Source organism: Trachemys scripta, chromosome 4 (genome assembly GCF_013100865.1).
Source record: "Trachemys scripta elegans isolate TJP31775 chromosome 4, CAS_Tse_1.0, whole genome shotgun sequence".
In the NCBI taxonomy this organism is placed as follows: domain Eukaryota; kingdom Metazoa; phylum Chordata; order Testudines; family Emydidae; genus Trachemys; species Trachemys scripta.
This window is the reverse complement of record NC_048301.1, coordinates 141055409-141125325: the sequence shown is the minus strand read 5'-3', so window position 1 is coordinate 141125325 and position 69917 is coordinate 141055409. Positions and strand designations below refer to the sequence as shown.

General features: G+C 53.1%; 3 protein-coding genes across 12 annotated transcripts in view; all 3 read right to left on the bottom strand.

The window, feature by feature from the left end:
- LOC117876321 (zinc finger protein 436-like) overlaps positions 1–1632 on the bottom strand; it is an 11480-nt gene extending 9848 nt beyond the window's left edge. The window contains exon 1 of the mRNA XM_034768360.1: positions 498–1632. Coding sequence (XP_034624251.1) covers positions 498–834 — 337 coding nt within the window. The 5' untranslated portion in view covers positions 835–1632. The remainder of the gene's footprint in view (positions 1–497) is intronic.
- Positions 1633–11796: 10164 nt separating this feature from the next.
- On the bottom strand, positions 11797–37137 carry LOC117876310 (pyrin-like). Of its 9 annotated transcripts, none has more exons than XM_034768345.1 (4): positions 20738–20876; positions 19062–19381; positions 13937–13990; positions 11797–13496 (listed from the first exon to the last, which is right to left on the bottom strand). In XM_034768345.1, the coding sequence occupies exons 2-4, from the start codon at positions 19270–19272 to the stop codon at positions 13390–13392; spliced, it is 372 nt and encodes a 123-aa protein (XP_034624236.1). In that variant the 5' UTR covers positions 19273–19381; positions 20738–20876; the 3' UTR covers positions 11797–13389. The 9 variants fall into 9 exon arrangements, with proteins under 9 accessions (XP_034624236.1, XP_034624237.1, XP_034624230.1 ...); XM_034768346.1 differs by having other exon boundaries at positions 11797–13493; XM_034768342.1 differs by lacking the exons at positions 11797–13496; positions 13937–13990; positions 19062–19381; positions 20738–20876 and adding exons at positions 32057–32851; positions 33834–33896; positions 34337–34390; positions 36592–37129.
- A 2838-nt stretch (positions 37138–39975) lies between these two features.
- Positions 39976–49388, bottom strand: TRIM72 (tripartite motif containing 72). Of its 2 annotated transcripts, none has more exons than XM_034768217.1 (7): positions 49060–49388; positions 46736–47129; positions 46433–46528; positions 45786–46016; positions 43888–43910; positions 42285–42403; positions 39976–41436 (listed from the first exon to the last, which is right to left on the bottom strand). In XM_034768217.1, the coding sequence occupies exons 1-7, from the start codon at positions 49380–49382 to the stop codon at positions 40865–40867; spliced, it is 1758 nt and encodes a 585-aa protein (XP_034624108.1). In that variant the 5' UTR covers positions 49383–49388; the 3' UTR covers positions 39976–40864. The 2 variants fall into 2 exon arrangements, with proteins under 2 accessions (XP_034624108.1, XP_034624109.1); XM_034768218.1 differs by having other exon boundaries at positions 49101–49196.
- Between the last annotated feature and the right edge of the window lie 20529 nt (positions 49389–69917).

Below are 69917 nucleotides of genomic sequence, written 5' to 3'. Positions count from 1 at the left end.
TCCCAGCCCCGCTCTCTGTGGGGACACATGGGATCAGAGTGGAGGGGGAAAGTTCACAGGGACTCCTGTGGGCAGGTGGGCTGTGCCCCCTGTGAGGGAGTCAGGGCTCTGCATTATGCTCCATGGGGCAGGGATTGTCTCTGTTCTGGGTCTATGCAGCGCCAAGCACAGTGGGGGCCCGGCCCATGACTGGGTTTCTTAGGCATTACCGTAGTACACCTAATAAATAATGTACAGTGCCCAGCACAATGCGGTCCTGGCCCGTGACTGGGTTCCTAGGGATTACCATAATACACTTAATATATAAGGTGCTAGAGCCATATAAATACAATACATCTTCTCAGTGGTAAGAGGTGGGGGTCTGGCAGGGGCCACGCCCCCAGAAATCTATAGGGCTCGGGAAGAATCATGAGCTGAAGCCGCCCTGGGTGCATAACCCCCCTCCACACACACACACACACACACATTCCCAGGGAGCAGGGGCACCAGCGCCTCACCCAGCGAGATCAGAGTCTGGTAATTCTCCTGCATGACGTCCCTGTAGAGCTGCCTCTGCCCTTCGTCCAGGAGTCCCCACTCCTCCCGGGAGAAATACACGGCCACCTCCTCGAACCCCACCGGCGCCTGGTGAGTGATTACAGGACAGACAGTGAAAACAATGCTGTTCACATGGTCTCTTGTGTAACTCCCCAAATGCCACTGCAGTGACCACAGATAGTCCCCAACCTGATCTATCCCGTCCCCGCTGCCCTGAGCCAGCCGGTCCCCCTGCCCTGGGGCTGGATTGGAGCTGGCACCCCCTAGAGGGGAAAGGCCTTGTGCCCCATTCCCCATTGCCCTGGGCTAGCCAGCCCCCCTGCCCGGGGGCCCAGAGCGGTTCTGATTGCCCAGTGGGGTTAGGGAACATTTCTAACCCCTCTGCCCCACTCCATACTTATTATTAACCGGGTTTGTTACAGTAGTGCCCAAGGGCAGAGCTCAGGGACTGTTTCCTACCGGGGCTGCCATCCCCCCGGCTGTCTGGTTCTCTTGCTGGGGGGAGTGTATGTGTGTGGGGGGGTCCTTCTCCCCTCCTCACTCTCTCTGCGGATCTCGCTCTTCCTCTCCGCTCCCTTCCTGTGCATCTGCCCCCCAGCGGGGACACACTGGGGGCCCAGCCCGCCTCTGTCCTTTGGGGGCAGCCCTGGGACCCTGTGTCCCACAGCAGGGCAGACTAGATGAGCACAGCGCTCCCTCCCTTCTGGCCTCTCCCCTGAGGACCCAGGAGTCCGGGCAATCAGCACCGTTATAAACACCATCCCTGGGAAAACATCCCAGCCGCTGCCGGTTCCTGGCGCAGACTGGCTCCGGTTCCAGCCTCCCTGCGCCGCCCAGCTCCGTGCCCCGGGGCCCCCCGCACCCGGAGCCAGCCGCGGCGTGGGGGCAGGGGGCTAGGCGGGACTGCGCTGCTGGGCCAGCCGGGCTGGAGCCGCGGGAGGAACCAGGGTGCGCAGAGGAAGGATTTCCCGGGAACACCCAGCCTAGAGGCTCCCACATTGGAGCCGCAGATAGGATCCCATCATCCCGGGGAGTCATTAGCCCAATGCCCTGCCCCCCTTAGCAGCCTCCGGGCGCGGGGGAGCAGGGAATCAGGACCCCTGGGTTCTAGCCCCAGCTCTGGGTGGGGAGGGGCTGAATGGGTTAGATTCAGGACCGGGGGGGATCTAGTGGGTTTGAGCAGGGGGAGTCAGCTCAGCAGGACTCCTGGGTTCTAGCCCTGTGTTGGGGGCTGTAGTGGGTTACAGCAGAGGCTGGGAGTCAGGACTCCTGGCTTTTAGTCCCTTTGTTCCCTGCAAGGGGCACTGCCCCTCTCTCCCCAGAAATCTCACGGCCTCCAGGGGACCCCCGTGAACTTTCCCCCCTGCTTGGATCCAACATCCCTCCACTACAGAGAACAGCCTGGGGTTAAAATCAGGGCACGGTCTCTGTACCAAGCCCTCAGGGGAGATTTCACCAAGCGCCCTCTCTCTCGCCTGTTTCCTTCCCCACCAGCAGGATTCCCTGACTGGCCCATGATCTCCCAGATGGAGCCAGGGGAAGAGCCAAGGGTCCCAGATCTCCAGGGCTCCCAGGAAAGGGAGCTCCCCAGAGGTGCCCACCCAGGTGAAGAATAAGCAGCACTGTCTCGGAGTGAAGGGGAAAGCTGGGGTCCCAGCCAAGCCACCGGGAGCCCCCCAGGTCTGTCACATCTCATTCAGTCTCATCCCCAGCAGGTCCCTGTCCTCATAGCAGGTGTCACTCCTGGATCTCCCAGTTCTACGCTGTTGGGTCTGATGGCCTCTGCTCATCTGTCCTTGAAATTATTGTGCAGTGACACTTTTATCAACAGAGGACGGAGGGATGTGTCTGCAGCCTTAACAAAGTTCTGTCAGATATTTATTTTTCAGGACCACGGTCTTAGCTGGGGTAAATCCACTGTAACAACACACATGGATCATGGGTCACGAACTCTAGCACCTTTGGAGCTCACAGCCTGAGATAGTAGATACTGTTTTCACCTCTCAGCTCACTACCTGAGCAAAGAAAGTTTAGCTCACAGGTTCATAAACCTTTTACTTCACCCAGCCACTAGAAGGTGATAAAGACCTGCACTGTTTAGTCATGGTCGATGACACCCACAGCAGATGTTCTTCTACCCCTTAATTTCATCTTTAGGCTGCAATGTGAATGGAAGGTTGAAGGTGAAATCAATGGACAGAAGTGAGCTTCTCCTTACAGTTGATTGGGAATTGTTTTGACATTCCCCCCCCCCCAAAAAAAAACCCACCAAATCCTCAAAACCGAAACTATTTGCAGGCAAGGGTGGGTTTTAATAAACTTCCCCACTAGGAAAGAGCATAGAACGTCTTGAAGAAGTCCCCCTTTGACATTTTTTAAGCAAAAAGCTTTGGGTTTTTTTGGTTCCAAATGACTTCACGGAATTTAATGTATACTAAAAAACCTAAAATAAAAAAGGAAAAATAAGGTCCAAGTTGAAACAAAACATTTCAAAATGATTTTGAAACCTGAACACATTTTTTTTCCAGTTTGTCGATTTGCAAACATCTTTGAGATTTCAATTTTTTGTCCCTATTCAGGACAGGAAAGTTTTGCAAAATCTTGAACATTTTGGCTGGACAGAAAAACCATTTTCCACTCAGTCCAACTTCTGATAGCACATACCCAGAATGCTTTCTAAGGACTTCTCATTGACAGACATGGCTATTGCATGCACCTGGGTTTTTACTTTCTTTTTGTGTCTGTTTTTGCTAGCATGAATCAGTGTTTTGTATTGACATGATTACTACTAAAATATGCATTTTTTAAAAAAAGAGGAGAGAGGTCTTTTTTTTTTTCCACTGTGAAAATTTTTACTAGGGCTCCATTTCAACCTGGGAAGTCATTAAAGGTTATAATAAAACTCAGTGAAGTGTTCCTGAATCATCTATGAGATAGATTGATGAGTGCGTATGGGGATGGATGGATAGTTAGCTAGCTAGATCTGGGTTCTAGAATCTGTCTATCCATCCCTGTACACATCCATCCATCCCTGTACACATCTAATCTATCTATCTATCTTCATCTCTAGATCCTCATTTGCTGATCCAGATAATGCAGTGGTTCTCAAACTTTTTTACTGGTGACCCCTTTCACATAGCAAACCTCTGATTGCGACCCCCCCTTATAAATTAAAAACAGTTTTTTATATATTCAACACCCTTATAAATGCTGGATGCAAAGCGGGGTTTGGGGTGGAGGCTTACAACTCGCAACCTCCCATGTAATAATCTCGTGACCCCCTGAGGGGTCCCGACCCCCAGTTTGATTACCCCTGAGCTAATGTATCCAATCTGTCTAATACAGATAAATCGGAATGCTAGGATCTATCTTTCTATCTATCCCTTTACAAACCCACCTATCTACAGATGGAAAGTGATATATAAGAGCTGGGCATTCTTTCTCTCTCGCTCTCTCCCTCCCATATGCACAGGAATGGCTCCAGGGTTTTTGCCCCCCTAGGCGGCAGCGCTCCTCCTCTGAGCATTCGGCGGCGGGGGTCCTTCCGCTCTGCGTCTTCGGGGCACTTCGGTGGCGGGTCCCGGAGCAAGTGAAGGACCTGCCGCCGAATTTCCGCCGAAGACCCGGAGCGGAAGGACCCTCCGCTGCCAAATTTTCACCAAGGACGGCAAAATGCCGCCCCCCAAATCCTGCCGCCCTAGGTGACCACCTAGGATCGCCTAGTGGAATCGCCGGCCCTGCATAGGCACACACCTCTCTCTCTCTCCCTCTCTAAGCCTTTCCTCACTGTGGTTTCCGAACACCTCATTAGCCCAGTATTTTGATATTTAAACACCCCCTCTCTCCCCGGCACAGGAAACGAGCCCCGGCTGGATTCTCTCTCTCTCTCACACACAGCAGGGGCTGGGATGGAGGAGGAGAATCCGCAGCAGGAAAGGCCAGCGGGAGCAGAGCTGCCTGAGACATCCCAGAGCTCTGAGCAGGGAGACCCCCCGGGGGAGAGACATGCTCAGCAGGGGCCAGGCTTCTGGAAAGACAAGTCAGGCGAAAAACCCGACACGTGCCCCTCCTGTGGGAAGAGCTTTAGCTGGCGCTCCCACCTGGCCATCCACCAGCGCACCCACACGGACGAGCGCCCTTACCGATGCACCGAGTACAGGAAGAGCTTCGGCCAGAACCACTGTGCACCAAGGCACCCACACATTCCAGGTGCTATTTGGGATTGAATCGGTAGAGATGGCAATGTCATCTGGGTCCCTCTCTGTGGCCTGGCCTGGTCAGGACATCTTTCAGGATCAGGACGACAAAGGTCCAGGGTACGAGGAGACGGTGGGGGTGGCATCTATCATGGCGAAGCACCTCCTTTTCCTTCTCTTGTCTTGACGTCAGCCAGCGTCATGGTAGGCAGCTCTTCCAAAACTCTTTTCTCCTTAAGGACCCCAGAAGGAAACTGATGGATGGAGCAGCCCATCTTCTCATTGTTTTGCCCACCAATTAGGCCTAATTTCTGAGATACCAATTTGGTCCATTGATTTCCAGTCCCTCATGCCTCTTTCTTACCAGACATGATCATAACACAGTTCTTGAGTTATATCAACAGACCTTTCTGTGTTTGGACTAACTCAGCCTTTCCACCTCTCTTTTGTACCTTTTCCCCTCCGCATCTGTCGTTATGGGTTATTCTGACCTTTTATAAACTGTCACATGCTTTGTACAGGTGAGCTCACCATTAGGGTACATTTACAGGCCCAGTTATCACCACAGGAATTAAACATTGGACCAACTTACCAAGGACCATGGTGGATTTGCCATCACTAGCAATTTTTAAATCGAGACTGGATATGTCATTCTAAAAGGTCGGCTTGGGTCCAAACAGGAATTAATTCAGAAACGTTCTCTGGCCTCTGTTATGCAGGAGGTCAGACCAGATGATCACAATGGTCTCTTCTGGCCTTGGAATCAATATTAGTATAGGACTAACCTAGGCTGTAACCCGGGTTGTGCCCCAACACTCCTTCCATCCGCACACGCTCCCTCTCACCCGAGTTCAGTGGTGCTTCCAACCCAGGCTGGATGGCCCAGCTCGGGGTATGGCTTGAAGCCCTGGTGAAACTTTCACTGAGGCTGGTCACCGGCCCACTTTGCAGTGAGGACACAGGCTACACCTACCGAGTTCTGATAGTCCTCCAGTGCCTTCCCACAATTCCCTCGTGTGCGCGGAACCACAGACAAGTTGCACTGGGAAAGAATCCTAGAGTGTCTCAGCTTAGTGCAGCACAAAGCACCATGGGACATGCCCCCCAAAAGTCCGAGTCACCTGCATGGAGGAAGGCAGCACCGGAGAGAATGCAGTAACTCGGGCAGGGCTTTGCAGTGTGGAGTGAATCCCTGTGCACCCCAGAGGCGGTCACATCTCAGTGCTGGGCGAGGGGCCTCGGTGTGTACACTGCTTTGTGCTCCATGGAGCTGGAAGGCAGTAGGGAAGGAGCCAGGCTTAGAGTTAGAGCTGAGCTCTCTGGGTGGATTTGCCTTTTGGGGACGCATCAAGCGGAGGCGCTGAAGACTGAGATGGATGAAATGACACCGCTGATAAAGCAGGAGATCTCCGCCTGGCTGGAAAGAACCAGCTGTCCCCATTCAAACTGGTTTTCCCTGTCACAGAGCCGCAGGATCGGTGCTATGGTCTCTGCTTTAGAACAGTCTCTGGGAGGATCCCTTCAGTGAGCCAGACACCCAGTGGTCTCACTCTTCCTCCAAGCTAAGCCATGTGGCTTCACCGCCTCCTTAGGCTGGTGCTCTGGGCCTTCAGCTCTCCTGCTTCACACCATCAGCTCTGTTCAGTAGGGTGACCAGATGTCCCGCTTTTATAGGGGCAGTCCCGATTTTTGGGTCTTTTTCTTATATAGGATCCTATTACCCTCCATCCCCGTCCCGATATTTCACACTTGATGTCTGGGTTTATTAGTCAGCTGGAACATGGCATAGGAAGTCTGTGGTTAGAAGAGAGAAGTGAAAGTTAAAGCATAGGCAATTCTGGGTAGGCAGAGCTCAGCCAAGCTGTATTGACCCCCATTGTTCAAATTCTGTCTGTCCCTGCATCTGATCTCCTTTGTCAGACTCCCAAGATGTGCCCCTGACTTCTTCCCGCAGCCCACACTTAACTTCCACTTCACCCCTCACATCCTCTGTTCCCGAGCTGGGGAGATGCGGCTCAGACCCCTGCTGAGAGGTGGGGAAGTCCATATCTCTCTGGGTCTTTGGTAGCCAGGTTTCAATGTTCCAGGGATTGGATCTGCCATTGTCTTCTCATGAGCCGCATTCATGTGGAACCTAAGGCCCTAGCCAGTGAGGCACCATTCACACCTGGGTCTGAGCCTATCCCAAGAGCAAACAGGCACTTTTTCACCCACTAGGTAACAATGCAGAGGATAGGGGAAACTGAGGCACACATAGGTGTCATAAAATCATTACAAATATTCCCACTTTTTCACATACGCCTTCGCCAGTGGCAAACCTGGTATCTGAGAGCCCCCTACAGGCCTTGAAGATACGGGAGGTGAAAAATGGCTGGGATTTCATTCAAGTAAAGACCCTGTCCTCTCTTCAGATTAAAGTATGTTGGGGCTGGGAGCCAGGACTCCTGGGTTCTATTCCCACCTCAGGGACAAGAATGGGGTCTAGTGGGTTAGAGCAGGGAGAAGGGACTGGGAGTCAGGACTCCTACGTTCTATACCCACCTCTGGGACAAGAATGGGGTCTAGCGAATTAGAGCAGGTGGGGCTGGGAACCAGGACTCCTGGGTTCTATCCCCACCTCTGGGACAAGAATGGGGTCTAGTGGGTTAGAGTAGGGAGAAGGGACTGGGAGTCAGGACTCCTAGGTTCTATACTCACCTCTGGGAAGGGACTGGGGTCTAGCGAATTAGATCAGGTGGGGCTGGGAGCCAGGACTCCTGGGTTCTGTTCCCAGCTCTAGGAGGGGAGTAGGATCTAGTGGGTTAGAGCAGGGGGTGGCTGGGTCTCCTGGCCTAGGGAGCTGGAGTCTATAAAGTTTGAATCCTCTCCACATGCCGACAAGCTGCACTGTGTGTTCACGTCACTGGTGAGGCAAGCTGTCCTGAGGTCATTGCCTTGTGGAAAGCAATTGCTGTCTGTCAAAAGAGCTAAGTATTAATATTTGCCTTTCCCTCTCCCCCCCAGGGGGGCTGTGACCTGTACCTCAGAGGGGGAAGCCCCTAAATAAACGTACGCTGTCTGTAACGATGCTCCTGTGTGGGCTGGTGGTGAGGGTTCCACTCAAGGCCTCTGTAGCTAAAAGCGTGGGCCCCTGCGGCCTGAGTGTCTTTACAACAGCAGACTGCTAAAGGAGGAAAGAGACTCATCCGATTGGCCTGGGTTACATGTAAACCCATATGTCCTTCCCTGCAGGAATGGGAACAGGCCCAGTAAGAAGAGGGACATAAGACAGATGCTGTTAATGTAATGACTAGTAGAGGAAAGGGCATAAATGCCCCCTAAGCCCCAAAGGAGAGGTGGGGTTCTTTCCTTTGCCATGTCAAAAGACGCTGGTGTCTGCCCTCAGGCGAGTCTTGGGTTCTAAGACCATCCCAAACCTAGTGGGCGTGCCAGGCACTCCCAAGCAACGGAAGGAGCCATTAAACTTCTTTGTGAAGTGGAGCCAGTGGCAAACAATGGGGACTACCGCCCAAGACTAAGCCGGAGCAATTCTTTTAGAAAGAGACTTCCCAAGCTCGACTGAAAGGTTCCAGTTCATGGAGAATCCACCTGGGGAGTTGTTCTCTTTGATTTAGGTAGTTTTAGGACCCCAGTAGCCATAACACCCCTGTGAGGGTCATTGTACAAAGGGGAAACTGAGGCATGGAGCGTTTAAGTGACTAGCCCAAGGTCAGTTTGTGACAGAGCAATGGATTAAACACAGGTCCACCACGTCTCCACCTAGCACCCTAATGACTATACCATCCTTCTTCCCCTTTTTTCAGCTAGAATAATACATTCCTCACACACCAGTCTTCCCAGTGACATCAGTGGCACTACTCAGCGGAAAGGTGATGAACTCAGGCCCTGCTATATCTTTTGCGAAGTGCCTGGCTCATTTGAGGGCACTATAAAAAAAAGTAAATTCTCCCCCCAAAAAAACTGTATTAAGGTTCAGAAAATATCCTGCTGGCTGATTGTGCTACATATTTCTCTAGATGCTGGGTCAAAGAGAGAATACCAGCCTGCTACTGCTGCTAGCTAATGAAGTCGCTCCTTTACCTCATGGGGTAGAGCACTGAGCTGTGGATGCAAAGGCCTTGAGTTCAAAAGCTGATGGATGAGCCATGTTAGCAGTTGTTAAAAGGAAAACCACTACTGAGCCACCCTCCCTGCAGCACAGCACCCCCGGGTCAGCACTGACTGAGAAGGGAAGAAAGAGTAATCTCTACTGAGCCTCCCACAGCACAGCATGCCTGAGGGACCAGCACCAGTAGCGTAGCTAGTGGGGTGCAGGGGAAGCAGCCGCTTCCCCTCATCACATTTTTCAAAAATGGCGCCTGAGCAGGGCCGGCCATGACTAAAAGGGTCCCGCAGCTGTCCACCCCTCCCCTAGCTCACTTACCCCTCTTCCCATCCCCTGAATGCTCCGCCCCCCTGCTCCTCCCCCTCCCCTGCTTCCCGCGAATCAGATATTCGCAGGAAGTCTGAAAACAAGCAGGGGCAGGCCAGCAGAAGCAGGTAAGCTAGGGCGGCGGGTGGGGGGGACGGACACGAGGAGGTGGGGCGGCGCGGCCCAGTCCGGCCCTGGCTGAGCGGCTCCCTCCGGCTCCGGCCCCGTCCGGCTCCAGCTGCTCTGGCTCGGCTCAGGCCCCAGGGCACAGGCCGGCCAGCGGCCCCAGCGGCTCCGGCCCGGCTTGGGCCCTGGGGTGCCGGTCCCAGCCCCGGCAGCTCCGGCCCGGCTTGGCTCGGGCCCCGGGGCGCCGGCCCCAGCGGCTCCAGCCGAGTGTGCTGGTCCGGTCCCGGCGGCTCCAGCCCAGCTCGGCGCTGGCCCCGGACCCAGTGGCTCTGGCCGAGTGCGCCGGCCTGCTCCCAGCCCTGGCTGAGCAGCGCCGGCTGAGCAACCCCGGCCCTGGCGGCTTCGGCCCCAGTGGCTCCGGCCCGGGCCCCGGGGCGCTGGCCCCAGTTCCGGCCGGCTTGGTCCTGGCCCTGGCCGAATGGCACCGGCCAAGCACTCCCGGCCTCAGTGGCTCCAGCCCGGCTCGGGCCCCTGGGCGGCGGCCCCAGTTCCCGGAACGCGGCCGGAGCTGTGCGGCTGTCCCTCCACCTCTGCCATGAGGCGCCCTCTGGCCTCCCCAAAGGCTGTGCCTGCAGCTCCGCCGTGGGGAGCCGCTAGCCCTCACCAGCAGCCCGACCCCTCCCCCCGACCAAGCCCCTCCGAGGGGGGGGCGCAGCATGGCAGCAGCTTGGCTGGAGGAGCCAAGGGGCGGGGAGGCGCAGCGCAGCTGGAGGAGCCAAGGGGCGGGGGCGCGGAGCGGCCGGAGGAGGAGCCAAGGGGGGCGTGGCCAGAGGAGGAGCCAAGGGGGGGGCACCTTTTTTAGGTTTGCTCCCCCTGCACTTAGGACCTGGCTACGCCACTGACCAGCACTGACTGTGTAGGAGAGCATCTCCTACTGAGCCCTCCCCACAGCACCCCCTAGTGAGCATTAGGTTGAACTCCCCGTACTTCTGCTAGGATCCAAATGTTCCTCAGGGTCACTTATCCAAGTCTTGCAGCCATTTAGCTTATGAGACAGACCCACCGTCCTAGGTGCTGTAAGAGGAGAGCACCACAGCTGGGGCTTTCACCGGAGCTCAACCAAATCTCCGACACACCATTGAACCTGCCGCTGAAAAGATCTTGGAAAAACACCCACACAGCTGATGGACGAGTTCTCTGTATGAAAAACACGCAATTGTTTTATTGACCGAAAATACAGAATGCAATATCCTGGCCAGCTGGTATGACTCTGAAAAAGCTTCAGATTTCCTTGGCCATCGAGAGCTAGGAGTAATTAGTGTTAGCCATCTCTTTCACTGGGTCCCGTCAGCTGCGAAGGCTTCAGCGTAGAACTTGATGTTATCGTAGGTCAATCTCGGATCGGGTGGTTTGGTTTGGATGAAAGCTCGAGGCATGTAGGTAAGTATAGCAGTCAATAGGTTTTCGGTATAGGGTGGTGTTTATGTGACCATTGCTTATTAGCACTGTAGTATCCAGGAAGTGGATCTCTTGTGTGGACTGGTCCAGGCTGAGGTTGATGGTGGGATGGAAATTGTTGAAATCATGGTGGAATTCCTCAAGGGCTTCTTTTCCATGGGTCCAGATGATGAATATGTTATCAGTGTAGCGCAAGTAGAGTAGGGGCGTTAGGGGACGACAGCTGAGGAAGCGTTGTTCTAAGTCAGCCATAAAAATGATGGCATGCTGTGGGGTCATGTGGGTACCCATAGCAGTGTCGCTGACTTGAAGGTATACATTGTCCCCAAATGTGAAATAGTTGTGGTTGAGGACAAAGTCACAAAGTTCAGCCACCAGGTTTGCCGTGACATTATCGGGAATACTGTTCCTGACGGCTTGTAGTCCATCTTTGTGTGGAATGTTGGTGTAGAGGGCTTCTACATCCATAGTGGCCAGGATGGTGTTTTCTGGAAGATCACCAGGAAGTCCATTGGTGATCTTCCATTGGCCAAACCGGACAGACTCTACGCAAAAGAATAAATGGACACAAATCAGACGTCAAGAATTATAACATTCAAAAACCAGTCGGAAAACACTTCAACCTCCCTGGACACTCAATTACAGACCTAAAAGTTGCAATTATTCAACAAAAAAACAACTTCAAAAACAGACTCCAATGAGAAACTGCAGAACTGGAATTAATTTGCAAACTGGACACCATTAAATTAGGCTTGAATAAAGACTGGGAGTGGATGGGTCATTACACAAACTAAAAACTATTTCCCCATGCTAATTTTCCCCCCACTGTTACTTACACCTTCTCGTCAACTGTTTGAAACGGGCCATCCTGATTATCACTACCAACGTTTTTTATTCCTGCTGATAATAGGCCACCTTAATCGATTAGTCTCATTAGAGTTGGTATGGCAACCCCAATTTTTTAATGTTCTCTGTATATCTTCCTACTGTATTTTCCACTGCATGCCTCTGATGAAGTGGGCTGTAGACCACGAAAGCTTATGCTCAAATAAATTTGTTAGTCTCTAAGGTGCCACAAGTACTCCTGTTCTTTTTGAACAATGAGGGTTCACTACAGCTTGGCTGGGCTCTGGCTATCCAGAATGGCCTATGCTTCGACCTTCATTTCCCTGTGCTAACCAAGGACTTCCTAGGCTGTACCTCGGCTGACTAGTAAACCCAACACTGACAAGGCTGTCTGAGTGTCACTGCAGGTGCTGGGGTGGGGTGCATTGCTCCCTAATACTGTACAAGTCTCCCGCAGGGGTCTGTCTCAGTGGGACTGACTGAATGGAGCTCGTGGTGCTGAATGACCAGAGGTCCAGTCTTCAGAAGCACGTGGTGGCTTACCCTGGGGAAAGAGGGAGACCTCTAGGGGGTCTGGCTCACTGAATGGGTCCTCCCAGAGACTGTTCCAAAGTGGGGGCCATAGCACCGATCCTGTGGATCCGTGATGGGGTGTCATTTTTTTAAAGCATGAAAAAGACTTCTGAGTAAAAATTCTGTTGAAAAAATCAATGGGATTCTAAATCACTCCAGTATTTTCAAAGACACCCATCCATCTCCATACACATCCCTCCCTCTATCCTCCTACACCACTATCTATCCACCTATCTATCCCCATACACACCCCTCTCTCTGTCTAGCTGTGTTGGGGTGACACATTCATTTGGGTGTTTATATAGACATATACACAATCTATTACATGCACAACTATTATTATAAGATAAAATGTAAGTTGTTATTACTGTTATTATGAGACACTCCCAGAAAATCGATTTTCATCTCAGTGACCCCGGGTAAATCTGCAGTGACCCCGCTGAGGCCAATGGCGTCAGGGCCGGATTCTGATTTCAGTTGTAAAAAGAAACGCAATGTGAGCTGGAACTTGCTCCAACTCAGTTCCAGTCGGTATGTGGACAGTAGTGTAACCATGCTGGGTAGCCCGGCAGCCCCGGGAGCTGGAGCACAAGCTAACGGGGTTAGTAGGAACCATTCGGCCGTCTACACAGCAGAGGCCAGAGTTAACCCAGCTGTGGCCCGACAACAAGAGTGAGCCTACAATGAGTGAGCTGAATAAGCAGCATTAAAACAGCCACCTGCCGGCTGTGGAAGGCTGCGCTGGGTGGCAGCAGCTCCCCTGACATCAGCAGCTGGAGGGCCAATGCGCTGAGTGTGGGCGGGGGGCCTGTGTCTGGCCCCGGGGTGACCTGAGTCAAGGGTTACCATATTTCAAGTTTTCAAAGAGGGGAACTGAGGGAGGAAGGAGGAGTGGGGTACAATTGGGGATACTGGAGGGGGCACCTACGGTGGGGGTACTCACTGGAGGGTGGGGGGTGTTGCTCCCTGTCATGGGGGCAGGACGGCTGATGCAAGTCCAGCATGCAGCGAAAGCCACCAGTTAGCAACTCCCTGCGGGACCCCGTTCCCTGGGGCTGGGAGCCGGGGCCTGGGTGGGCAGGATCGGGCAGCTGTGGTTGCACCAATCAGCTGCAGAAGCAGGGGTGGGACCAACCAGGAAGCTGAACAATTGGGCCTGTTGCTGAGCTCCAGCATCTGCTCTGCAAAACACCTGGACATTTCCTGTTATCTGAAAAATCTGCCCGGACGGAGGAAGGAGGCTCATAGGCAACGTGCAGGAAAACCTGGATGTCTGGTCACCCTACCTGAGTCTCCAGCCCTGGACGAGCCTGGCCTGTGTTCCCTGGGCATGGGGGCGGCTACACCTGCTGGGAGACAACAGGGAGCTCACTCAGAAAGGGACCGGAGCAGCCTCTGCCCCTGCTGCGATCCCGCCTGACACTCTCCACATTGCCCAGCTATCTGTTGGATTCCCACCCCACCTCCAGCCTGCACTCCCCATGCCACCTCCCTCCCCCTCTGCCCGGATCCCTCCCCCATCCTGGCCTGCCCTCCCCACATCTCCCGCCTCCCCCACTGCCGGGATCCCTCCCTTCCCCAGGAGAAACCCCTCAGTCTTTGGCCAATTCCCCATAGCACAATCTCAGCTTTCTACGGCAGCAGGGAGCTCGTGGACAGCCAGCCCATCGGTGCAGTTAACCCAGCTCCATAAATTACATAATGCACTGGGGTGGACGGGAGACTTGAACATCACCCAAACCCATGTTACTGTCCTATCCCACACACAGCTGGACAAATGTCCACCCACCTGTGACTCTGGTCCGGGTGCTGCTGGTCGGTGCTGGCGTCTGCTGGGCGCCACCTGTAGTTGCAGGAGAGAAGGAGGAGAGAGGTTCAGCTCTCAGGGGCTCACCCCGAGATAGCCGCTCCCCCACAGGGACGGGGATTTAGGAGCCAGCAGGAGAAGGTTTGGGGTGACCCATAACTGAGTTGGGGAATGTTCCAATGAGGAATCAATGGCGGGGAAGAGGAACAGAAAAAACTCCCCCATAGAAAGGAGAATGTTTGGTTCACTGTTGGACTGATGAAGTAAGATCTTGGATCCAGGACTCCTCCCACTGGGTGTGAGACAACTCCACATCCATCTATTTATCCCCCATCCCCATTCCTCCTTCTCTCCCTTTCCAACACCCCTACCTTTTCCTATCTGTAGATGAATAGATCTTTCCCTCTGTGTCTCTCATCCCCTCACCCCCCAACAACAACTTGATGTCTCTCTGATGGGTGTCTCTCTCCCATACACAATTCCCCAGCGTGGAGCCGTGATCCCCACTGGGAAAGGAGAAGGAAGAGATGGGGGTTGGGCTGGTACAAGCGAACCATCAACTACTGGCCCGGCCCTGTCTGGATGGAGTTGCCTCAGTGATACAGTGGAAGACCCTAACTTCCTTTGTGGACCTAGAACAGGAATTTAGGTGTCTAAACCAAGGGTGAAAGTAACTTAAAAGTCTTACTGGTACAGGGGCCTGGCTCTGGGCTCCTGGAAGGGGTGGGGTCTCGGGCAGAAGGGGCGGGACTGGGGGCTCAGCCTCCCCCAGCCAACCCTTCAGCACTGCCCGGCCTGTGCTGCCTGGGGCTCTGGCAGGGATTTAAAGGACCCGGGGCTTCAGCGGCTGACGTAGCCAGGGCGGCAGGTTTGTAGACATTTTGGTAGAGCACAGAATCCGCCCCCAAACTACCCCCCCGGACCTGCCTAAGGCTCTGGAAGGGGGTTGGGGGGGGGGGGGGGGGTCTGGGGGGGGGGGCCCGGGGGGGGGGGGGGGGATGGGGGGGGGGGCTTTGGGGGGGGGTGGGGGGGAGGGGTGTGTGGGAAAGAGGTGGGGGTGCAGGCTCTTGGAGGTGGTGGGAGGGTGCGGCACTTAGCTGGGACGCCGAGGCAGGGTGGGCCAGGGGGCCTCTGGGGGCCTCTCGTTTGCTGCTACCCCCAGGCACTGCCCCTGCAGTGTCTTATTGGCCGCAGGGGTGTTTGGGACGGGACACAGACCCACCCCGCCCAGGGGCCGCAGGGAGGGGCCAGCAGTCACGTGGAGCGAGCAGGCAGGAAGTCACTCAGCTCCGCTGCTGGTGGTGGGTGGAGGCCCTGGGCTGCTTTAAATGGCTCAGGGAATGGGTCGGGGGAGCACCTGGGGGCAGAAGGTGGGGCAAAGGGAGAGATCTGGCCTCAAATATTCCTGGTGCCGGGCACCAGGGGCCCATAGTACTTGCCACTCATGGTGGGAGAGGCGGTGGTGGCCAAGAGCCCTAGGCCCTTTTAAATTCCCAGGCCCTGTGGTAACTTCCCTGTTTGCCCGCCCACGCCCCCCCTCCTTGGGGTCGGCCCTGCCAGTAGGGTCCTTAAAGCGCTGCCGAGGCAGTGCTTTAATATTGCTGCCCCCTTTGCCTCCTCCCTCGGCGGCCTTGGGATTTAATGTCCGCTGTGTATGGGCCTATACTGGTGGGCACTTTTTACCGGTACACCGTACCGGCCCAGTTTCACCTCTGCTCTANTCTCTGCTCCTGGAGTGGTGGTAACTTCTATTGCTCTTCTGGGGAGCAAGGGGGAGAAGTGTGGAGCCCTCCCCCTCTCCCATCTGCTCACCACCACCGCCCCCTCCACCATCCCAATTACCAACTGGACATGCTCTTTGCCCCTCGACATGGCTGTCTGTTTCCCCGCTTTCACCCCCTGGGACTGTTTGCAGCAGTGAGCAGCAAGGACTGAGCAACACAGGTGCATGTGGGCACATGTGCCTCCCCACCTTGGACTTACCCTCCCACCCCCAGCTGCGTTTGACTGGTGGGGCCCTCTCTCTCCTGTGACTCCCAGCCTACCTGCCTTAGTTTGCCCCTCCCCCCTGCAGCCTGCCCCGCCCACCTCTTGCTGTCCCTTTGTTCCCACCCACCCCCCAAATTTTCACTTTGACCCTCTGGGAGTTTTCCTTTCTGTTAATTTGCCTGCCCCGCCCCAGCCCTTTGGTATTTGCTACCTGCCCCGCCCCAAAGGTTGGTGTTTTGGTTTGGTTTCCCACCCCACCCTTACACTTGCAGCTGCCTCCTGTGATTTGCCTGCCCCCCCTTTCCCCTACCTTCCCTTGCCCACCCCGCTCAGCCCCTCTTACCTGTGCGCCCGTTGCACCCCCCCAAGCGCTTGTACCCCCTTTCAGTTGTCCCCTCCACTGTTCACAGCCCTCCTGATGATATTGTAGTTCCTACCCTTCTCAGTGCAGCTGGAGGAGCCAGTATCCCTACCCCATAACTGTGCCTCCCATTTCGCCCCTGCATCCCCCACCGCTGGCACCCTCCTTCCCTGCCTGCAGCCTAGTGGGGAGGCATGCTTAGCCCCGTTCCCTGTTCCCCATCCCCCCGCCCCTCCCACTGGACCCTCCTCCCCTGCGTGTGGCTTAGTGGGGAGGAGTGGCTGCCTCTCACCCCACCTCCATATCAATGCCTTCTCCTGCCCCTTGCTAACATGGAGGAGGACCCTGCCCCTGCTGACCCCATGGTCCCCCTGTTGCCATCGTCCCTGCGGCTGACCTCTCGACTGTCACTGGTCCAGATCCGCCGCTGCCATGTCCTCACCTTCCACCAGCAATAAGGGCCAGGGGAACAAGAAGGGCAAAGGCCCGCCCGGAAAGCAAAACCTCCTGCCGATGGGGCCGAGACAGTCAAGACCTCTCAGAGCTGCTGGTCTTCTACCAGGACCTCCTCCAGACCTGGAAGCTCTTTTGTGGCCACCAAGGGGGAGGGCCTCCTTGCAGAGCCCCTGCCACACAACCCTAATCTACGCATGCAGGTGATGGAGTCTCCCTCGGTGTACCGGAGGTTGGTCCTGGCAGAAACCACCAGGGTCGGAGACCTCCTGGACTATGACAGGGAGGACTGGGTGGATACCCGGGCGCTTGGGCGCCGCATGGGGCTCTCCACCCTTCTGACCCCCCTGCGTGTACTCCAGGAGGTGGGGGCTGCCTTGTCACCCCTGTCATAAACATGCAGCTAAGGGTAGCATAAAATCCCTCCTTTACCTGTAAGGGGTTAAGAAGCTCAAATAACTTGGTTGGCACCTGATCAAAAGGACCAATAAGACAAGATACTTTTCAAATCTGGGTTTGGGGATAGGGGTGTTTTGTTTCCTGCTCTTTTTGTTGTTTCCTCTCAGGACAAAGAGGGAGACCAAGCAGGTAATCCAGCTCCTACTGAAATGATCCATCTAACATTACAGAAATTGTAAGTAAAGGCAAGGAAATGTGTTAGATTATCTTTTGTTTTAGCTTGTGGATTTTCCCTATGCTAAGAAGGAGGTTTATTCCTTTTTTTGTAACTTTGAAGTTCAGCCTAGAGGGGAATACTCTGTGTTTTAAATATTTTTATTACCCTGTGAAATTACCTTCCATCCTGATTTTACAGATGTGCTTCCTTTACTTTTTTCTTTATAATAAAATTCTTCTTTTTAAGAACCTGATTGGTTTTTAGTTTCCTAAAAACCAAAGGGTCTGGTCTGTGCTCACTTTGTTAACCTATTGGTTGGTATATTATTCTCAAGTCTTCCCAGGTAAGGGGGTGAAGGGGCTTGGAGGGACATTTTGGGGAAATATGAACTCCAAGTGGTCCTTTTCCTGAATCTTTTTCTAAATCATTTCGTGGTGGCAGTAATACCGTCCAAGGACAAGGAAAGGATTTGTGCCTTGGGGAAGATTTTAACCTAATCTGGTAGAAATAAGCTTAGGAGGTCTTTCATGCGGGTCCCCACATCTGTAGCCCAGAGTTCAGAGTAGGGAGAGAATCCTGACAGCCCCCTTCTCTGGTCTTCCTGCGGTAGCACCGTCTCGCAGGGCCCCCTTGGCCACCCCTCACCCTGGCCCCTTTGGACCATTTTAGAGGGCCCCTGTTCCGCGAGCCCCCCCAGCACCTGCCCTTTCACAATCCTAGCCAGCTGCGTAGCCTGCAGCCGGTTCGCTTCTGGACCACGCCCATGGACCAACTGTACATGCTTGTGCTCCACACACTGCATTTCCTCACCCTCGTGTCCTGCCCCGACACCAAATGGCGGGACTACCTTCCACCTGTAAAGGGTGAGGAGCCATGGTGGGCCAGTCTCTATTCTATCTTGGTGCCACGGCCCACCAGGGACATCAGTTGGCAGCTCCTTCACGGAGCTGTGAGCATGAATATGTACCTGGCGTGGTTCACCCCCATTCTCGAGGCTTGCCCTTTCTGTGGTGTAAGGGAGAACCTGGCACATCCTACTACGAGAGCGCCATGTTGCAGCCCCTATTCCGGCTCCTACAGAACCTCTTGTTGAAGTTCTGGATCTACTTTTCCCCCTCATCTGTTCATTTTCGCACACCCTATCCATGGCCCCACGAAGTCGCGAGACCTCCTAATCAACCTCCTCCTGGCCAAGGTCACCATCTCTAACACCAGGAGGAGGATGCTGGATGCTGCCTCTGCGACTTTGGGGCCTATTTCCAGTCCTCCCTGGTCTCATTCCTCCAGGCAGAGTTCCACTGGGCAACGTCCGCTGGCTCCCTAGATCCCTCTGAAGAGCAGCGGGCAGAGTCTGGGATCCTCTGCTTGGTGTCCCCATCCGGAGCCCTTGTTTTGAACCTGTGACCATCACTCCGATCCCTGTTTTTCATTAGTTGGCCCATACTGGTGGTCAATTTTTACCGATACACCGTACTGGCCCAGATTCACCTCTGGTCTAAACCCCTTTGGGTCCCTGATACCCAGTGGCAGTCTTGCCTGAGAAGGGGCTGCACAATTCTACCCTTGGGGGATGTGCAAAGGAAACCAGGGGCATTGCTGATTTGCTGCTTGGCAGGCTGACAAGCAGTCAGTTCCTGTACATGGAGACCCATCAAGACAAGATCTCCCTTTGAGAGCCCCTCACTTACCCTTCCCTGCGGCCTCTGACAGCTTGTGTGCCAGGTTCTTCTTGTCCATGGCGTCCAGCACCTTCCCGGCCACTTCCACTGTGTAATCCTTCTCGTAGTAGCTGACATGCAGGCAAGTGATTGCTACAGCATCTGCTTTTTCCAGCTGGCTCCATTTTATGTGGTTATAACCTTCCTTTGGCTTTAAATTGTTCAGCTTGTCTTTAAACATCTTCAAGTCCGATTCGCCCAGCTCACTAATAGTGTCGATCAGACGGTCTCTCGGCGTCTTTTCCAGGCTGGCATTTTGCCCTGAGCCTATGAGCAGGGAGCAAAGTGTCCTGAGAAGGAAGTGAAACAAACTTTTGCCACGTTCACCCTTCATCCAGCTGAGTCCCGCCCTCCTCCCTTCTGCAACACTGGGCTAGGCTCTTTTGGAAGATTAAGTTTTGATCTGTCTCCTGATTTTTGTGGCCCTTTTGTGGAGTCAGGGGTTTTGCCACTGTGGGGGCGTAATGGTCCCTTGCTCTCCCATTCAGAGGGAGGCCACTTGGGCTTGTCTTGTCTGGCCAGGACTAGAGTCCGCAGGACAGCTAAGAGCCCGCAATAGGGCTGAGCGATCAATAGTACTGTCAGGCTTTAGCCTGGTTTTGGATGCTTCAAGCTGTCAGCCCTTAAACCAGGCCTGCACAACATGCGGCCCGCGTGGGGTCACTGTGCCGCCCGCGGGGTGTGAGTAGGCAAGCGGCGGGTGAGGGAGGGGGGCTGAGGAGGCGAACGGGAGCTTGGGGGCTGGGGAGACGAGCTCCGAGTCGGTAGCTGACCTGTTCTACTGATCTAGTCTGGCTCCCATCCCCTCTCCAAGGGTTGCAGCTGTCTGGAGGTGCTGCCTTCCACGCCTTCTTCATTCACACCTCATTCATTCAACAGGGCAATTGATTACAAAGTGGAGGGAAGATCTTATTCTTCTAGCAAAAAGACATTTTTCTTTTACCTTAATTATACTACCTTAGGGGCCCGCTATAACATATTAGCGAGGTTCAATACTGCTGTTTCAGCAGGGCGGCGCTGGGGAAGGAGGGTTTTTCCCCACGGGACAGGCGGCGCTGGGGGGGGGGGGGCGCTGGGGGGGGGGTTGGGCAGTCCGGGGGGGGGGGTTCAGCCCTCAGCTGTTTACTTTGGAGTAATATGGCCCTCGCCGCTTTACGAGTTGTGCAGGCCTGCCTTAAACAGAATCTATCTGGGCTGACTGAGGTCTGGGCGGAGCGGAGACAACCAGCAAGCAATCAGTCTCTAGGGGAGACGGGCCTGGGCTTGAGGAGGCTCAGGCAGCCAGCATGCAAAACTGTCTCAGGGCTGGCTTCAGCCAGCAAACAAAGTCTTCCAGTGCTGGCTTGGGTCTGGGCGGGGCTTAGGCAGCCAGAAAACCAACTGTCTATGGGGGAGATGGTAAGGGAGGCTCCTTCTTCAGGGCTAGAGCTTCCCTGCACAATGTAGGGAGTCAGCCACCCCGGGGTGGGGTGGCAGGGGGACGCAGGGCCACCCTACTCCACTGCATCCCAGCCCAGGGCCCTGGCAGGGACAGGATTCGCTGCCCTTGTGTGGGTGGGGATCCAGCCGCAACATGCCGACTGAGCCGCGCCTGGCTCTGCAGCCGGCTGCTCCGGGGCCACTTCCTGCCTCCCTGGGGTTTGTACCGGTAGCCTCCAGGCCTTTTCTGGCTCCTTAGGGTCCAGGGCGGCAGGCACTCCAGGCCAGTCCTCGTCAGTGTCTAGGGATCGGGAACTGCCAGACGTGGGTTCCCCTCTGGGATGCTGCAGAGAACAGGCAGAACGTCTTTCCTCTCCTCAGGATCTGCCCCAACTGTGCTGCAGTGCCTACCTTTTATACTCCCGGCCACGCCCCGGTACTTCCGGTGAGGGGGGCGGGGTGACCTAGGCTCTGCCCTCCAAAGGGAGGGTAATGGTCCCTCGCTTTCCCACACAGAGGGAGCCCCCTTGCCGCACTACAGGGACTGGTCAGTCTGCTCTGGCTACCCTGCTAGCTGGAGCTTTCCCTCCCTGGGCTGCTGCTACCCTGCCCCCCCACCCCACCCTTGCACCGGCAAAAAGGGCCAGGGTAATAAGAAGGGCAAAACCCGGAAAGCAAAACCTCCTGAGGGTGGGGCTGCCCTCCTTGCCGCGACCCCGACACCTGCCACAGCCCGTCCTTCCCCTGCCATTCCATCCACCAGCTCTGGGGGTGTTCCATCTCAGGCTCCCAAAGCGTAAGCCCAGGTGGCCACCACCCCTCCAGGTGCCACCGTGCCATCTGCCCCAACCACCGCCTCCGCTACCATCCCTGGCGGCCGGGGCACCTTCCCCTCGCTGATCAAGAGGCAAGGCGTCTGCTGCCTCCTGGTGCCCACCTCGTCCCACGTCGAAACATACGTGCGGGTGTCGGCCTGGGTGGTGGGTCCCACAGCCGTTGTGGCAACCTTCAAAATGTATGGAAAAGTCGTGTTCTTCCTGGTGTGGGAGGCCGCCACGCAGGAGGCGGTGGAAAAGGGCCTGGCAGTGGGGGGTTTGTCCCCCTAGAAGCCCTGGAGAACCTGGGCGTACAGGTGATGTTGACTTCCGTCCCACCCTTCCTCCCCAACACTGCCGTTACCTGCCCACTCCACCCTGGGGAAGCCCATTTCGGTCATCAGCCCTCTCCCGCTGGGCTGTAAGGACCCCACCTTCCGTCACGTTTTTCCTTCCACCAGCAAGTCCAAATCCAACTGCCACCGGCGGCACGTGATGGGGCGGTGCTTGAGGGGTCCTTCCTGGTGCCTTACCAGGGGGCCCACTACCGGGTCCACCATACAACAGGGGAGGCCAGGTGCTTCCTCTGCCAAGTGACGGAACATGTCCAGAGGGACTGCCCCCTGGCCCAGCATGTATGGGCATCTGTGACCCCTGAGGTGCAGGAGGGCACCGGCCCTGTCATCGCCGGTGACCCTGGTGGCCCGGCTACTGCTACCACTGCCTCTCCTCCTACTGTTGTAGCCCCCCCTCAGCCCACAGGGACAGCCCCGCCGTCGTGCCCAGACAAGCTGGCGGCCTCGCCTCCATCAGCTGCAGTTCGGTGGGGCCCGCGGAGGAGAGGGCGGCAAGACCCTTGCTGGCCAAGGGAGAGGGCCCGCCCTAGGGGGAGGTTTCCCTTCCCCACGCTGTCCCACCCTTGCCGCCCCAAGCCCGGAACCATCGCCCTTGCCCCCTGGCCCTGCTGACTGGCCCTTCACCTCCACCTTGGAGGGCTGGGTGCTCGTCCGGGGGAAGTGCGGCACCCGCAAATTGCGGGCTCAATCCCTCCCCTCCGACGAGGAGGGAGAGGAGGCCCCGTGAAAGATGCTGCAGGGGGCTGATGCTGCTAAATCTTCTGACGTGCCCCCAGAAGGATCCCAGCAGGAGGCGCTGGCCATGGAAGCGGACAGAGGCAATACTGCCCCCCTTGTCAAGTGCCCCCCGAGGAGGCCTCTGCAGGAGTTCCCCCGGTCCCTTTGCCACCTGTACCCCCCGCCGCCGCCGATGCCGGGACAATTGTTGCCCTGGTTACTTGCGGGGAGGACTCTGGAGCCGTGGGGACTGATTTTATGTCCATATTTGAGGAGATCGAGGCCCTGGGTCTGACCCCGGTCACCCAGGGGGAGGACGACCCCCCCCGCAGCAGGCTTCAATCCTGGCAGAGGCTTAGTCCTGCTGCCCCTCACCCCAAGCTGTCGCCCCCGGCTCTAGTCCTTGGGGCGCCCCTGGCCCTACCTGTCCGCCCGGCCACAGATGGCACGCCATCTGAGGCCGCCGAGCCTCCTGGGGCGATGGCCAATGCTGAGTGGCCGGGCCCCAAGCCTGTGGGCGCACCCTCCACCATCTGGGCAGAGCAGCTAGCCTCCCCTCCGGAGGGGGCCCCCACTGACAACTCCACCATGCCTAACACCGTGGCTGCGGGTGACGCGCTTATAGCAACTTCTGTGCCCGGTGTCAGCGAAGGTCCTCCCTGTCCCCATCCCCTTAGCCTGGATCCCTGGTTGAGAGGAGCTGCTGAGGACCGAAAACCCAACTTTGTTCTCACTCCCGCCCCATCTCTACCCCTGATCCTGCTCCCACCCCGTTCCTGCCCAAGCCCCAGTCCCCGCACCCGCTTCAGTCCCTGCCCCGATCCCACTCCTGCCCCCAACGCATCGCCTGCCCCTCTCCCCTCCTCTTCCCATGTTGCTGCTGCCCCCGAGGTTGTCTCATTCCCACTACCTACGGCCAACCCTCAGGAGGCAGTTTTCGTGTCTCCACTTCCCGATACTGTAGGGACTGCACTATTCCCTCCACCGACCTCTCCCTTGCCGGGGGTGGGGACGGGCTGCCCGGTGCTGTTGCTCCGGGGCTCGGCCCCTTGTTTGCCCATTTCCACAGGCCGCAAGGATCTCTCAGGGGCCCCACCGGAGGACAGCTTTGGGTTCGCTGCCACGTCCCCCTCTGCGCTGAGGGATGAACTGCGACGCTTCCTAATGGACACCCGTGGCTCGAAGGGCAAGGTGCAGCTCACCCTCCAGCACGGGGCGGACTTCCATCACATCCTTCTGTCCCTGAAGGCCCTTTTGGGGAAGGGGAGAGGGACTGGGAGGTGGGACATTGCAGCCTACCGGCAGGCCCGCAACTTGTGCAACTCCCTATTGACCTTTGGGGTCGAGACCGGGTTGTTGCGGGGCCTGCTGATCACCCTGCCCAGGAGGATCCACCCCAGCCCTCCCTATGACAGTTACCATCTTTGCTACATTAAACACCCGGGGCTGTAGGGTGGGTCTCCACAGGAGCCAGGTGCTCTTCTTCCTTTGGGAGCGGGGGTACTCTGATCTTCCAGCAGGAGACCCACACGGGTCCAGCCGTCGAGGTTAGCTTTCAGCTGGAGTGGGGGGGATGGGCTTTATTTCAGCCCCATCAGCGCCTATTTGGCTGGGGTGACCACCCTGTTCTCCCCTGAACTACAGCCCAAGGTGGTGGGGGGGGGGGGGGAGTCGCTGAGGTCATGCCAGGCCACCTGCTGCACATCCAGGCCTGTGTGGAGGGACTGACATTAAACCTAGTCCACATCTATGCCCCAAACACAGGCCCGAAATGAGTGCGTTTTTTACTGGCAGGCGTCAGACTTCCTCGGCCCTCTGGATCCTCCCGAGGGCCTGGTTCTGGGCAGGGACTTCAGCACCACCCTCAAAGACTGGGACCACTCAGGAGTCGAGAGTTCCCAGACCTCTGCGGGCGTCCTCCGGGAGATCGTAGACCATCACTCCCCCCTCATGGATCTGGAGGAGATGCGTGGAAGGGCCAGGGCCTTCTACGCAGGCCTTTTCTCCCCGGATCTGACTGATGCCAAAGCCTGCAGGGTGCTCTGGACTGAACTCCCGATGGTCAGCGTAGGCGACCGAGACCGGTTGGAGCCGCCTCTCTCTCTGGCCGAGTTCTAGGAAGCCCTCCATCTGATGCACACGAATAAATGCCTGGGCATGGACGGGCTGACCGTGGAGTTCTACCGCGTGTTCTGGGATGTCCTTGGCCCAGATCTCGTCACTGTGAAGGCAGACTAGGCCCCGTCACTGTCTGGGCCGAGTCCTTGAAAAGCAGGGTCCTCCCTCCCTTCGAGCAGGTGAACTGTGCCCGCCTTATTGCCAAAGAAGGGGGACCTCCGCGACCAATGGAACTGGCATCCCGTCTCGTTCCTCAGCACGGACTACAGGGTTGTAGCAAAGGCCATCTCGCTGCAGCTGGGGTCCATGCTGGCAGACGTGGTCCATCCCGACCAGACCTACACCGTCCCGCGCCAGACCATCTTTGATAACTTGTATTTGGTCCAGGACCTCTTGGAGCTGGGGCGTAGGGATGGTCTGTCATTCGCCCTCCTGTCCCTGGACCAGGAGAAGGCGTTTGACAGGATGGACCACAAGTATCTCCTGGGCACTCTGCGGGCGTTCGGCTTCGGGCCCCAGTTCGTGGGTTTTCTCCAGGTGCTGTACGCTGGTGCAGAGTGTCTGGTCAGGCTCAACTGGACCCTGACCGAGCCAGTCAGCTTCAGGCGGGGAGTATGGCGGGGTGCCCCCTCTCGGTCAGCTGTACGCTCTGGCGATCGAGCCCTTCCTCCGTCTCCTCTGCCGGAGGTTGACGGGGTTGGTGCTTCGGGAGCCGGAGCTGCGGCTGGTCCTGTCAGCATAGGCTGCCGACAATGTGCTCCTCGTGGTCCTGGACCCAGGCGACTTGGTGCAGGTGGAGGCCTGCCAAGCCGTTTACTTGGTGGTCTCCTCTGCCCGGGTCAAGAGCTCTGGCCTGGTGATCGGGGATGGGTGGCAGGCGAGCTCCCTCCCACCCACGCTTCAAGCCATCCGGTGGAGCGCGGGTCTGTTGCTCTATCTCGGCATTTATCTATCTGCCATGGATCCTTCTCCGCCAGAGAACTGGCAGGATATGGAGGCCAGGGTGGGAGATGGAAGGACTGCTCCGGTGTCTCTCCCTGCAAGGGACGGCACTGGTGCTGAACCAGCTCGTCCTGTCCATGCTCTGGCACCAGCTCAATACCGTGAGCCCGGCCCTGGGGATCCTGGCCAGGCTCCAGAGGACGGCCCTGGAGTTTTTCTGGCCGGGGCTGCACTGGGTCTCTGCAGGGGTCCTGAGTCTACCCCTGGAGAAGGGAGGACAGGGCCTGGTCTGCCTTCGTAACCAGGTCCATGTCTTCCACCTCCAGGCCCTGCAGAGACTCCTTTATGGTGCAGGTAGTCCAGCGTGGAGCAGGTTGGCACACGCCTTCCTCCGCCGCCTCTGAGAGCTCCGATACAACTGGAAGCTCTTTTCTTCACCTGAGCGGTCTTCCACAAGACCTCTCCAGGCTGCCGGTCTTCTACCGGGACCTCCTCCGGACCTGGAAGCCTTTTTTGGTGACCAGGTCCGTTGTGGTCACCGAGGGGGCCGACCTCGTCGCAGAGCCCATGCTACGTGTGCAAGTGGCAGTCTCCCTCGGTGTGCCGGAGGTTGGTCCTGGCAGAAACCGCCGGGGTCGGAGACCTCCTGGACTACGACGGGGGGACTGGGTGGATCCCTGTGCGCTCGGTCGGTGCACGGGGCTCTCCACCCTTCTGACCCCCCTACACATACTCCAGGAGGTGGGTGCTGCTTTGTCGCCCCTTTCTCTCGGCTTCCTGTGGCGGGCCCTGCGAGAGGGAGCTCCCTCCCCAAACCTCACCCCGGGCCCTCTGGATCTTTTTATTGGGCCCCTGTTCCGCGAGCCCCCGAGCTTCCCCACTCCCATACTCTGAGCCGGCCGCGCACCCTGCAAGCCGGTACGCTTCCGAACCGCACCCAGGGACCAACTGTACATGCTCATGCTTCACATGTTGCATTTCCTCACCCTCTCGTCCCGCCCTGACACCAAGTGGCTGGACAATTTACCGCCTGTGGAGGGTGAGGAGCCCCAGTGGGCCAGCCTTTATTCCACCTTGTTTCCACAGCCCACCGGGGACATCGGGTGGCGGCTCCTTCATGGAGCCGTGAGCACAGGCGTGTATCTGGCGTGGTTCACTCCCATACCTGAGGCCTGACCATTCTGCAGTGTGAGGGAGAACTTGGCACACGCCTACCTCGAGTGTGTCAGATTGCAGCCCCTATTCCGGCTCCTCCAGGACCTCTTGTTGAGATTCTGGCTGCACTTTCCCCCCCTCATCTGTTCATTTTCGCACACCCGATCCATGGCCCTACGAAGTCACGAGACCTCCTTGTCAACCTCCTCCTGGCTCTGGCAAAAGTCACCATCTATAACACCAGGAGGAGGATGTTGGAAGAGGGGATGCTCTGCAACTGTGGGGCCTATTTCTGTTCCTCCCTGGTCTCACGCCTCCAGGCAGAGTTCCACTGGGCATCATTCGCGGGCTCCCTAGACACCTTTGATGAGCAGTGGGCACTGTCCGGAGTCCTCTGCTTGGTGTCCCCATTTGGTACCCTTGTTTTGAACCTGTGACCATCACTCCGATCCCTGTTTTTCATTAGTTGTCCCCCGTATTAATTTGGTTCCTGGGTCCAGTGGTCCCTCCTGCTGAGCTGGGGGAGGGGCCTTTAGAAGTGGGCGGGCTTGCGCCCACCCACCTCCCAGGTTTTTCCAATAAGGCCTCACTACAGAGGGGCACCAGCGGGCTCAGCCTCAGATTCATTCCTGTTGCCTTGTGTTATTTAAGCACTCATGGGCACGGAGATTGGGAGGGCAAAGGGCACCTGTGCCCTGGCTGGGAAGGAAAGTGGAGTTAGAGTGAGCGGGGGGAAATAGGCAGGAAGAGTGGCAAGAGCGATACAAACACACACACACACCCCTCCCCCCAGAGACAGTTTCATATACAGAACAACACACAGACACACCACACTACACTCAGTTACACACAAACTACACACAGGGATACGTACACAGTTACACCGCAGACATACTGCACACAGAGACACACATGCATCCTGACACACGCACACACACTGACAATCACTGACAGATACACACCATACGCAGACACTTGCCACACACACACACACACACACACACACACACACACACACAGACTTGCATGCACATTTATGCACAGACACACCCAAATACCTACACAGATACACCCCCTCCCCCAAATCCCCATTTACAGATCAGAGGAATGTGGAATATCCCGTTTCTCCAGCAACAGGAAATGGATTGTGCCAATAAAATCTTGAAGCTAGTCTTAGTCACTTACGTAAACTATGATACTTTTGCCTAAGGAAGGACGACATGAAACAAGTGTTATTAAATATAAGAATGGTCTATATCCACAGTGGTTCTCAAACTTTTTAGATTGGCGACCCCTTTCACACAGCAAACCTCTCAGTGCAACCCTCCCATATAAATTAAAAACATTTTTTTATATTTAACGTTATATCGAATGCTAAATTTAACCCTATTGTTTAAAATGAATTGACCTTTTCTCACTGCTTTTAAATTAAGACTAAAACACGTTTGATCAAATTTTGTTATAAGCAGAAAAGGTTTTTTTTTTTAAATAGTTCCTGTTTAGTACTGAAGAAACGTTGCCAATATCACATTTCACAGCAGACTTAGCACTCCATTGCCATCCTTATTTCTGATGAAATCTAACTGGCACTTTGGCAAATTGATTTTATTAAGTATAAAAAGTAGGATTAAAGTTGTTTTAAGTAATAACAGACAGAACAAATATCAGAGGGGTAGCCGTGTTAGTCTATATACACAAAAATAACGAGGAGGCCGGTGGCACCTTAAAGACTAACAGATTTATTTGGGCATAAGCTTTTGTAGCCAAAAAGCCCCCTTCATCTGATGCCCCTTCGCATCTCTGTAAAATCCTTCTCAGATCACTTGTTTTTTCTGACCTGGGTCCAGCAGTTCTCTCCCACCCCTGTGGTTACAGTCCTTTTGTTTCCAGGAGCTTTCAGGTATCTCTTTGGGGTGGGGAGCTGTCTCTTAAGCCAGTTAAAGACAATCCTTGCTTACTTCCCCCGCCTTACATAGAATTTCCCTAAGGCAGAAAACCTTTGTTTGGTTAAGTAACAAATTCAAGATGGACTCCAATATCAGGTGACATGGTCACATGTCTCTGTAAGACCCCAGTCTCCTTGGGCTGGCCCACATGTACACAGGAAGGCTTGCAGGTGAACAGAGCCCTTCACAGTTCATTGTTTCTGAAGCACCCTTAATGGCTTCCACTTAATATGTCTACATCAGTAGTACAAGTTTATACCTTCTTCTCCTAACTCCAGACATAGAAATAATACATGCAAATAGGATGAACACACTTAGTAGATTATAACCTTTCTAATGATAAGTTACACAGGGCATTTAGCATAAAGCATTCTCCAGTCATGTCATGTTCATATTCATAAGCATATTTTCATAAAGCATATTGTGACAAAGTTCCTCCTCTATCTTGGTGGGTCCTGCGCTTATTGGCAGATTTTTTTGCCTCAGAGATTCACCATGTGGGTTGGGGAACAGCCCAGAGACCTTCCCCTCCAGGAGGACCCACAGTTAAGATCAATTGGGAGGTTTGGGGGGAACCCGGGCCCGCCCTCTACTCCAGGTTCCAGCCCAGGGCCCTGTGGACTGCAGCTGTCTAGAGTGCCTCCTGTAACAGCTGCATGACAGCTACAACTCCCTGGGCTACTTCCCCATGGCCTCCTCCAAACACCTTCCTTAGTCTCACCACAGGAGCTTCCTCCTGGTGTCTGATAATGCTTGTGCTCCTCAGTCCTTCAGCAGCACACCCTCTCAGCTCCTTGCACATCTTGCTCCTAGCTCCTCACACTCACACCACAAACTGAAGTGAGCTCCTTTTAAAACCCAGGTGCCCTGATTAGCCTGCCTTAATTGATTCTAGCATCTTCTTCTTAATTGGCTCCAGGTGTCCTAATTAGCCTGCCAGCCTTAACTGGTTCTAGCAGGTTCCTGATTACTCTAGTGCAGCCCCTGCTCTCGTCAATCAGGGAACAGAAAACTACTCATCCAGTGGCCAGTATATTTGCCCTCTCCCAGACTCCTGTACCCCACTGGTCTGCGTCTGTCACAATATGGAGTGCAACATTACAGGGTCGTTCAAGGGTTGTTCTGCCTTGTGCCTGCCATTGCCAATCTGAACAATCTGTGTATCTTTTCTGTTTTGGTGGTGTTCTTAAATGTAAGTCAAGTGCGTTAATATGCCCATTAAAAACTGGTTTCAACATCCTGGTATTGGAGCTCACTCTGGAGGATAGATTCTTTTTGAAAAACTGGGAGAGGCATTATTGCAGTGGGTTCCACAGTGCTACACCCATGAAGAGTAAAACAAAAATGTGGAGTAGTGACATGACAAATGAGGCGTCCAGATCTACATTTTTTGTAATTAGTTACTACTCAGTACTTTAAGTTACCCTTAAAAGCTGGTTGTCTCCATTTGGGAAGCTTTACTGGGCAGGAGACAGCAGCGGTTAGCTTCTCTGTCTCATTGTACTGAGCTGAGCCACTGTGACCACACATTGGAGTGGCAATGTCAAAACCATCCCATCAGCACATGTAACAATATCCCTCAATGGAACAACAAGACATGTGCGGCTCCTTCCGGGTTTGTGTTACTGTGTGGAACTCCAATCGTTGCAATAGATCCAGTCATTCTTTGTAGATATCAACCTATATCTGTGTCCGGATCCAGTATTGGTAGTGATATTGTACAAGAAATGTACATGGAATCAGACACTGAACAAGATTGTGTCACTGATCCCAAATTATGCATTGTGCTAAAAGGAACTTGCCTACTTAATTTAACACATTGTTGATCTACTGTAGTATTGCTGAGCACTGGGGACAACACCATTCAATTAGCTGTTTATCTCTACTAAGGTCAGGCAGTTTTCCTTTTTCAGTATTTTCTAATGAACTGATTCTGGTGGTTAGCACTTAACATCCATAATAAGCGGTACAGGTAAGTTCTCTACCAATACAATTTTCCCTTGTCTTTAGGCTGTTTACTATAACTGATTTTTACTTGTGTTTGATTAAACAGTTTAGCAACATCATGCATACTGTACATGGTCTATCGTTTCTCAATAGCCAGGCCCTCAGTGCCATGGTTCAGAGACGGTTTCCGCTGTCTGGTGGTCCAAATGGTTAATGTGTTTTTTTAACGTATGTTTTTACCATGTAATAGTCACCAAGTTACTTATAACACAATCTATGCTTTTGTTCTGTTTTTTCCCAATTCTTTAGCACAAGTAGACCTGCTTTGGCAGTTTTTGCAAAGACATTTATTTTTACTTCCTTATCTTGTGCATTACGTTAGTATTGTAGAGTAATTTCCCCCTACTGTTACTCACACCTTCTTGTCAACTGTCTGTAATGGGCCACTCTCATTACCACTTCAAAAGTTATTTTTCCTCCCTTGGGATCCTGCTGTTAATTGATTTATCTCGTTAGACTGACCTCACACTTGGTAAGGCAACTCCCATCCTTTCATGTATTTATACCTGCTCCTGTATTTTTCACTCCATGCATCTGATGAAGTGGGTTCTGGCCCACGAAAGCTTATGCCCAAATACATATGTTAGTCTCTCAGGTGCCACAAGGACTCCTGGTTGTTTGTGCTCATACAGACTAACACAGCTACCCCTCTGAAATTTTGAGGGTATTAAACGCTTATGACATTTGATTGTACTTAGCATAGGTGTAGTTTGACTCCTATATTTGGGGCAGCAGCTCCAGCCAGGCCAACAAGGCTGCATGTGGCAGGCAAATTCCACTCCTGCCTGAGGCTTGCAGGGCTGGGCCTGCTGTGGGGTCACCGCTGGCCTGTGGGGCCAGGCGCTGCGTCAGGGTTTCTTTGGGTCTCTCACAGGGTCCCAGGGAGGAGTTAACCAGGGCCATGGAGTGGCTAAAGTGCGGGAGCCCTGAGCTGGGGGAGGGGGCCTTGGAAGCCACAGCTGGAAACCACCCAGCTTTCAGGGGCTTCGCTGGGAGGGCTAGGGCTGCCCCACTCCCATGCGTGGGTTTCCTGTTGACTCAGAGTCAGCCCTGTGCTCGGTCACATGGTGCCGCCAGGCCTCCTCCCTGCACGGCAGCTGCTGGAGCGGAGTTAGATTTTCCTACTATCTAACCTCAATCTCCTTTGCTGCAGATTATGCCCATTACTCCTTGTCTTACCTTCCGTGGACATGGGGAACAATTGATCACCTTCATCTTTATAACAGCCCTTAACAGCCTAGAAGACTTCTCAAGCTCGACTGAAAGGTTCCAGTTCATGGAGAATCCACCTGGGAAGTTGTTCTCTTTGATTTAGGTAGTTTTAGGACCCCAGTAGCCATGGCACCCCTGTGAGGTTCATTGTACAAAGGGGAAACTGAGGCATGGCGAGACTAAGTGACTAGCCCAAGGTCAGTTTGTGGCAGAGCAATGGATTGAACACAGGTCTACCAAGTCTCCACCTAGCACCCTATTGACCATTCTTTTTCCCCTTTTTTCAACTAGAATAATACATTCCTCACACACCAGTCTTCCCACTGACATCAGTGGCACTACTCAGCGTAAAGGTGATGAAGTCAGGCCCTGCTGTATCTTCTGCAAAGTGCCTGGCTCATTTGGGGGCACTATAAAAAAGTAAATTCTCCCCCCCAAAAAACTGTATTAAGGTTAAGAAAATAACCTGCTGGCTGATTGTGCTACGTCTCTCTCTATATGCTGCGTCAAAGAGAGAATACCAGCCTGCTACTGCTGCTAGCTAATGAAGTTGCTCCTTTACCTCACGCGGTAGAGCACTGTGTGGGAGAGCCTCCCCCTATACCAACCTCTAGTGCAGCATTAGGCTCAACTCCCCGTACTTCTAACAATCCAAATGTTCCTTAGGGTCACTCATCCAAGTCTTGCAGCCATTTAGCTTATGAGACAGACCCACTATCCTAGGTGCTGTAAGAGGAGAGCACCACAGCTGGGGCTTTCACCGGAGCCCAACCAAATCTCCGACACACCATTGAACCTGCCGGCTGAAAAGATCAAGGAAAACACCCTCGCGGCTGATGGACGAGTTCTCTGTATTAAAAAGAGGCAATTGTTTTATTGACCAAAAATATGGAATGCAGTATCCTGGCCAGTTGGTACGACTGAAAAGGCTCTGGGTTTCCTTGGCCAGCGGGAGCTGGTAGAGCAGCAGGGCACGGTCTTCATTCCAGTGTTAATCGTCTCTTTCACTGCGTCACGTCGGCTGCGAAGGCTTCAGCGCAGAACTCGATGTTATCGTAGGTCTATCTCGTCTCCTGGGGACAGGGGAGTGAGTCAGAGACAGCTGCATAAAGGAACGGGGCTTGGGGTGGGTTTTATGCTACTTGATCTGGAAGTTCTCTGGTGTCTTTCCCAAGGATCTCAAAGTGACTAACCCTAGGGGTCCCCATCTACCTTTGGATCTCCATCCCTTGAGCTTCCCGTCAGCAGACATCACCATGATTAAAAAGGAGGTCGGTGTCTTCATCCCCATCTAAAGATGGGCTGATTGTGGCACAGAGGGCAGAAGTGATTTTCCCAAGGTGACCCCTCAGGACAGCGGCAAAGCTGAGAATAGAGCCTGACCCCTCATCCTCTGCATGATCCATTAGGCCACACTAGCCTATTGTATTGCTAACCCCTAGAGACCAGGATGCCAGTCGATTGACCTCTCTGCTCTTCAGCCAAATCTTGCTGCTAAGTATGGGTTGTGATGAAGTGGGAAGTTTTGGTAATATTTTTTATGAAGCCGATGTGTGCCTCAGTTTCCCCTCTCTGCTGTGTCTGGCCTCAGGGCTGACCTGAGTCAAGGGTTACCGTATTTCAAGTTTTCAAAAATGGGAACTGAGGGGGGAAGGTGGAGTGGGGTACAATTGGGGATACTGGAGGGTGCACCTACGGCGGGGGTACTCACTGGAGGGTGGGGGGATGTTGCTCCCTGTCATGGGGGCAGGACGGCTGGCGCAAGTCCAGAATGCAGCGACAGCCACCAGTTAGTACCTCCCTGCGGGACCCCGTTCCCCGGGGCTGGGAGCCGGGGCCTGGGTGGGCAGGATCGGGCAGCTGTGGTTGCACCAATCAGCTGCAGATGCAGGGGTGGGACCAATCACGAAACTGAACAATTGGGACTCTTGCTGAGCTCCAGGGTCTGCTCTGCAAAACACCTGGACATTTCCTGTTATCTGAAAAATCTCCCTGGACGGAGGAAGGAGGCTCATAGGCAACGTGCAGGAAAACCCGGACGTCTGGTCACCCTACCTGAATCTCCAGCCCTGGACGAGCTGGGCCTGTGTTCCCTGGGTATGGGGGCGGCTACACCTGCTGGGAGACAACAAGGAGCTCACTCAGAAAGGGACCGGATCAGCCTCTGCCCCTGCTGGGATCCCGCCTGACACTCTCCACATTGCCCAGCTATCTGTTGGATTCCCGCCCCCCTCCAGCCTGCACTCCCCATGCCACCTCCCTCCCCCTCTGCCCAGATCCCTCCCCCATCCCGGCCTGCCCTCCCCACACCTCCCGCCTCCCGCACTGCCGGGATCCCTCCCTTCCCCAGGAGAAACCCCTCAGTCTTTGGCCAATTCCCCATAGCACAATCTCAGCTTTCTACGGCAGCAGGGAGCTCGTGGACAGCCAGCCCATGGGTGCAGTTAACCCAGCTCCATAAATTACATAATGCACTGGGGTGGACGGGGGACTTGAACATCACCCAAAACCCATGTTACTGTCCTATCCCCCACACAGCTGGACGAATGTTCACCCACCTGTGACTCTGGTCCGGGTGCTGCTGGTCGGTGCTGGTGTCTGCTGGGCGCCACCTGTAGTTGTAGGAGAGAAGGAGGAGAGAGGTTCAGTTCTCAGGGGCTCACCCCGAGCTAGCCGCTCCCCCACAGGGACGGGGATTTAGGAGCCGGCAGGAGAAGGTTTGGAGTGACCCATAACTGAGTTGGGGAATGTTCCAATGAGGAATCAATGGCGGGGAAGAGGAACAGAAAAAACTCCCCCATAGAAAGGAGAATGTTTGGTTCACTGTTGGACTGATGAAGCAAGAAAAATAACTGTTTCTTGGATCCAGGACTCCTCCCTCCAGGTGTGAGCAACTCCACATCCATCTATTTATTCCCCATCCCCATTCCTCCTTCTCTCCCTTTCCAACACCCCTATCTTTTCCTATCTGTAGATGAATAGATCTTTCCCTCTGTGTCTCTCATCCCCTCACCCCCCAACAACAACTTGATGTCTCTCGGATGGGTGTCTCTCTCCCATACACAATTCCCCAGTGTGGAGCCGTGATCCCCTCTGGGTGTGGAGGGGTTCATATCCCGTTTGGGAAAGGAGAAGGAAGAGATGGGGGTTGGGCTGGTACAAGCGAACCATCAACTACTGGCCTGGCCCTGTCTGGACAGAGTTGCCTCGGTGATACAGTGGAAGACCCTAACTCCTTTTGTGGACCTAGAGCAGGAAGTTAGGTGTCTAAACCAGGGGTGAAAGTAACTTAAAGGTATTACTGGTACGAGGGCCTGGCTCTGGGCTCTTGGAAGGGGCAGGGCCTTGGGCAGAAGGGGCGGGACTGGGGGTCAGCCTCCCCCAGCCAGCTCTTCAATGCTGCCTGGCTGGTGCTGCCTGGGGCTCTGGCGGGTATTTAAAGGGCCCGGGGCCCCGGTCGCTGCCATGGTAGCCAGGGGCAGCAGGCTTGTAGAAATGTTGGTGGTGCCCTGAACCCGCCCCTCCAAACTCTGCCCCCGCCTACCTGCCTAAGGCTCTGGGAGGGAGTTGGGGGGGGGAGGTCTGGGGTGCAGGCCTTGAGCTGGGGCAGGGGATTGGGTGCAGCTCTGGGAGGGAGTTTGGGTGGAGGAGAGGGTCTAGGGTGCAGGCTCTGGGATAGCATTTGGGGGCAGGAGGGGGTATATGGGAAGGGGGTGGGGGTCCAGGCTCTGGGACAGAGTTTGGGTGCAGGCTCTGGGCTGGGGCAGGGGGTGGAGGTGCAGGAGGCAGGGTTGAGGGGTGCAGGGTCTCGGCAGGAGATTGGGGTCAGGAGGAGGTGCGGATGGAGGGGGTGTAAGCTCTGGGAGGGAGTTTGGTGTCAGGAAGGGTGTGTGGGAAAGGGGTGGGGGTGCAGGCTCTGGGAGGGGCTGGGGAGGTGCGGTGCTTACCTGGGGCTCCTAGACAGGGCGGGCAGGGGGGCCTCCGTGTGCTGCTACCCCCAGGTACTGCCCCCGCAGCTTCCTATTGGCCACAGAGGCACTTGGGGTGGAACACAGACACCCCCCCCCGCCCACGGGCCTCAGGGAGGGGCCAGCAGCCACGTGGAGCGAGCAGGCAGGAAGTCACTCAGCTCCTCTGCGCTGCTGGTGGTGGGTGGGGGCCCTGGGCCGTTTTAAATCACCCGGGGACATGCGGAGGGGAGTGCCCTGGGGCGGAAGGCAGGGCCAAGGGAGAGACTTAGCCTCAGACATTGATGGAGCCAGGCCCCATCAATGTCTGACATTGATGGGGCAATGTCTGCACCCCAGACCTCCCCCCGCTCCCCCTCCCCAGACATTGGTGGAGCCAGGAATATTCCTGGTGCCGGGCACCATGGGCCCATAGAACTCGCCACCTATGGTGGTAGCAGCGGTGGTGGCCAGGAGCCCTGGGCCCTTTTAAATTGCGGGGGCCAAGGAAACTGTCCTGTTTGCCCCCGCCCCTGTCGGCGGCCCTGCCGGTAGGGTCCTTGACGGCCTTGGGCTTTAACATCTGTCTATGGGCCCGTACTGGCGGTCAGTTCTTACCGGTACACCGTACCGGCCCATTTCACCTCTGGTCTAAACCCCTTTGGATCCCTGATACCCAGTGGCAGTCTTGCCTGAGAAGGGCCTGCACAATTCTGCCCTTCGGGGACTGTACAAAGGAAGCCAGCAGCATTGCTGATTTCTCTGCCTGGCAGGCCGACAAGCAGGCAGTTCCTGTACAAAGAGACCCACTGAGATGAGATCCCGTTAGGGAGGGGGCGATCGCCTCTTGAGAGCCCCTCACTCACCCTTCTCTGTGGCCTGGAACAGGTTGTGTGCCAGGTTCTTCTTGTCCATGTCCTCCAGCACCTTCCCGGCCACTTCCACCGCGTAATCCTCCTTGTAGTAGCTGACTAGCAGGCGAGTGATTTCTACAGCATCTGCTTTTTCCAGCTCTCCCCATTTGATACGGTTATAACCTGGCTTGGGCTGGAAATTGTTCAGCTTGTCTTTAAACGTCTTCAAGTCCGACTCGCCCAGCTCTCTAATGGTGTCGAACAGATGGTCTCTCGGCGTCTTTGCCATGCTGGCTTTTTGCCCTGAGACAACGGGCAGGGAGCAGTGTGGAGAAGGAAAGTGAAACAAACTTTCACAAGTCCCACCCTCTTCTCTTCTGTGACCCTGGGCTGTGCTCAGTTGGAAGATTAGCAGTTTTGATCTGGCTCACGATTTTTGTGGCCCTTTTGTGGGGTCGGGGGTTTTGCCGCTATGGGGGCTTAGCCTCAGATTCACTCCTGTTGTCTTGTGTTATTCAAACACTCATGGGCACGGAGATTGGAAGGGCAAAGGGCATCTGTGCCCTGGCTGGGAAGGAAAGTGGAGTTGGCGTCGGGGGGGGGGGGAAATGGCAGGAAGAGTGGCAAAGCGATGCACACACACACACACACACACACCATGCAGAGACACAGTTACATACAAACACACCCCTCCCCCCAGAGACAGTTGCATACACAGAAGAACACACAGACACACCACACCACACTCAGTTACACCCAAACACTACACACAGGGGCACATACACAGTTACACCACAGACATACCGCACACAGAGACACACATGCAGCCTGACACACACACACACACTGACAATCACTGACAGATACACACACCATACGCAGACACTTGCCACAGACACTGTGACACAAACACACACACACACAAAGACTTGCATGCACAGTTATGCACAGACACACCCAAATACCGACACAGATACACACTGACTGATACATCCCCTCCCGTGAATCCCCATTTTCAGATCAGAAGAAAGTGGAATATCCCATTCCTCCAGCAACAGGAAATGGGGTGTGCAAATAAAATCTGGAAGTTAGTCTTAGTCACTTAAGTAAGGGTGGATGTGGCCTATTCCCTACAGTTGACAAGAAGGGGTGAATATAAACAGAGGGAAAATTACTTTTTGCAGTGCTAACAAGACTAACAGATTTATTTGGGCATAATCACATTGTCTTGTCAACTGTTGGGAATAGGCCTCATCTACCCTAATTGAATTGGCTTCGTTAGCACTGACCCGCCACTTGGTCAGGCAACTCCCATCTTTTCATGTGCTGTGTATTTATACCTGCTTACTGTATTTTTCACTCCATGCATCTGATGAAGTGGGTTTTAGCCCGCGAAAGCTTATGCCCAAATAAATTAGTTGGTCTCTAAGGGTACGTCCAGACTACCCGCCGTATCGGCGGGTAGCGATCACTTTATCGGGGATCAATATATCGTGTCTCGTTAAGACGCGATATATCGATCCCCGAACGCGCTCCCTGTTGACACTGGAACTCCACTGGAGCGAGCGGCAGTAGCGGAGTCGACGCGGGAGCCGCGGCCGTCAATCCCGCGCCATGAGGACGGGAGGTAAATCGGCATAAGATATGTCGACGGTATTCCCGTAGCTGAAGTTGCGTATCTTACATCTACATCCCCTCCCCTCCCCCCCAGTGTAGACCAGGCCTAAGGTGCCACAGGGACTCCTAATCCTCGATGAAACATACAAAGCCTCTGCTAAGAAAAGGAGCAAAGACATTTGTTATACACTGGTGCCATCTACTGGATATTGAAGGCACTGAGCAATCCAAAATCTGAGCGCCAACAGCCAAGCAGAAAATACCTCCACCGAACCCCGAAACAGGGTCTAAAAAACGTCAGAAGTTGCTGACTCCGACAAAGAAGCTGCCGTGACGTGGACACACTCCTCCTATCCCAGGGTGACCAGCAGTGAGATTTAATTTCAGAGATTATTCTTTCTTTTTACGGCTCAGGCGAGGTCTACACTAAAACGTTAGGTCGACTCAGCTACGTCACTGAGGGGTTTGAAAAATCCATATCCCTGAGCCATGTAGTTAAATTGACCTAACCCCCAGTGTAGAAAGCACTAGGTAGCTACTGCCTCTCGGGAATGTGTGTGTGTGGATTAATCCCTCCCATCTGTGTAGCGAGTGTAATTGCTAGTTCTCTTGTTGCGGCTGCACTCTCTCTAGTGAGACCTCGAGGAACTGCATTTTGGCTTCTAAGTAATGCTACGTGGATGTTCCTCCTTGGAACACCCAAGTCAATTGAACTAAGAGAATCTCACAGAAAATGTTTAAGCGCCTGCTTTTGATGCTTTAAACAAGTTCCTTTCAAAGCCAACATGAGAAACAGCAAAGACCAGATTCCTCAAGGTGCAGCCTGTGAGACGTAACTTTACTCCTTGGAGAATTACTTTAGGTGCGGTAAGTGTGTTCAAAATACTGAAGAACTGATAACTGTTGATTATAGATCTGGGTCATTCATGGTGAATTAATATACTGGTTGGCTGGTTAAGAATAACCCAGTGTCCTCATTTGAGACATTCTGACCGAGGTTAAACTAGATCTGAGAAGGACCCAACTTTAAAATCAGAAAGCCAGCACTCCCGGGATGCAGTAAATTAAATTCCAGCTGAATTAAATTCCAGCCCCAAACTGGCTATGTTTCTCCAATAGGAAAATCTAGTTTGTTAGATTTTCAGATGAAATCTAACTGGCACTTTGGCAAATTCAAAAAATTGACACCCCCCCCCCCCCCCCCCGCCCATTCACACTTACTCATCTCCCTGCTACCCTGGACCAGACTCATGGCCCATCTAGGCCAGTATCCCACCTCTCCTTGATCGGCTGTGGGTGATGATCCCTCATAATAATTCTCTGTTTCCCCTCATACCCTTTGTTTGTTCAGTCCGTAAGCTCTTCAGGGCAGGGACTGACTCTCACTGTGGCTCTGTGCAACATCTGACCCACTGGGGGCCCTGATCCCGGTCGGGGTCTGCACAGTGCCAGGCACAATGGGGCCCTGATCCCGGTCGGGGTCTGCACAGCGCCAGGCACAACGGGGCCCTGATCTCGGTCGGGATCTGCACAGTGCCAGGCACAATGGGGCCCTGATCTTAGTTGCAACCTCCAACTGCTACCATAACAAGCAATAATGACGAGATGCCTGTAATGCACTCACATGGGTGTGTGCCAGAAAGATAAATCCACTAATGCTGGTACAGTGCCCAGTAAATAAGGTGTCCGGGCCCATATAAAGCCGTAGCTGATCCCTCACAGACTGATTGGGGGCCGTACGGCAGATAGAAGCCCAGACACACACGTGCACACAGGAGGCAGAGTGGACATGACCATGTTTTATTGGAGACTGTATCTGGGTGGATGCGAACATGCTCAGAGCCCAGCAGTGGCTGTACAGATCCCGGAGGCTTGGAACCACGTCGGGTCACTGCCCGTCCCAGGGAGCTTGGAGTTGGGCTACATGGGATCCGAATGTGTGGAGGAGCAGTGATGGCATGGGGTGTGGCTGTGGTACTTCCAGCTATGTGGGCATGGCCAGGGAGTCTCTGGTAATGGACACATGCTTGGGCAGGATTGAGATGCCTTTGGTAATGGGGGCATGAACCTCTGGTGATGGGGGGCCATGATAATGGCTCTTCTGTTGATGGTAGCATGACAAGGCATCGTTACGGAGCTACTGGCGATGTAGGATGTGGTTAGCTGTGGTTACAGAGCATCTGACAACATAGTTATGGAACTTCCAGCGACGCTGGCCATGGTTGAGGCACCTCCTGGTCTTGTGATGTCAGGCATAGCGAGGCATGGCAGGGCACGGCTTCTCTGGGGATGTGGGGTGTGGCTTGGCGTGGTTTCAGCACCGCCAGCCCAGGTGACATGGTTGGGAGTGCCTGTGACTCACTTGGCGATGTGGCATGGTTGGGTATGGCCGTGAGGATGTGGGGTGAGGTTATGGCACAGCTGGTGACGTAGGGCCGGCTGGGCATGGTCATGGCTCTTCTGGTGACGTGGGGTATGGTTGGGCGTGGTTGTGGCACCTTCCGCTCTGGCATCTTGGGTCAAGGTTGGGCATGGCTGGGGCACATCTGGCAGCATAGAGCATGGCTGAGCGAGTCTACAGCGCCTTTGGCAACATGGTTATAGCACTTACAGCTCCGTGGGGCGAGGTTGGGCGTGGCTACGGCACCTCTGCCTCTGCGGGGCACCATTAGGAGGCCTCCGGCTCCGGCGTGTAGATGACCAGCGGCTGGCTGTTCTTGCCCTTGTCGTGCCAGCAGACGTCGAAGAAGGGGTAGACAGTGGTGGTGAGGCGTGAGTGGAAGGCAAAGAGCGGCACCAGGTTGTCCTCGTCGCTGGCATCGTAGAACCCCAGCATCCCATCCTCGAAGCTGAGATACAGCCCGATCCGGCTGGGCTTGGTCTCCACCCGCAGCAGCCGCGGCTCCTTATGCTCCACATGGGCCTCGTAGTTCTTGCCTTCCTTGCAGCCCACCAGCCAGAAGCCGTTGGAGGGCAGAGCCTGGAGCCGACCCTTTCGCCCCGCCTCGGCCGAGATAACGCCCAGCGCCCAGCGCGGCTTGTCGCCCACCGTCACCTCCCAGTAGTGCTCGCCGCTGGAGAAGCTCTGGCGGCTCACCACGCAGTTGGACTTGTCGAAGCGGCCCGGGTCGTCCGAGCTCACCGGCTGCTTGTGCTCTACGCACTCCACCCGCTTGCCGTCCTCCGACACCACCAGGTTGGGGTGGGCCGTGTCTGGGTCAAAGGTCAGGTTCTCCAGAGCTGGTGGGAGGGGAGGGGGAGAAAGGAATGGGGCATCATGTGGAATCCTGGAAAGTTAGCCCAAAATTCCACCCCTGGTCACCTCCCACCTTCCCCATTTTTCCTAACTCTTCTTTCCCACGCAGCACCCCAACCGTCCCCTTCAAGGGAGGCCAGGATCTCGGGTGGGGGCCAGAGGGTGCCCAGCACACTGGGGCCTAATGAGTAGAGTACTGCACTGGGCCCAGGACTCCTGGGTTCTATTCCCAGCTCTGCCACGGGTCTGTTGAGCTGATCACTTCACTCAGGGTCTGTTTAGCACCCGGCACAACTGGTGATTGCCGTGCAGGGTAAAGGAGAATAGAATATATCCTTGGATATATACAGGGATCCCTCGCCCGCTGCGGAGATGCAGCCACTTCTGGGGCAGGAGGACTATTTATACAGGGATCCCTCGCCTGGTGCTGAGATGCAGCTACCTCTGGGGTGGGGCGCAGGGTTTGTTTAGCAGTCGTGCTGCAATCCTGCATTGAAAGCGAAGGTAGAATGTAGAGACTGGAATGGAGTCACCACAGCTGGGATTTTGCCAGGACATTGTGGTTAACTCACTGACTCTTGGAAAAATGCCAGGGATATTTAAAAACCACGAATGGCCAGAGTGTTGGTATGAATCTCATTTGAAATGCAACAGAGCTCCCCCATGCACTGCGCTGGGGCCCTGGGGCCAGCGCTGACTGGGAGGGGAGAGCGCCCCCTACTGAGCCACCGACCTGCTCTCTGCAGCACAGCGCCCCCTAGCGCTGCACTGGGACAGTGGGGCCAGCAATGACAGAGCAGCCCTACTGATCCGTCTCCTGCAGCTGCCCTACCTGGCATCAGTGCACGGAACATCTTCCTCCACACCTGGAACTTGAAGTCATCTGTGATGATTGGAAGCTGGATGTCCATCCGGGCGACTGGCGGGGACTCTCCCAGGATCTTCTGCAGCCTGTGGGGAAGGAAGAGCCAGTCAGGGGGCCATGTGCCCAGGGAGGGGAACCAGTGGGGATGGGGGGGTGTAGGGAGGTCAGAAGGAGAGGATAAGGGGCGATGCGGAGGTCAAGACTGTGTGACTCAGTTCTTGGATCCATTCATCCAGCAGGGAATGTTGTCTTCCCGAGACCTGAGTGTGCGAGGCTCGTGTGCAAGGGGAGGGGTGTGAGCAGACCTGGGTGGAACACACAGTAAGAGAGTTCACTCTAGATTTGTACAATAGGAGAGGCAGGCTGGCCTCATGGTTAAGACACTGGCCTGGATCTCAGGACACTTGGGTTCAATTCCTAGTGCTGCCACAAACCCACTCATGCAAGTCACTGAATCGCTCTGGGCCTCAGTTTTCCCATCTGTAAAATGGAGCTAATAATCCCTTCTTTGCCTAGAATGTGAGCTCACTGAGTGTCTGAGCAGCACCTGCCATAATCAGGGCCCCCAATCTTGGTTGGCGGTGGGAGGGGGAAGTCTGTGCAGCACCTGACACAATGGGTCCCCTGATGTTGGTTGGGGGGTCATGTAGCACCTGGCACAGTGGGGGCCTCCATCTCAAGTGAGGTCTGCACAGCGCCCGGCATAATGGGGCCCCGATATTGGTTGGAACATGGAGGTGTTACCCTAATGTAAGGCACGGTAGGGAGGGGGAACATGTGGCGGGAAGGAGTGTGCCAGGAATACTGACACTGTAGGGGGCAAGAGATGAGCTAGTGTGCAAAATGAAGGCAGTGAAAAGGGTGAGTGTGCAAGAAGGCCTGAGTATGGTCAGGGGTGCGTGTGCAAGGGCAGAGGGGGGTGTGAGAAGAGCGAGCCAGAGCACACGCTTGTGAGAGGAAGTTGGTGAGCGAGCGAGGCCTGGGGCAGAGGCTCCCAAGGAGACAGTTGTGGGCAAGCGTGTCTAGAATGTGGTTTCCAGTTCTGGGCACCCATGTTCAAGCAAGATGAAGCCAGAGTGGACCAGGTGCAGCCATGGGCAATCGGGGGCCTGCAGGGCCAATTGGAGGAGAGGAAACCAGATGTGCTTGGCCGGGTTAGCCTGGCGAAACACTGGCTGAGGGGGTCTGATCGCTCCCTACTGACACATCGGGGTAGGGAGCAGAGCTGTAAGCGATGCTGGAACCAGAGGAGGTGGGGACAAACCGGGCAGGAAGCAAGGGAGGCTGGACAGGAGGAGAAGGTTTCTAGCCATCAGAGAAGGGAGGGTCTGGATCAACCTCCCAGCAGCAGCAGTGCGGGCCAGGAACTGAGCGGGTTTGAGGATGGAGCTTGATCCATTTTGGACCGGGCTGAGCTGACAAGGGGGAAGGAGGGGCTGCGAGAGCAGCGACTGGACTCGGTGACCCAGTCGGGCCCTTCCGGTCTGATGTCTCCAGCCCTATGGGGCGGACTGGGGGGCTGGGTCGTGGGGGAGCTGAAGGAGAGCGGCAGAGGAGTGGGAGTGCTCACCTGCTGGCCACCAGGCAGTATTTCTGTGGAGAGGAAGACGAGGGTGAAGATTAGCACCTGGCCCACAGCATCTCCCCATTCCCAGCCCACCCAGCCCACCTCTAACCCAGCCCCCGTGAACCACAGAGGCGAGAGCATGACGTTAAAAAGACAGACAGAGTCAGGGGTGGGTCTGACAGACACAGAGAGCCGGGGTGGGGGAAGTGCATTTGTGGGTGGGGGTCACACCCAGACCCAGAGGAGCGTGCGTGTGTTGGGGAGGGGAATGGACACAGGGACCTGGTACGTACCTAAAGGGGACAGAGACACAGGGATGTTTGGGGTCACAAAAGACAGACAGACACAGGGATGTTGGGGTTGGGGTGGCAGATAGACACAGATGTTGGGAGAGGTCACAGACAGACAGATAGACAAAGGGATGTTGGGGGGAGGACAGGGTCACAGACAGACACAAGGAGTGTGGTGCAGAGCCCTGGACTCTAAGGGCTTGTCTACACTTAAAAGGCTCCGCCGCTGTAGTGCTTGAATGCCGACGCTATCTACCCATTCTGCATCCCTGCGTAGGCAATCCCCTTCCCCCCACCCCCGAGTGGTGTAGCTATCTCGGTGGGAGAAGCTCTCCCGTCAGCAGAGCGCTGTCTACATCAGGGAGTTTGCGCGGTATAACTGCGTGGCTCAGGCTGTGGATTTTCCACACTGCTGAGGGACACAGTTACACCCACATAAGTTGCTAGTGTGGACCAAGCCCGAATAACAGTAGTCCAGCGCAAAGGGGGATAGAAAATAGTTTAGAAAACACAAAAGACAGATTGCATTCAATTCTGCTGACCATGCCCCCAAGGGGGGGTAAACAAGAGGAGAAAGGAACTGGAAATCAATGAACCAAAATTGGTGGCTTGGAAATTAGGTCTAACTGGAGGCCAGAATAATGAAGGGAGTAGCTGTCCACCCACCACTCCTGTTTGGTGGGGTAGTGGTGGTTGCAAAACAGGGGATGGGTGGCCTAGAAGGAAGGACCAAGTTTCCCCATCATGGTTGCCACCTACGTCATCTGCTGGGACCCAGGGGTCCACTGTATCACCATCTTGTCCTGATCCTGAGGGATGTTCTGGCCAGACAGAGGGACCCAGATGACATTGTCACCTCTGCTGGCTAAATCCTGAACACCAGCTGGGATGTGAGACTAGGGTGCCAGCGGTCACCCACCTCCCTTGTGGGGCTTTTTCCTTCTTCCACCTTAGTCAGATGGTCACAGACAGATAGACATAGGGGGCAGGGTCATAGACAAATAGAGGGTACGTCTTCACTACCCGCCGGATCGGTGGGTAGTAATCGATCTATCAGGGATCAATTTACCGCGTCTCGTCTAGCCGCTATAAATGGATCCCCAAACGCACTCCCCGTCGACTCTGGAACTACACCAGGGTGAGAGGCGGAAGCGGAGTTAACGGGGGAGCCGTGGCCGTCGATCCCGCGCTGCGAGGACGCGAGGTAAGTCGATCTAAGATACGTCGACTTCAGCTACACTATTCTTGTAGCTGAAGTTGTGTATCTTAGATTGATTCCCCCTCCCCACCCCCAGTGTAGACCAGCCCAGAGACACAGACACAGAGGATGGGGTCACAGACAGACATTGGGGGCGGGGTCACAGACAGACAGACAGACACAGGGGGCAGGGTCATAGACAAATAGAGGGAAGGGTGGGATCACAGAGACAGAGACACAGGAGGTGGGGTCACAGACAGACAGAGGAAGGCAGGGGTGGGGTCACAGAGACAGCCAGAGACAGGGGTCAGGGGGTCACAGACTGACAGACACCAGGGATGGAGTCACAGACAGACGAAGGGGCAGAGTCCCAGACAGACAGAGGCAGGGTGGGGGAAGGGGTCTCTCCTCACCCTCAGGAACTCGGTCTGGCTCTCCTCCTGCACCTCACCCAGCACGGCCTCCATCTGCTTGAGCTGGTCTAGGTAGTGGCCCATGGTCTTGTGCTCATCCCGCAGCACGGCCGTGGCCTGCTGCTGCACCCGCTCTGCCTCCCTGCCCAGCGAGGCCTCCAGCACCTCCAGGAAGGCGCGCATCACCCCCAGCTGCTCCGACACCTGCTGCTTGAATCGCACCACCGTGTCCTGCAGCCAGGGAGGGAGGGACGGTCACTGCCTTGCCACTCCCCCCCATTTCCCCGATCCCTCCTGGGGTCAGAGCCCCCTGTAATTACCCCCAGTAGCACCTCCCCTCCCTGATCTGCTCCAATCCCTGGGGTGGGAGCCCCCCAGCAACCTCCTCCCCACATTTGTCTTCATGAATATGGAGGATGCACACACTGCTTTGTATTGTAGGGTCTCTAGTGAGGACTTAAGTATTGGGCGTTGCTTGTCTGACATTCATAGGCCAGTGGGATCCCTGTGAACTAACAGTGACTTCACCCACTGTTTCAATCACCATCACAGATCCCCTTCCACAGCACACATCCGAATGTCCTCAACACGTGTGTACACACACACACACACACACACACACACACACACAGCCCCTGCTCTCTCACCTCCACCTCTGCTATCTGTCTGTTCAGCAGAGTGATCATTTTCTCCTTACGCACTTGTGCCTCCTGCAGTTGAATTTGCTGCTGGGGAAGTTGTTTCTGAGAGAGCAAGAGAAAAAGATGAATCGAGTGGTCTGATCCAAGGTGGCAGGGAGGGGGCGGGATACCGGGCTAGATGGGCCCATGGGTCTGATCCATGGGGGGACCAAGCGGACAGGATACCGGGCTAGATGGGCCCATGGGTCTGATCCATGGGGGGGACAAGAGGGCAGGATACCGGGTTAGATGGGCCCATGGGTCTGTTACCTTCATCTTCTGGTGGGCCTCGGCGGCCGTGATGATGTTGTGGCCCTTGTGCTTGCCCAGCGAGGCGCACACCCCGCAGATGACCTGCTGGTCCTGCTCGCAGTAGACGCTCAGGGGGTCCATGTGCTCCTCGCAGTGGTCGTGGGGCACCTGCCGGAAGCATTGCACCAGGTGCTCCATCTGCTGGTTGATGTGCAGCTGCTCCACCTTGGTGGGGGCCTGGCAGGTGGGGCAGGCTGCGGCCCGGGACAGGCACTCCAGGCAGAAGGTGTGGCCGCACTCAGCCGTCACGGGGGCCTTGAACAGCTTCAAGCAGCTGGGGCAGCTCAGGTCCTGGTGCATGCCCTGCATCAGGCGCTGCTTGGAGTTCGACATGGCTGGGCGGTGGGGTGGGCTGGCAGAGAGGGGACAGAAGGTGACTCATGTACCCCCATTCCCACCCCCTGAGCCAGCCAGTCCTGGAGCCAAAGCCCCCTAGAGGGGAACGGCACCAAGTCCCATTCCCTGCCCTCCCCAGCCCTGCTTGGGATAAATGAGTCATTTCCCTTCCCCCTGTGCTGCCTCCTCATGTGTCTGGCTTCTGCAGCCTGACCTACTGGAAGAATGTTAACCCTGCGTGGGATCTGCTCGGCCCATGGCTGCAAGGTGACAAATACCTATAAATAGCTGGCTTGGAACGGACATGGCAATGGGAGCCGAGCTCTGGGGCCGGCAGAGTCTCCATCTGTGGATCACGGCCTCTCCCTGGGAGTTGTGTCTGACTGTGTTGCACAGCTCTGCTTTTTTGTCTCGATGCTATTGTGCTACAGTGTATTCCACTGCACCCAGGCATTGCAGTGAATTGCACAGGATTTATGGCTTTGCAGTTGTGTGCTGTTTGACAGCGAATACGTATTGCGTTCTGTTCCCTCTGCTGCAGTGTGCCGGGCGTGACCTGGCATTGCCCTGTAGTCTCGTTAAGCACAAAGTATTGATCGCAGTGAATTCCACGTGCATCGATTGGCATTGCGTTGCATGGTGTTTTGGTGCCGTGAGGTGCATTGTGTTGCAGTCGTTGTACTGTGGTGCAGGTAGGACAAGAAGTATTTGGCTTAATCTGCAGCATGTGTGGGTTACAGATGGGCCTGTGTTATCCAGGGGTTCAGATTCGATGATCATAATGGTCCCATCTGGAATCTATGAATTTCATGCTATGCTGTGCTTTTGCTATCATAGAATATCAGGGTTGAAAGGGACCTCAGGAGGTCATCTAGTCCAACGCCCTGTTCAAAGCAGGACCAAGCCCCAGACAGATTTTTGCCCCAGATCCCTAAATGGCCCCCTCAAGGATTGAACTCACAACCCTCGGTTTAGCAGGCCAATGCTCAAACCACTGAGCTATCCCTCCCCCCTGCATGATGGGGAGCGGTCTGCAGGGCTGAACCCTCCCCAGACTATGCTGCATGCCAATGTCAGGACCACGTCTGAGGACCAATAAAGGCCATTTCCCGAGTGGGATGAGGGGGTTAAGCCAGCCTGGCTTTCCCCATGTCCTGCCCCACTTGTGCACATTGCAGCTGGGAATAAGGGGCTAGAGGGGCGCTGGGAGGGGGTGAAAGCAGAAGGGAGGGAATAGACTGATCCCCAATAGGTAGAGATGGGTGAGACCCATTCCGGAGGGGCCTGACATGCAGCAAAGGGGGCCTGGATGGCTTCTCCATGCGTCGGACACAGAGTTGGGCCGGGGGGAAAGGGAGAGGGATGGAGGGAGAGAGACAGACGCACAAACAGAAGAGAACAGATACGAACAGAGAGAGAGACACCGAGGAACATTTTTAGCCTCTGCCTAGAGAGATTATTTAACCCAAACCAGCCCCCCCACAGCCAGCTCCCTTCTCTGCCCCCCCCTTTCCCTGCCACGTACTCTTCCCGCATACAAGCTGTCCCGCTGCTACCATTGAGGCTCAATGTCAGCACTAGGGGGTTAAAATGACACGCAGGAGAGAGGAGAAAAAAAGACATGAGAAATGGAGACAGACTCATGACAGAGGGACGCAGACTGACTGACACAGACAGAGGCCTCACTCTGAGTATTTCTGATCCCTGCCCAGAGCTAACTAACTCCAGCTTGCACCAGCTAACCCCTGGTGCCGTCCTAGAGGGCAGCGGCCGAGCCCATGTCCCCGTCAGATCCTTTGACCTTGCCCACGCAGCCTGCCCCGTTCTTCGCCGTTCAGAAAGACGATGCCTCCCTTCAAGTTTGCCCAACCACCCTCCAAGCCTGGACCCCGCACCCCGGTCGCAATAGGCTGCATACAGCCCAAGGGGCAACGAAATATACCCACAGCCACCGCTCCAGGCGGGAGAGAAAGAAGCAGCATCTTACTGAGATCGGAGGAGACGGATTGGGGAGCAGGGTCCGGCTGGAGGGCGATGAGGTGCAGAGATCGGATGGGCACCGAGGAGCAGCTGACTGCTGGGATGGGCTCAGGCTCAGTGCGACTGCTCCACGGCCCCTCCCTGCCTCTATATATAGATCAATAACGCGCTGCGGTTCTGGGAAGCACAGGACACTGTCCAGTTTTTTGTCTGCAGAGCAGGAGGGGGAGGGAAGGGTGACAGGCGACTTGCTCAGGCAGCTGTTGGCATGGGGAGACATGGCTCTCATTCCCCAGCACAGTCTCTCTGATAAGGGCGAGTGACCTGCACTGCCCTCCCGGATGCCTGGGTCCCATTCTGCATCCCGGACTTCCCCTGCACCCCAGGGTCTGGGTGTGTAGCATTGTCATCCAGGATGCCTGGGTTCCATTCCCCATCCCATTCCCTTCCCCCGGGGAACCAGGGGCTATGAGATCCCCCTATGGGGGAGCACCCTGCACTGCTGTTCCAGTCACCTGGGGACCCTCATGCTGTCGGACTCTGGGGGCACGGATCAACTGTGATTTGGGGTGGGGAGGATCTAGCTGCCCAGCTCGGCCCAGCCAGCTGCCACGATCGGATTCCCCAGCCAAGATATTGCAGAGAGTCATGGCAGCTGATGACCGTGCCTGGTGTGTGAGCTTTGGTGGACACACGGAGATCAGCGTGGGAGCGGTGGGGGTGAATGGAGCTGTCTGTACTTGGGTGTAGGGTTGCGTGCTTTCAAATTTCTGAAAACCAGGCACTACAGCAGGAGTGCTGGAACCTCCCCCTGCCCCACCTGTTCCCCTGAGGCCCCGTCCCTGCCCCGCCTCTCCCCTGGGCCCTGCCCCCAAAGGCCAGTGCATTTGAGGCCATCGGGGAAGCAGGAGCTCCATGAGTAAGTGAGGTGTTGGGGCAAGGCCTTGGTGAGGAATTGGTGGGGTTGTCGGAGCCCTAGTGCAGCCTGGTGAGGAGGGAAGGATCAGAACTGGAGTCCTGAGCTGCCTGGATGCAGCCCCTCTGAGAGCCTGCATCTATCTCCCCCAAAACTCTTCACATGGTGCTTGTAGCTGTCCTCCAGCGCCTGGTAGAGCCACCCTGCAGTCCCTGTTCCAGCTCAGGACGAGTTCACACAGCTTCTGCATCTTCTCTGGATTGGTACTCCCAGATTTAACGTTTGAGTATTGCTAGTCACCTAGAGTGGTGCCGTATAATTGATTCAGAATGCTGCCCACTGCAGTCACCCGCTGGCTCAGCTGTTCTCAGTGCCTGTGAACAAAACGCACGTCTGAGGAGAAGAGAGAGAATGAACTGGGGTTTGTTACCCTGTTTGCTAATATAAAATCCTCCCTAATGAGTTTCACCACAGCACTTTGCAGTCTGGATATTGAGAGATTGCTCATCCAGTGTCAAAATGCAGCCACCTCTGGGGTGAGGCCTGGCAGCAGTGCTATACAACATGTGGACTAGATAAGGCATTAATAGGGATGTCTCCATATGATTTCTTTGCTTTTGAGAGGAGAAACTGGCCTGTGTGACAGAAGAATTGGATTTAAAAACTGGCGTCTCAGACAGAGCCCCTCGTTTTAAGAGAAAAGGAAATGTCAAAGCTGCTGAAGTGGAAGAATTCACTCCACACTGAGGTGGCCTTCAGTTAATGGTGCCTGTTCCCATCCTTCCAAGTCTTATAATTAGACTCGGAAGGAATAGATTTTCATTCATTAAAAGTGGATTTCATCGCACACACACACAAACTGTCAAAACCATGTTTCCATTGATGATAATAGAAATCTACAAAGATAGGGAAAATGCTGCTTGGGAGCTTATTAGAGTCCAAATCCAGTGACTTTTGGATGGGCCTTGTCACAAATGGACTAGCGACTGAACAGGAAAACCAGGGATGTCAGGATATTTACTTTGTATCTTTTGACATGTGATATTGACAATTTGTGTTTTACCAGTTTACAAAGTTTTCACTTTTTGAATCTCAATGCCTATCGTCACTAAATAATTGTCTGAGCCCTCCCCCATAATTTAATGCAACTGAAAATTTAAGTCAATCAAAATCTCAAAAAAAGTTTAAAAGAAAACCAACATCTGTTGAAATTATAAAAAATATAAAAATTGAATTCTGCCAAGCCTATTTATAACACACTGTGTCTGTGCTCTCATGCCCTCTACTGGTAGGAATCAGAGCTGCTCAAATGTGTATCATAGGCCCTATAACTTTACAGCTACTGAGGGAGGGCTTTCCTCCAGGGGTTCAGGGCCTGGGTTTGTGTAGCAGGAGGACGTGAGCTCTATCCCTGTGGGCATTGTGCAGTTCGAAGCAAAAGGCTAGCAGGGATGTTGTGGTTGGCCACAGCTTTAGGGCAATAATCTTGAGTTCCATGGTCTTGGAGGATATTTTCCATCTTGTTCCTCTGCTCCTCTCCTCTCCCGCCTAATTGCCAGACCCCTCACATGGTTCCTGCCTCATGACAGGTGCTGGCTCACGGTTGCATGCACAAACATCTCCCTTCGCCAGGCTGAATCTGCTCTGACATCATCATCATCATCATGACAACTCCTAAAGGGATGCAGCCTCCCCATGGATCGAGCACCATCTGGATCAGTCGTGCAGGATACCAGAATCTCCCTTTTGCAAGGTTTAATTGACCATTTTCACCTCAGCGGCAGAGAAACTCTTACCTGGTCTGACGACAGCCTCCCAGATTGGCTTCCTGTCATTTTGCTTCACCAGGCGGAACTCCAGCTCCTCCTCGACAACCTTGGTGTGGGTTTCTGTGACTGGCCAAGGAGCTTCTGCATGTCTATTCAGACATGGCAGTTCCCACAGGGAAAACAAAGGGCATATGAGGAATGACTCCTCCTGAGCAAGCAGGGCTGGGTAAGGGGGTGAGGCACGTTAGTCAGAGCTAATAGAGGATGTTTGGATCCACAAAAGGTTCTCCATCACTTCCTCCTCTTCCCCTACCAATAGTATTATTTATTGTTTATATTACCGACCACCTCCTGGTTCTCCTCCTCCACAGGGTGACAGACAGCTCTCTGGAACTGCGGCGGGGCCCAGAGAAAGTCTCAAATAGTGGGCCCAACCAGACCAATGGGACAATCTAGCCCAGTATCCTGCTCCCTCCCTGCCCAGCCTAAGAAGGTCCCACTGTGGGAACCATATGGCTGAAGATGCCCAACTGCTTCTTTCCAGACGCACCGTGCTACCCCAACACCATCACCAGCTTGGTGTGAGGCCACCACACACTATGGCTATGGAGCCTTGGCCTATGGGACAGTCTAGCCCGAGAAAGACAGCATCAACCAGTGGGCTTATCTAGCCCAGTATCCTGCCCCGTCCTTCTCCCACAGATCAGCCCATTAGGCCCATCTGGCTCCCACTTCCTCCTGCCCTAGATTGGTGGGGCAAAGCAGCCGCTTAGCAGCCACACAGCAATGCTAGACAGCATTGAAATGCAGCTACCTCTGAGGTGGGGCTGCTGGTTCAGAGCCATACAGTAACACTGTACAAAAGAGAATCCTGAGCCAACTGGATGCTGGGCAGTACACAAGCCTAGGTTTCTCGTATAGCCTTGGCTAGCAAACGGGGGGTTTGCAAAGGAGTTCTCCAGCTGGAGGAGCCGATAAATGGGGGTGAGTTTGTTCTGTGCTGGCTGCTTGACTCATGTTTATAACAGAGGTGGCCAAACTGCCCCGCCCAAAGGCTTTGGGCTAAAGATTGCTTGTTGCTTTGCCCCGCCCAGAGGGTCAGAGTCCAGACTGTTGATTGCTGTCTGCCCAAGCCAGGAGGCTGTCTGGACTAATGGCTGCTTGCTGTTCTTTCTGCCCAGAGGGTGGATAGTTGCTATCAGCTGTGAAGAAACAGCAAGGCCTCCCTCTGAGCCTGAGGGCTGGTCTACACTGGGGGGGTGGGGTCGATCTAAGATACACAATTTCAGCTACGCTATTGGCATAGCTGAAGTCGAAGTATCTTAGTTCGACTTACCTGGCTGTCCTCACAGCGGCAAGTCGACCGCCGCGGCTCTCCCGTCGACTCCGCTTACTCCTCCTGCCGAGGTGGAGTATGGGCGTCAATCCCCGATAGATCGATCACTACCTGCCGATTTGAACATTTGTACATTTGGGGGGGGGGGGGGAATCTGGGACTGGGGTGTGTTGGGGTCACCCTGCAGTATAACTCAGGCTAGTGAGGGTCAAAATGTAGCTGGCAGGCTGCAGTTACACACAGAGACTCAGGGTGTGGCTGGCATGCTGGAAGACTGAGCGGCCCAGGTGGGAGCTACTTCAATGAGGCAGTGTAAGGCACCCAAGGTTGTTGGGCAGGATGACACAGCCCCCTCCCCCCACTAGTCTGGATTGTACCTCACCATCTCACACCCAGCACCTCACTATTCACTAGTTTTAGCTCTCGTCCCCTAACGCCCCTACTCTACTTGCGCTACATTGATGACATCTTCATCATCTGGACCCATGGAAAAGAAGCCCTTGAGGAATTTCACCATGATTTCAATAATTTCCATCCCACCATCAACCTCAGCCTAGATCAATCCACACAAGCGGTCCATTTCCTGGACACTACTGTGCTAATAAGCGATGGTCACATCAATACCACCCTATACCGGAAACCTACTGACCGCTACACTTACCTACATGCCTCCAGCTTCCATCCAGGACACACCACACGATCCATTGTCTACAGCCAAGCTCTAAGATATAACCGCATTTGCTCCAATCCCTCGGATAGAGACAAGCACCTACAAGATCTCTATCAAGCATTCTTAAAACTACAATACCCACCTGCTGAAGTGAAAAAACAGATTGACAGAGCCAGACGAGTACCCAGAAGTCACCTCCTACAAGACAGGCCCAACAAAGAAAATAACAGAACACCACTAGCTGTCACCTTCAGCCCCCAACTAAAACCTCTCCAGCGCATCATCAGAGATCTACAACCTATCCTGAAAGATGATCCTTTACTCTCACAGATCTTGGGAGACAGACCTGTCCTCGCTTACAGACAACCCCCCAACCTAAAGCAAATACTCACCAGCAACCACACATCACTGAACAAAACCACTAACCCAGGAACCTATCCTTGTAACAAACCCCGATGCCAACTCTGTCCACATATCTATTCAAGTGACATCATCATAGGACCTAATCACATCAGCCATACCATCAGGGGCTCGTTCACCTGCACATCTACCAATGTGATATATGCCATCATGTGCCAGCAATGCCCCTCTGCCATGTACATTGGCCAAACCGGACAGTCTCTCCGCAAAAGAATTAATGGACACAAATCTGACATCAGGAATCAAAATACTCAAAAACCAGTGGGAGAACACTTTAACCTGTCTGGTCATTCAGTGACAGACCTGCGGGTGGCTATATTACAACAGAAAAACTTCAAAAACAGACTCCAACGAGAGACTGCTGAGCTAGAATTGATATGCAAACTAGACACAATCAACTCCGGTTTGAATAAGGACTGGGAATGGCTGAGCCATTACAAACATTGACTCTATCTCCCCTTGTAAGTACTCTCACACTTCTTATCACACTGTCTGTACTCGGCTAGCTTGATTATCACTTCAAAAGTTTTTTTTCTCTTAATTAATTGGCCTCTCAGAGTTGGTAAGACAACTCCCACCTGTTTATGCTCTCTGTATGTGTGTATATATATCTCCTCAATATATGTTCCATTCTATATGCATCCGAAGAAGTGGGCTGTAGACCACGAAACTTACGCTCTAATAAATTTGTTAGTCTCTAAGGTGCCACAAGTACTCCTGTTCTTCTTTTCACTATTCACTGAAGTCACTCAACAGCCTGGCCAGGCTCTTGCGCATTCAGGGAGCAACAGCCACCGATATTTCTCTCTGGTCTCTGGGACTCACCAGAAGTCCGTGCGCCCATCTGACCAGGCACAAACCTGGCCACAATGATTGGATAGTTGAGCCATACAGCATTAAGAGAGACTCAATCTGGCCCACGCAGCCTATCTGAAAAAGATAGGCCCTTAGACAGAGGTTCCTTGGAGGTGCGTGCAGAAGGGTCAGATTCATATCAAACTTGCCCAGGGGCACTAAACGTGAAAGAGAAAGCCAAGAATTACCAGCACAAAGAACGTGAGTGAAGTACAGATTAGAGAAAGAGAGAGATTTAGATTACCATATCAGGCTGAACTCCAGATCACCACTTGTGACACCAGGCACCAATCTCTAGATAACAAAGAAAAAGAACGGTCACACTGGTTATTGCTTTCATTTTCTGCTAGTTTATTGCATTGTTATTCCTTTGTTGATTGTTGTGTGCTGGGTCAGCAGCTACATTTCCCGTGTGAGACCCAGTTAGCTTTTATCCTGATTTGATAACCAGGTTCCTTGAACCCAACAATTTAGTTATGTCAGTGAAACTATCTCTGATTAGCCCAATGGGGTCAGGCATAAAGGCCTCACTTGGCTCTAAGAATCTGCCATGGAGAACTCATCTAATCAAAGGCTAGGTACAGATCCATCCCGAGGGCCCCCTAACACCCTGTGGGACTCCAGACCACCCTGGAGATGTGGGAGAAGTTGCCCATCACAGCTGTCTCTCTCTCTCCTCATCTGAGCTAGAGAAATCTGCCTGGCTAAACTGCTATGTTGTCCCCCTACAGCACGTGTAACACGCTGTGTGTCCATGTACAAAAGTGCCCCTAATGGTTCACAGGCATTAAACCCATTCCTTGGATTAGACTTGTTTTGACAAGCCAGTCACTGTGCAGTCCTGCAACATGGTGCAGTGCCAGTAAGGAGAGAGGTTCTAGTGTAATAACCCTAACATTGCAAACAGCCCTCCCACGACCATCACAGCGCGCGCTGGGCATTGCTTAGGTTGCCTGTCTGGCTTACGCTCTGCACTCCACTGCATAGGGACAAGATGGCCACAAGCCATTTAGTGGTGTAAACAGAGCTGCACATGCCACCAAGCTCATCTGTGTGCAGTTTTTTACAGCCAATTTCCTCTTTTTCTAGCATTGGGTGACGATCTTATTGTATTGGAAGCATGTCTGAGAGGAAGTGTCTGAATCAGCCAGTGTGGCAATTTTAGTGCTGTGTCTACATCGGATTAATTCTGATCAACATTAGGAAGTTGTATCTTGAAATTACTGCACCACGGAAAGACTGTGTGTGTGCATCCACCATGAGCTGGGAAGGTTGTATCATAACTTCCCCCGACCAGGTGAGAAACAATATCTTGAACTACTCAACCCTTCAGGGACCACTCGTGAATTTGAGCACTGCCGTGACATCCAATGCTGCATTGGCTGCATTCTGAGATGAGCAAAAAGGGTTATGAAAGTGGTAGCTACCAGCAACCCCTTGAGTCTGAAGAAGAGGATCATCTTCTGGTGTTGACAGGCTTGAATTTGGGAAATCACTTGTACTTTTAGAAACTTATCATCCTGAATAAAAGCTCTGTCTGCCCCGTGGTGCAGTATGGAACCTATAAAGGGAACCCTCTGAGCTGGGCAAGGATTTGATCTTTTGCTATTCACAAGTAGCCCCTAGTCTGAGAAGAGGGTGATTGTAACTTCAGTGAGACTCAGAGCGTAGCAGCTTTCAGCCGCCAATCAGCCAAGTATGGGCAAACAAAAAATATCTTGCTTTCTCAGCAATGCTGCTACCACAGAAAGCACTTTGAAATTTTCTAGGTGCTGTAGACAGACCAAAATGGAAGCACCTGGCATTGGAAATGGCACTCTGCCACCATGAACCACAGGTACTTGTGATGACTGCCCTGGATAGGAATATGACAATGGGTGTTCTTTAAGTTGAGAGTGGCAAACCAATCCATAAGTGTAAGTGAGGAAATTGTAGACACGAACATTAGTATTTAAATCCAGAATTTTGGGATGTACTTATTTAAATTCCATCAGTCTAAGATCAGATGTAACCCTCTCACACACACACATCTGTTTCTGTATCATTATGCACACTGATCTGAGGACAATCTGAACATTTAAAACCAACTCCTTAGTGTGAGTAGGAACAAACCTCTTCAACGAATGCCCCTAAACTTGTATCAGTAACTCTACCCCGCCTCTATTGTGGCATACCAATGTTCAAGATCATCTCGTTATGCACATAGATTTTATGGGACTTTGAAAATTATGATCAGCTCAGTGGTGACTGGGTAGGGGTGGGGGAGTCTGGACGTTTGGAAGCCCTTTAACAAACGCCTCCAAATTTGCTCCACAACCTCTATCTTAGCTGCCATTGCAGAATACCAATTTACAAGACAATCTCCCCACGCAAGTGGATTTTAGAGCATCATCTCTTCATTGGGGGGGTGGCATATGAGGTAACCATTGAGCCAATGAGCCCAGACATGCACCGCCTACTCCACTAGCCTCAGAAGGCATATCAGTTTTCAAGTCAGACTGAGTATGTGTGCTTAGAGAGCTCTGAAATACACCTCTACCCCGATAGAACGCTGTCCCCGGGAGCCAAAAAATCTTACCGTGTTATAGGTGAAACTGTGTTCTGTCGAACTTGCTTTGATCCGCTGGAGTGCGCAGCCCCCCCAGAGCACTGCTTTACCGCATTATATCTGAATTCGTGTTCTTTTATCTCGGGTCACGTTATATTGGGGTACCAGCTCTTCAACACCAAAGAGCTCTGCTCTCAGGAAAACCTTCCCCAAGGAGCTGTGTTTTAGCCAAAGTTGCTGGGCCTATTCTTGTCTGGTTTCCCCGTCTCCCTTTGTTTCCTTCCCTCTCCCATGGGCTTTGTTGAGATTTTGTTTGTACAGCAGCTCATCTTATGACTATCGCGTGTCATTTTCTCACCCTTGAATGCTCTATATCGCTCCCCATAAAAGCTTATCTATGCTGATAAGAGATGAACAAACACGTTCTGTCTGGGTCGCTCCCGGCCCCAAGGGCCTCTGCTCAGCTTTCACTCTCGTTTCATGTGTTCTTTGGCTGAAGAACTGCCAGGTTATGACGAATGCTCCAATGTAATGCTCATGCAATGGATATTGTGCAGCTCCCGAAAGCGCCTCTTCCTTCTTCCATCCACCCAAGGGCGTCTCTCAGTAAGTAGCTCCCAACACGGGAACGTTCAAGTCTTTTGAAAACCTCTTCATCTGCAAAGAGTTCTGGTCATACAAATATTCATTGATCAATACCTTACGGTGGGCTAACAAGTAATCAGCAGATGTTTTCGCTAACCAGTTGTGATAGATTATTAGAGTCCAATAGTTCAACAGGTAACTTATAACCATCTACAATACTGTCCATTGATGGCCTTATTGCCATCTATAACACACACTGCTCATGTCGAACATGCTTAGAGCATCTGTTAATGACTGATTAAGCTATTTCTACATGGCACCTTCATATAAAGTATGATTGAATTTTTAAATCTACCTTGATGTGCCTGTATGTACACATGGGGGTATATAGTCACTGCCCATAAAACTTCACTACTGCAGAGTTAAGGTTGGCCGGTTCTGACTTGTCCTTCCAGATCATCAAGCGCACCTATCCTTCAGCCTCTGAAAACCAGGAAATACAGGGTTACAGTAAGACAAACAAAACTTTGGAAACCAGTAAATAAAGAGTTAGAGTACACTGCAGCGTCCTTACTAACAAACGGTGGTCCATTGTCAGTCCTTGATATTTTAGGAATCCCAAATCTGGCAATATTAACTCCCAGTCATGGAGGAGGACCCCATTGTGCCAGGTGCTGTACATGATTTATTAGGTGTATTACATAGCACCTAGGAGATCCAGTCATGAGCCAGGACCCCCAGTGTAAATACAAGAGAAGAGACACCAGTTGGAGACAGATGTGGGAGCTCAAGGAAACAATGAGGCCATCCGGTCAGCATGACGGGCAGTGGTGTCAGCACACCAGCAGCCTCATGGATTTCTAGGTTTTTTGGAGAGTTTTAAGGCGGGATTTGAAGACACTGAAGTGGGTTTGCAGATGGTTACAGGGAGCGTCTCTCAGGAGTGAGAGGCAGCAGGGGAGAAAGCATGAAGGGGGCTTGTTTGAGGATTCAAGAAGTGGGAGATGGAGGCTGGCATCGTTGGTGGAAGAACTCAACATTGGGAGAGTGAATGAGAAATGATAGGTCAGGTGGGGATAGGCCAGGAAGGACCTTGAAAGTAAAGACAAGCAGTTTATGTTTGATGCGATACAGAAGGGGGCGCATGGAGAGATGCAAAGCGAGGGGTGACGTGATCAGAGACAGGCTTGGAGAATGATGGGCAAGACTTCCCCAGCAGGGCCCATCTCGCCTGTCCCCACCTGGGGCAGGATTGGCCCTGACCATCCGTTCCCCAGCAGAGATGGAGCCGCCCCATTAGGGCCCATCGAGGATAAAGGTCAGGAGAACATGACAAAAGCGGAGACTTAGTGGTGGACTTGGCTCTTTTTTCAGCAAGCTACCGAGGCGAGACATCAAGGAGCCCATGGGACCCACTGCAGTGGGTGTGGGAGCTTTTCCCTGCCTCACGGGGCTGATATTAGAGCAGCAGGAGTCGCTGAGGAAGCAGAAATTGTCTATTCCCAACACAGCCCTTCTCCCTGCCACAGCAGCACTAAACCCAGAGCAGGAACCCGCCACATGCATAGTAATTACTTTGGGGGCTTATCCCCATGTCTTCCGACCATCTTGCACACAATGACATGAGCCCCCCGGTGATGTAGGAAGGATTTTTTCCCTATTAGAAGATGGCAAACGGTAGTACAGAGACGTATCCAGTGCCTGAGGGCAGAGCTGGGTATAGAACCCAGGAGTCCTGACTCCCAATCTGTGCCTCTCTCTGTTTTTAATTGGTTCACTGTATGCAAATAGTATGTGAAAAAGGGTGACGATCCCACCCTACATTGTCTAGTGGTGACCCTCCTATGTCTTTCCTCCACCCACGCACTGGAGACACTGGGTAAAATGTTCAGAAGCACCTAAGTGACTAGGAGCCTAAATCCTGTCCTTGTCCCACCTTCCTTCAGTGCTGGGCACTGCCAGAGACCAGATGTGGCCTCTGGGCTTAGTCCACCCAGTCACACAGATGAAATTTAATGTTGATAAAGTACAAAGTAATGCACAATGGAAAAAATGATCCCAACTACACATATACAAGGATGGGTTCTAAATTAGCTGTTATCATCCAAGAGAGAGATCTTGGGGTCACTGTGGATAGTTCTCTGAAAACTTCTGCTCAATATGCAGGAGTGGTCAAAAAGGCTAACAGTATGTTAGGAATTATTAGGAAAGGGACAGAAAATAAGACAAACTATATCACAATGCCACTATATAAATCCATGGGTATGCCCACACCGTGAATGCTGTGTGCAGTTCTGGTTGCCCTGTCTCAAAAAGGATATAATGGAACTGGAAAAGGTTTAGAGAAGGACAACAACGATGATCAAAGGCATGGAAAAACTTCCCACTGAGGAGAGACTGAAAAGATTAGGGCTGTTCTGCTTAGAAAAAGAGGCAACTGGGGGAGATGACAGAGGTCAATAAAAGCATGAATGGTGTGGAAAAAGTGAATAGATAAGTGCTATTTATCCTTTCACTCAATACAAAAAACAGGGGTCACCCCATGAAGTTAATCTGCAGCAGGTTTAATAGAAACAAGAGGAAAGAATGCACTACTAACCTGTGGAATTCATTTCCATGGGATATTGTGATGGTAAAAAGTGGTTCACAAAAGAACAGGATAAGTTCATGGAGGATAGGTCCATCCACTTGCCATCTAATATGTTAATTGCCCCTTCTTGCCTGCCTTAACCCCTTCTGGGCAAATGTGGGAAGGACATCCTATCATATTGGTCAGTCAATGTCTATTAGCCAAGATGGTCAGGGATGCAACCCTGCCTTCCGGAATCCAGGAGCGGAAGACAGGGGTGGCTCACTCTATAATTGTCCTGTTCTGTACACTCCCCTGAAGCTCTGGTATGGGCCACTGTCAGAGGACAGGATACTGGGCAAGATGAACACGGTCTGACTCAGGATGGGCACTCTCATATTCTTAGCTATGGTCCATTCAAATCACCATTGCTACCATTAGGTATTACCCATTGTCCCTGATCTGGGGAAGATATGACACAACCTTGCCAGCTCATGGTGGATGCACATACAGAGGTTGTCCATGATACAGCAATTTCATGATCCAACTTCCTAATGTCAATCAGAATTAATCCGATGTAGACACAGCACTAAAATCGCCACACTGTCTGATTCAGAAAGTGCCTCTCAGACATGCCGCCAATACAATAAGATGAAGACCATCACCCCAGTGCGAGAAGAGGTCATTTGCTGTGAAACTAGCAACAGAGGAGCTTGGTGGCATGTGCAGTGGAGTGCAGAGAATAAGCAGGACAGGCTACCTAAGTAATGCCCAGGGTATGCTGCGATGGTCGTGGGAGGGCTGTTTGCAATATTAGGGTTATTACACTAGAACCTCCCTCTGCACTCTCTGGCACTGCACCATGTTGCAGGACTGCACAGTGACTGGCTTTTCAAAACAAGTCTAATGCAAGGAGTTCATTTAATGCCCGTGAACAATTGGGGGCACTTTTGTACATTGACACACAGCATGTTACATATGATATGGGGGGGGGTCTCATAGTGTGTTAGCCTGGCAGATTTCTCTAGCTCAGGTGAGGAGAGAGAGAGACAGCTGTGATGGGCAACTTCTCCCACATCTCCAAGGTGGTCTGTAGTCCCACAGGGTGTTAGGGGGCCCTCAGGATGGATCTGTACCTAGTCTTTGATTAGATGAGTTCTCCATGGCAGATTCTTAGTGCCAAGGGAGGTCTTTATGCCTGACCCCACTGAGCTAATCAGAGATGGTTTTACTGAAATAGCTAAATTTCAAGGTTCAAGGAACCTAGTTATCAGATCAGGATAAAAGCTAAATGGGTTTCACACGGGAAATGTCGTTGCTGAACCAGCACACAGTGACTGTCAAAGCAATAGCACGGCAATAAACTAGCAGAAAATGAAACAATAACTAGTGTGACCGCTCTTTCTCTTTGTTTTCACAGGTATCTAGAGATTAGAACATGGTATCACAAGTAGTGAACCATGGGACGTGTCAGGTCACTCTCCAGCCCGATATGGTTATCAAAATCTCTCTCTCTCTAATCTGTATTTCACTCATGTTCTTTGTACTGGTAACTCTCTGCTTTCTCTTTCATGTTTAATGCCCCTGGGCAAGTTTGATATGAAGCTGACCCTTCTGCACACACCTCCAAGGAACCTCTGTCGAAGGGCCTGCTCCTTCCATGCCTGGCTGTGTGGGCAAGACTGAGTGTCTGTTAACGTTAGATGGCTCAGCTGCCCAGCCTGGAGGCTACAAATGCCTGACTCTTTGGGACTAGTTCTGTGCCTGATCAGACAGGGTCGCAGACTTTTGGTGAGTCCCAGAGACCAGAGAGAGATTTCTGTGGCCGTTGTTCACTGAATGTGCAAGAGCCGGGCCAGACTGTTGTGTGATTTCAGTGGACAGGGAGGTGATGGGTGTGACATAGCAAGGTACAATCCAGACTAGTGAGAGTGGGGGGTGGGGGTTGGGGGGGTTGGGCTGTGTCATCCTGCCCAGTAACCTTGGGTGCCTTACAATGCCTTGCTGAAGTAGCTCCCACCTGGGCCACTCACAAACAGCCTTCCAGCATTCAAAAAGTAATAGCAAATTTTTTTTTAAGTACATCAGAAGCAGGAAGCCTGCTAAACAACCACTGGGGCCAATGGACGATCGAAATGTTAAATGAACACTCAAGGACATTAAGGCCATTTGGGAGAAACTAAGTGAATTCTTTGCATCAGTCTTCACGGCTGAGGTTGTGAGGGAGATTCCCAAACCTGAACCATTCCTTTTAGGTGACAAATCTAAGCAACTGTCCCAGATTGAAGTGTCATTGGAGGAGGTTTACCAACAAATTGTTAAATTAAACAATAAAAAGTCACCAGGACCAGATGGCGTTTACCCAAGAGTTCTGAAGGATCTCAAATGTGAAATTGCAGAACTACTAACTGTAGTCTGTAACCTATCATTTAAATCAGCTTCTGTACCAAATGACTGGAGGACAGCTAATGTGATGCCAATTTTTAAAAAGGGCTCCAGAGGTGCTCCCAGAAATTACAGGCCGGTAAGCCTGTCTTCAGTATTGGGCAAACTGCTTGGAAGTATAGTAAAGAACAAAATTGTCAGACACATAGATGAACATAATTTGTTGGTGAAGAGTCAACATGGTTTCTGTAAAGGGAAATCATGCCTCACCAATCTACTAGAATTCTTTGAGGGAGTTAAAAAGCATGTGGACAAAGGGGAGCCAGTGGATATAGTGTACTCAGATTTTCAGAAAGCCTTTAACAAGGTCCCTCACCAAAGGGTCTTAAGCAAAGTAAGCTGCCTTGGGATAAGAGGGAAGGTCATCTCATGGTTTGGTAATTGGTTAAAAGATAGGAAACAAAGGATAGGTATAAATGGTCAATTTTCAGAATGCAGAGAGGTAAATAGTGGTGTCCCTTAGGGGTCTGTACTGGGACCAGTCCTATTCAACATATTCATAAATGATTTGGAAAAAGGGGTAAACAGTGAGGTGGCAAAATTTGCAGGTGATACAAAATTACTCAAGATAGTTAAGTCCAAAACAGACTGCCAAGAGCTACAAAAGGATCTCTCAAAACTAGGTGATCGGGCAACAAAATGGCAGATGAAATTCAATGTTGATAAATGAAAAGTAATGCACATGGGAAAGCATAATTCCAACTATACTTGGAGTCATTCTCTGATAACATCCACTCAATGTGCAGCGGCAGTCAAAAAAGTGAACAGAATGTTGGGAATCATTAAGAGAGGGATAGATAATAGGACAGAAAATATCATATTGCCTCTATATAAATCCGTGGTATGCCCACATCTTGAATATTGCGTACAGATGTGGTCGCCCCATATCAAAAAGTATATATATAGGAATTGGAAAAGGTTTAGAAAAGGGCAACAAAAATGTTGAGAGGTATGGAGCAGCTTCCGTATGAGGAGAGATTAATAAGACTTAGACTTTTCACTTTGGAAAAGAGAAGACTAAGGGAGGATATAATAGAAGTCTATAAAATCATGACTGGTGTGGAGAAAGTAAATAAGGAAGTGTTATTTACTCCTTCTCATAACATAAGAACTAGGGCTACTAAATGAAATTAATAGGCAGCAGGTTTAAAACAAACAAAGGGATGTATTTCTTCACACAGTGCACAGTCAACCTGTGGAACTCCTTGCCAGAAGATGTTGTGAAGGCCAAGACTATAACAGGGTTCAAAAAAGAACTAGATAAATTCATGGAGGATAGGTACATCAATGACTATTAGCCAGAATGGGCAGGGATGGTGTCCCTAGCCTCTGTGTGTCAGAAACTGGGAATGAGCAACAGGGAATAGATCAGTTGGTGATTACTTGTCCTATTCATTCCCTCTGAGTCACCTGGCATTGGCCACTGTCGGAAGACAGAATATTGGGCTGGATGGACCTGTGGTCTGACCCAATATGGCCATTCTTATGTTCTTAACCCACATTATGAGTTTCTGTGTTTAACTGCAGCCTAGCAACTACATTCTGACTCTGACCAGCCTGGGTTACACTGCAGGGTGACCCCAACATAACCCCAGTCCTGGATTGCCCCCCAGAAATGTATGACCCCTACTGCCTCGCCCTCTCCTGGACAATACAAATATTTTAAGTCTATTATTCCTTTAGGGGAATAACAAACCAACTTATTATTTTAAATAGAGTTAGCAAGACACTTAACTTAAACCCACTGGATTAGGTAAAACATTAAAACAAGTTTATTAACTACAAAGAGATGGATTTTAAGTGAGTGCAAGTAATGAAGCATAGAATTCAGAAATGGTTGCAAGAAAAATAAAGATAAAATGCTTACTAGTGGCTAACAGCAAACTATATTAGATTCAAGCAAAATTTCTCACCATAAACTTCTAGCAAGGTTATTGACCAAATTCTTCAGGGTAGAACCCCTACCCCCAAGTCCAACAGCTGTTTCCTTTTGTCTTCTCAGATGCAGAGAGTGGGATGGGCAGAGGGGGTGTGTGTCTTGGAGTGTTTGTCCCTCCTTTTTATAGTTGTGGTCTGTGTTTTGAAAAACATTGCCAGCTGAGACCCAGGAGACAAAGAATTTATTTGGAAGGATGTTCCCTGCTGGTATTTTCACCCATATGAACTCCCTTTGTTTTCCCTTCCTGCTTGATGACTCTGGTTACTGATTAAATGCAAATGAAGGCAAGCACATATTCCTTTGTTGGGTGTGGGACGCTGGGGATTGTATGTGGTTGATTAATTTCAGCCGTTTATATTGTCACTCTGTATTAGAGTTGGCATCAGGGAACTGGGTATATTAGTGTATTTTTAAAAAACTGGCAGAGGTGCCAAGGATGCTGCATGGGCCTCTCTTTTATTAGTGCTCATCTAAACTGAAATCAATCAATGAAACAGTGAGGAAGTCGGATGGGTGTGTGTGCGCACGTGTGTACATGCTGGGTATATTTTGAGGGGAAGAGGGGGTCATGTGCAGGTATGTGTCAGAGATTTGTAGGGGAGAGAGAGAAGGAATGAAAGGAGATGGGAGGGTTTCCTACAATGATTTGAAAGTTTGCTAAAGCTGAATCTGATTAAAGTACATTGGTGCACCCACAGACCTGACCTGTCCCAATCAGTTCCCTGATTTTAGGAAACTGCTTGACTTCTGTGGCCACAGCTCTCATTCCCCTACGCAACTCTGTGTCCCAGGAGTCTGAGATAATAGGGCGAGGCAGGGAGGACATGGGACAGGGGGAGGAGGGGGAACCAGAGGGGAAATTTCAGAGTGGGGAGGGCAAGGACACGGACAAGTGAAGAGAAAAGATATAGGAAAGAGGACAAGGGGGAGGGGCAAGAGAACAAGATAAAAAGAGAGCCTTGGTGAAGAACTCAGTTCCACTTTCAGCAAACAGCCAAGCCAAGATGCCTAAGACCTTGAAAGATGCCCTGCAGGAGGTTCTGGATGAGCTGGGGAAAGAGGATTTCGAGCGATTCAAGGCAAAACTAAACAACCTTCCGGAGGTGCCCCAGGGCTGTAACAGAATCCCCAAGGGGAAGCTGGAGGAGGCAAACCGCCTCGCTGTGTGTGACCTGATCGTAAATTATTACACCACGGCGGGGGCTCTTCAGGTGGCCATGGGCGTCCTCAAAGGAATCAACCAGAACGAGCTGGCCACAAAGCTTCAGACACTCGTGTATAACTAGAGCTGGTGAGTAGATTCCCTCTTGCTTTGGGACCTCAGGAACTTTACCTGTTCTTTGTCTTGTTAATTGTTCCCTGGCAGGACCCTGCCAGTCTCTCTCTGGAGAGAGGTGGCAACTGTAGCAGGGAAGCCTGATTTGCAGGGATCTCTGCTCGGAGTTTCTCCAGGTTAGAGAGAGCCCAGAGGCACCTGCAGGCACTAGGGGGCTGCAATATATAGCAGGTCCTTGGGGGCAGGTGGGAGACCAGCAGCCAAGTGCATCCCTTGAGTGACTCCGTGGGCCTCAGGATAGAATTAAATGGTTTTCCAACCACATTTCTGTCCAGAGATCATGTAGGAACATGGGAATTGCCAGATTAGATCACACCAGTGATCCATAAACCAGCGACGGGGTCAGCACCAGCTGCTTCAGAGAGCCCTCTGGGAGGAGATTATTATTACTCCTGGGGGAATTCTGCACCACTGCAGCAAAGCAGGAAAATGCCCCCCCCTCCCCCCAGTTTCTCTTTACTTTCTGCAGAAAATGGTTTCTGTGGGGGTCTGGGGATGCCTCGGCCGCCCAGGGACGTTCCCCGTCCCCTTCACTGCACAGAGCAGCGGGGGCTGGGTCAGATCAACCCCCCAAAACTCCCCCTGGCTACAGGAGGCTCTGCACCACAGGGAGGGGGAAGTTAGCGGGGGGTCTCGGTGCACGAGATAAGGCTTGGTGATGTGGGGGTTCCCAGTGTGTGTGGGGGTGAGACTCAGCGGGGATTCTGGGTGTGGGTGGGGGGTCTGGGTGGACAGGGGGAGTAGCTCCCTATACAGAGACCCCTCCCCCCACTCCCGCACCCAGAACCCCCCCCACACACACACCAAGCCTCCCAAACTCAGGCTCTGAGTCAGGTTTGAGCCCAATTCCGCCTTCTGTCCACACACACATCAGTCTCACTCAGGTCAGCAAGCACTCAGGACCAGGTCCCAGGACACGGCAAGGCGGGTGGGTCACAGCCCGAGTCCCACTGTGACTCGGGTCCAAGCCCAGCCATTCTGCAGTGTCGATGCAGGTGACGCTGCAGATGCAAATCAGAAGATCTACGTAGAACACTATGGACACATCAGCATGGCTGTGAGACCCGGGTCCAGCAACCAGTAAATCGTGTATATCCAGATTTACAATGCTGCGCGGATGCTCAAGTGCAGATCTGGAAACACCGAGTCCGCAAGCCCGGGTCCCACAGCCCTGGGTTTACAATGCAGTGCAGACATACCCATAGTGGGAGCCAGTCCCTGCCCCACTGAGCTCACAACCTACACGAAGGGCGGGATAAAAGGATGTTACACACAAACTGATCCTTGGCAATGATTATAATTTTGGGGGTTACTCTAGTTATGCAGGATTTTGTTATTTAAACACAAAAGTTTACGTGTGTGTGTAAAATACACACACAATTGGTCACCCTGGAGGGCAGGAACAATACTGGACATATGGCATAGAAATGAGCGAAGTAGTCATTCACGTGCAGCCATCAGACAAGGCTCCCTGTAGATGCAGGCAGCTACCTACTCAATTGTGAGTGTCTCACAGTGTCGCTTTGAACTGGGGAGGCAAATGTGGTTCTGGTGTGTGGGAATTGATGCAAATATGCTAATGTCTGCAAAATGTCACCCTAGATGGGCATCATGTGGCATTGATGACAGAGTGAAAGGACACGTGCTGCTTCTCTCCTCATCGAGCTATGAGAAGATGCAAGAACTCCCCTAACCACCTCTCACCCACCTCTGTGTCCAGCCCACAGCCCGTACTGAGGCGAGAGTCTCGCCAAGGACATCCTGATGTGCATGAGACACCCGACCCTGCTGTCTCTCCAGAGCCTGCTTCACTGAGACTCATGTCACCTATCGTGCAGCCTTCCCCTGTCCCAGCACAGCTCTGTCCCGCCTGCTCTGCTATGGGTCTGTCAATAAAAACCTTTGAGCATTTGAGCCCCATGATGTTGTGTGCTCCTGATTTGTGTAGCTCTGCTGGGGGTCAGACTGCCAACCTCCACCCCACATTGCTATCGACCTTGGGTAGGGCACTGTGTCCCCACATGCTGCCCCACACCAATCTGCACTAGAGGAACCCAACCCTCTGCTGTGAGCTGGCAGAGCAATATCAATGGCTTCTTTGGCCAGCCTCTGCCAGTGTGCAAGGGGTCGGATGGGGCCAGTCGTGTGGGGCTAGGGGACCCTTCTGCACTAGGACAGCAAGGAAACCTTCCAGACTCATCTCCATTGCAGGCTGTAGAACGGCCAAGGGACAGTAACTGCTATGGGTCACAGCAGCGGGGAATAGATGTCACAGCGGGGTCACAGCCGAGCCACTGGGCATGTGGTAGCTGTGGGCTGGGCCAGTAAGAAGTCTGTGGCCTGGAGCTCCTTCATGAGCGCTCTACCTAAACGTAGCCAAGGGCTCAGGGCTTCTGGGCTTTGGGCTCAGTAAACAGTCAATAGCTCAGGCCCCTTGGCCTATGGGTTAGTGCTTGTCCAGCCCCGAGGCCCACCCTGCTGCACTGGGTCCTAGCCCAGGCCCTAGCAGCGACAGGGGATCTCGTCGCGGGGCTGGCGGGGAAACGTGGGGTTTGCTGCCTTGCCTCCTGGCAACACAACAGGCCCAATGTCTCCTTTCCCTGAGCCGCTGCCTCCTGGCACCTGGTGGGGTTGCTCCACAGCCAGGGGAGCCTGGTTCCCCATCTCCACGCGGAGCGGCTCTCTCTCCCCTCCCGCTCTGGGTTCCTCTGTCTCCTGGGGCCACGGCTGGCCTTTTCTCCAGGCCGGCTTAGGAGCATCATTGTGCCCCCTCCATGAAGGGCTGGCTGGGGGAGTCTATCCCCAGCCCCGCCCCTTCTGCCCGAGGCCCCGCCCCTTACAGAGGCCCAGAGCTGCCCCATCCCCCAAGAACGCCGACACCGGGCGCACCGGTAAGTCTTCCCATTTACTTTTATGCCTGGAAGTGAGTATGTTTCCAGTGGGGTCCTGCAGGGATCAGTTCTTGACCTTACGCTATTTAACAGAGAGAGAGAAGGAAGGAAAAAGAAAGAACTTTCTCCCAGCAGGCAGTTGGTCTGCCACGAAATGTCTGTACCTATTGCAGGCGGATTTGCGATTCCAGGACCGGACTCCTGAGTCATCTCAGGGCCCATATGTAAATCCATGGTAGAGATCATCCTCGAAGCGAGGGATCACCAATGAATGAATGATTTAACATTTTTATCAATGTGCAGGTGACACAAAAATTGGATGAGTGAAGAGGACAGGTCACTGATACAGAGTGAGTTCAATTAGCAGGTAAATTGGGCTTAAGCAAACTATACATTTTAATAGGGCTAAATGTAAATGTGTCTGGAGCTACAGACAAGAGGCCCCCCACAGCTGAGAACCTGCCTGAAGCTTGGAAGGGACAGAGCAGCTGACTGGGGACGCCCCAGGAGGAGCACTGTGCCGGGGAAGAATCACCTGAGGACAG

Coding starts and splice junctions, on each gene's coding strand:
- TRIM72 (XM_034768217.1), bottom strand. CDS start 49,382: ATGAGAGCCATGTCTCCCCATGCCAACAGCTGCCTGAGCAAGTCGCCT. Junction 46,017..46,432: donor GACAGATAGCAGAGGTGGAG/GTGAGAGAGCAG, acceptor CCCTGGCTGCAG/GACACGGTGGTGCGATTCAA. Junction 41,437..42,284: donor GTTCCGTGCACTGATGCCAG/GTAGGGCAGCTG, acceptor CCCTCCCACCAG/CTCTGGAGAACCTGACCTTT.
- LOC117876310 (XM_034768339.1), bottom strand. CDS start 36,868: ATGGCAAAGACGCCGAGAGACCATCTGTTCGACACCATTAGAGAGCTG. Junction 34,391..36,591: donor GTTCCAGGCCACAGAGAAGG/GTGAGTGAGGGG, acceptor CTACAACTACAG/GTGGCGCCCAGCAGACACCA. Junction 13,497..34,336: donor CACCCGGACCAGAGTCACAG/GTGGGTGAACAT, acceptor GTTGTCTCCCAG/CAGGTGTAGCCGCCCCCATG.